Raw genomic sequence first — 72,089 nt, 5'->3', positions numbered from 1 at the left:
GCAGTACCCACAGTCGCTAACCAGCCTGCCTGTGAAACTCAGGAAAGCGCTGCACCTCGGACAGCCAACCTGACAGCTTACACCACAACAGAGGAGCCCTTCCCAAGGTTTGAGCCTAAAGGCCAACAGATCCAGAAAGATGCAAGTGCGCTAAAGAATGATGCAGACTGTCGAAGACTCAGAAACGTCTTGCACAAATTCAAAGTGACATTTGACAAAGACCTTTTATGCTGTGGTCTCACTAAACTTCACACAGTGCATAGCGCAACACACCCAAATGCTCCTCCCACCTTAATCAGGCAGTACGAAGGTCACATCGCCCCACATGAACCAGTACAGGAGGTTGTTCATTCAACAGAAGGAAAAGGTGTTATCTGCCCATGCAACAGCACCTATTCAGTCCCTACCTGGTCCATTGTCAAACCAGACAGCAAGTGGCGACCCACCAGCGACTTCAGGAGGCTGAACCAGCAGGTGCCACTGCCACAACGTGCCAGAAAGCACAAGTCTGCACGGAGCGGAGATTCAGCTGCCTGTCAAAACTGCTATAACAGCACACCAGCGTTGACACTTGAGATACTGGTACCCCAACAACAGCGACCAGCCTGTCACAGATACCTCAAAGAGAATGCGTGCCAAGGAATGCCCACGGCCTACGTCGATGGACGTTCCTACAACCATGAGGGCATCTTACAGGCAAGTGCAGGGGCACGATGGTTAAACAACCAACCCTGCCAACCACAGAACAGCAGGTGGGGTCCCCAGTCATGTCGGTATGGTGAAGCAGCAGCGACCCTCAAAACCTTTCAAGTCTCCTCTGTCCATAACATCAGAGAACTCATGTGCACAGACTCACACTTTGCCAGACCTTGTTTCACATGCCATCTTCTGGGCTGGAAACAAACTGGTTTCAAGACTGAATGCAACAAGCAGGTGAAACATCAACACATGTTCCAGACACATGATCACCTCACCCAAGCACACGACATGATCGTTTACTGGGAAAAGGTTAAAAGATGCTTAAAGCAACCAGGGCGTGACAAAGGCGTGAACGACCAAATTAATGCCCTTGCCAAGACTGGCACCCTGCATGACAAGCTATGGTCACACCCACCCCATTCACCCACCCTTAGTGTGGCAACAACAACCCGCAGCCAGCGGACTGTTCCTGCAACATTTCCCGCCTCACTGCCACTGCCACTGACAACCAAACTTGCCAACACTTCCATGCAAAATGTTTTGTACCACCACTCAGACCCCTCCAACCTCCCGTTCACGGCACCTGGTCCCATGACCGACCACATGCTGCGTGTGGGAGTGAACTTTCTAAAATATGTCCCTGATGTCTTCACAGCGCCAAAGCTTGTACTGCCACAGGGCCAAAAGGGGGGTGAACTGATATACACCCACGACACACCATGTGCCAAACACCATGGCACCAGAACTATTTATGAGACTTTGGAACAAGTGGCGTACTGGCCCAGCATGCAGAAAGATGTGGCAGAGTATGTCAGAGAATGTCAGGTTTGCTGTCAAGTCCAAACTGTAAACCCAAACTACAGAGCTCCACTGCAACGCAGAGGAGTCACGTTTCCACGGTCAGTCGACCAGAAAGACTGGACTGTAAAACCTCATCTGATGCTCATGGCCATCACAGACACCATACAGGAGTCAACTCAGGTGTTCCCCACGGAACTACTGATGGCACGGCAGGTGCCACTGCACCTGTACCAACCAGGAGACTCGAGTCTCATCACAGCCTACTCCACCCATCAGCATCGCAACAAGCTCCGCCTACAGCTGAGAGAACAACTCGCAACACAGAGCCAAACCCTGCAAACCATCTGCAAATCCCGGAAAGGTATTGTGGCTGTTCTCTGTACTCACAGTTTCTTGCTGACCCAAACGGCGAACTCAAGGAAGCAACTGTTTACAGTCCTCCAGAATGACTTTGCCCAGAATCAGCTGGTTATAGCTTTGCTGACAGACCTGCTGCGAGAAGTTAGCTTCTCTATGGACAGAGTGGCTATGAATAGGATTCCTCGGTTTCCTACACAAACTGTGCTGGACTTCGCTACTGGCAGACCCACCAAGACTGTTCCAGCCCACCTCGCCGACTCCCTGGGTGCTGCCATCCTACTGCACGTCGACCCTGAGCAGAATGAGTTGCCTGTCCTTCTCAATCTACCCAGCGGTGAACGAGATAACATCTCCAGACCCAAAGACAAGGTCAATATCAGGTGGTGGCAATGTAACACCCATGCCAAGAAACACACCTCAGATGTGGTAGCCCACCACAACAGCAACCCACGGCTGTGCCTGGCTCCCCACTTTTGCAGGCGTAGTTTCACCAAAGACTTTCAGTACTTCTGCCCAAACCAGCTCTTCCTCAGAAACCACACTGAAGGAATGGGCCGGCCGCAGCCCATGACCAGCGACACACGCTGCCCTTCCAAGGCCAAGCTTCGCACCCAAGTCATCGGGACACTGCTTGTCCACACCCCCACTCATGCTGCCACCCTAACCTACCATCAGCACAACACCGCCACTCGTGTCAGCCTGCCCAATCCAAGTAAGTGGATCCAGGTACCCCTGGGTTCCATCCTTCATCGCAGCCATCTGGCAGTGTACTGTCTCTCAAGCAAAGAGGACCAGTCAGAACTGGAAATCCCATCCTCCTCCAGGAATCACCATCACACCTTAGATCCAGGACTGGAACTGAGGATTGACAAAAGGGGGTCCCAGCTAAGTGACAGTACTCCCATCGATGCAGCCCGCCAAGCACTTTCACGACTGCCTGTCCTGACCAGCTCACCTAGAGACCACGCTTGGACTGCTGCCAACACAGTCCGTTGCTTCTCCATGGCAATCAAGTACTCACTCGCCCTGGGCCTGGCCTTCATCCTATCCCAAGGGATCAAAGGGATGCAAGAATCCATGGACAGGTGCTTATCTGCTCTCCCTCAAGGACCAGTAGGAACCACCTGCTGCGTGACCATCCGGATCCATGTGCCATCGAACTTGGTTACCGTCCAACGAAGTCCGCACAGGAACTTCGTTGGCCGAAAGGGGGAATCTGTAGCGTATGCACACGTATCAGGATAATCAATAAACTTTGGAGTTTTCAGAACGCTTTTAACCTGATGAACTTTGTTTCTTAATCACTAAATCGGCTCCGAACTGTCTACTAAAGATGAGCCCACTTGACACCTTTGTGGCCCTCCGAGGTAACACAGCAGGCCCAATTTCCTTCAAAGGGGCCCCTCATGTGGACTACGGGCCAGATCCACATTCCAGCACCCACACACACTGGCACACACAAAAAACACACACACAGACACACATACAGAAACACACAAACATACACTTTTAACTGCATATATATATATATATATATATATATATATATATATATATATATATATATATATATATATATATACCACTATGCTGAAATATATGTTTCATATATTTTAGGGCCTATGCATGTTTCCTAGTGTTTAAATGAGTGTATTTGTGCTAGTGTGCATTTTAATGAATGAATTTTGTCTGTAAACCATAACTTCTCTCCTATGCCTTTCTGACCTATCGAGTTTGATCTCGTTTCAAAGCTCCGGACTCGAGCTATTCATTGAGACATGTCACCAAACGGACAAATGCATTTTTCTATGTGTTTAATGGTACTGTGAAGAACACACTCCTTTTGGAGATCTGATCTGGTAGTCATAAATCATTGGATTAAGTTGTGAGGCCAAACAATGGGAAAGCTTTCCCGCCAACTTTGCACCCATGTTATTGGCTACCCCACCTCAAGGAGGTGTGTCGGCTTATCTGTCATAAAAGCAAAGACGCACATTTTCTTGTGCGTTCTCTCCCGATTGTCTCACGAGCATCTCCTGCACGTTTTTCCCGGACCTCTCCGGTGACCACGCGCTCAGCTTCGGGATCGCCATCTTCCAGCGAAACTCACTCTCGTCCTCAGTTCAAACCTTCCCGCTGAACGGAGGAAGCCGACGAACTGCACCAGCGCTAACCTGAAATTCGACACACGCAGCCAATGCAAGTATACTGCCGTTTCTCAATCTTAGATGATGAAACTGATTTCCGTGCTGGCTTAGGACTGGTTGTGAGTTTGCTACTTGCCTTCTCTCTTTCCTTCTCTACTTCTATTCTTGTACATAGGTGTGTATTTTCTTGTATATATATTTAGATGTATAACCTCTGTATTCGTAGTTTGCATATATTAAAACGTTATTCATGCTCGATTGTTCTGTTTGTTCTTTCAGCTGAAAACCAAGTCACTTTAACGCTTTTCGATCGCTTTATGTTATAAAACTATAAAGTTATTTTCACGGCCAGAGAATAACTCTGTTTATAATATTCTGTGAGGGACTTAGTTTGCTGGACAAACGAACAGTTTCTCTAAATAATTATTAAACCAGAACTATATGTAATTGATTACAATTCGTTGTAATTGATTCACAATATAAGTTTAATTCCCCGTTGGGTCGATATTGTTACAGATCCCTTGTTTCCCTGGACTCCATTTCCCAGAATCCTCCTGTTCTCCTCACCTGCACACACTTCCCTCGTCAGTTCCTCATCATCACGGATCACCTGCACCTGGACTCTATTGTTAGCACTCCTATATATTGCACTCACTCCCTTCACTCCTTGTCCGTTCTCTGTTTATGTTAGCGTATGTTGGATGTACTCTGCCTTTGTGTTCATTAAAGTATTGTATGTATTGTGGAAATCCGTATCAGCCTCATCTCTACACCAGCATCCGTAACAGAAGAACGGACCAATACCAACTGGATTTCCACAGGAAAAAAAAAATGGAGACTTTCCCCAGCTCCCTGGATCCAGCTCCTCCATCGCCTCTCACCCTAACAGCCAGCGAACGCCTTGTCGGGCTCCTGCAGGTAGGACGTTCGCTGGAGAGGTATGTGGAGGAGTTCGTTGAGCTTGCTTACTTGTCTAACTGGCCCGACGCTCAGTTGATCTCCCTGTTTTTGGATGGATTGGATGACGACACTATCCGTTTTGATGAACCTGTTTTTTGTTTCTCCTTAAGCGATACTATCAATTTAATTTTGTGGTTGAATGGCTCCAAATTCTTAGTGGAAGAGGTTCAGGATCAGTGTTGTCGTCCAGTCAATCCAGAAACACGGTTGGCCGGGCCAGTCAGTCAACCTCCGGCTTCCTCCGCACACCTTTCCAGCGAACTCCCTGCCTGCCCCAGGCTGGACCCATATTCCTCTACTGGGCCCAGTAAGCGGAGGAGGAGGAAGAAAGCGGCCCCAGTATCTCCAGAGCCGGCTCCAGTATCTCCAGAGCCGGCTCCAGTATCTCCAGAGCCGGCTCCAGTATCTCCAGAGCCGGCTCCAGTGTCTCCAGAGCCGGCTCCAGTGTCTCCAGAGCCGGCTCCAGTGTCTCCAGAGCCCGCTCCAGTATCTCCAGAGCCCGCTCCAGTATCTCCAGAGCCCGCTCCAGTGCCTGTGGGGATTTTAATTGTATTTGAGGGGATGAAATGGCCCTCAACCCCAGTCTCCTCCGAGCCAAGTTCTCCAGTCTCCTCCGAGCCAAGTTCTCCAGTCTCCTCCGAGCCAAGTTCTCCAGTCTCCTCCGAGCCAAGTTCTCCAGTCTCCTCCGAGCCAAGTTCTCCAGTCTCCGCCGAGCCAAGTTCTCCAGTCTCCGCCGCCGAGCCAAGTTCTCCAGTCTCCGCCGCCGAGCCAAGTTCTCCAGTCTCCGCCGCCGAGCCAAGTTCTCCAGTCTCCGCCGCCGAGCCAAGTTCTCCAGTCTCCGCCGCCGAGCCAAGTTCTCCAGTCTCCGCCGCCGAGCCAAGTTCTCCAGTCTCCGCCGCCGAGCCAAGTTCTCCAGTCTCCGCCGCCGAGCCAAGTTCTCCAGTCTCCGCCGCCGAGCCAAGTTCTCCAGTCTCCGCCGCCGAGCCAAGTTCTCCAGTCTCCGCCGCCGAGCCAAGTTCTCCAGTCTCCGCCGCCGAGCCAAGTTCTCCAGTCTCCGCCGCCGAGCCAAGTTCTCCAGTCTCCGCCGCCGAGCCAAGTTCCCCAGTCTCCGCCGCCGAGCCAAGTTCCCCAGTCTCCGCCGCCGAGCCAAGTTCCCCAGTCTCCGCCGCCGAGCCAAGTTCCCCAGTCTCCGCCGCCGAGCCAAGTTCCCCAGTCTCCGCCGCCGAGCCAAGTTCCCCAGTCTCCGCCGCCGAGCCAAGTTCCCCAGTCTCCGCCGCCGAGCCAAGTTCCCCAGTCTCCGCCGCCGAGCCAAGTTCCCCAGTCTCCGCCGCCGAGCCAAGTTCCCCAGTCTCCGCCGCCGAGCCAAGTTCCCCAGTCTCCGCCGCCGAGCCAAGTTCTCCAGTCTCCTCCGAGCCAAGTTCTCCAGTCTCCTCCGAGCCAAGTTCTCCAGTCTCCTCCGAGCCAAGTTCTCCAGTCTCCTCCGAGCCAAGTTCTCCAGTCTCCTCCGAGCCAAGTTCTCCAGTCTCCTCCGAGCCAAGTTCTCCAGTCTCCTCCGAGCCAAGTTCTCCAGTCTCCTCCGAGCCAAGTTCTCCAGTCTCCTCCGAGCCAAGTTCTCCAGTCTCCTCCGAGCCAAGTTCTCCAGTCTCCTCCGAGCCAAGTTCTCCAGTCTCCTCCGAGCCAAGTTCTCCAGTCTCCTCCGAGCCAAGTTCTCCAGTCTCCTCCGAGCCAAGTTCTCCAGTCTCCTCCGAGCCAAGTTCTCCAGTCTCCTCCGAGCCAAGTTCTCCAGTCTCCTCCGAGCCAAGTTCTCCAGTCTCCTCCGAGCCAAGTTCTCCAGTCTCCTCCGAGCCAAGTTCTCCAGTCTCCTCCGAGCCAAGTTCTCCAGTCTCCTCCGAGCCAAGTTCTCCAGTCTCCTCCGAGCCAAGTTCTCCAGTCTCCTCCGAGCCAAGTTCTCCAGTCTCCTCCGAGCCAAGTTCTCCAGTCTCCTCCGAGCCAAGTTCTCCAGTCTCCTCCGAGCCAAGTTCTCCAGTCTCCTCCGAGCCAAGTTCTCCAGTCTCCTCCGAGCCAGCAGCGCCAGTCTCCGCCTCCGAGCAAGCAGCGCCAGTCTCCGCCTCCGAGCAAGCAGCGCCAGTCTCCGCCTCCGAGCAAGCAGCGCCAGTCTCCGCCTCCGAGCAAGCAGCGCCAGTCTCCGCCTCCGAGCAAGCAGCGCCAGTCTCCGCCTCCGAGCAAGCAGCGCCAGTCTCCGCCTCCGAGCAAGCAGCGCCAGTCTCCGCCTCCGAGCAAGCAGCGCCAGTCTCCGCCTCCGAGCAAGCAGCGCCAGTCTCCGCCTCCGAGCAAGCAGCGCCAGTCTCCGCCTCCGAGCAAGCAGCGCCAGTCTCCGCCTCCGAGCAAGCAGCGCCAGTCTCCGCCTCCGAGCAAGCAGCGCCAGTCTCCGCCTCCGAGCAAGCAGCGCCAGTCTCCGCCTCCGAGCAAGCAGCGCCAGTCTCCGCCTCCGAGCAAGCAGCGCCAGTCTCCGCCGCCGCCGCCGAGACCTCAGCGCCAGTCTCCGCCGCCGCCGCCGAGACCTCAGCGCCAGTCTCCGCCTCCGAGCAAGCAGCGCCAGTCTCCGCCTCCGAGCAAGCAGCGCCAGTCTCCGCCTCCGAGCAAGCAGCGCCAGTCTCCGCCTCCGAGCAAGCAGCGCCAGTCTCCGCCTCCGAGCAAGCAGCGCCAGTCTCCGCCGCCGCCGCCGAGACCTCAGCTCCAGTCTCAGCCGCCGCCGAGCCCTCAGCTCCAGCCGCCGCCGCCGAGCCAGCCCCTATTATGAACTGTGTTTTTGTACCTGCCAGCCCAAAGACTGTTTTCCCTCCCTCTCCCACCTCCATCCATTTATGTATGCACTGCACCTCCTCCTCAAGCCCCCTCGCCCAGATCTCCACCTCGGACCTCTGGGCGATTACCTACACCCTGGCTCCAACCTCCCTCGTCTCCACCGTTGCCCATCAGTCCTCCAGCCTCACAAGTCTCCATCCTGCCCCCGTTCACACCTTGGTCCCTCGTCAGCCTGCCTTCCCCTCTGGACTGCACTCCTCCGTCTCCGCTCCGTCCCTCCGTCCCTCGCTTCCAGTTGGCTTCCTCACTCCCCCTAGTGTTCACTTTGTTGTCTGTCGTCTGTGTTCAACTGCGGCCTTCTGGAGCACCGGCTGCGCTTCGGTCGGCGGAGCCGCTGGTTCCGCCATCTCCCGCCGGTCCTTCAGCGCCGCCTGGGCACTACGGCATGAAGCCTTCGGTCCCTGACCCGCCGTGGCGGCCCGCTGCACCTGACCCGCCATGTCTGCCCGCTGCACCTGACCCGCCATGTCTTCCCGCTGCATGTCTGCCCGCTGCACCTGACCCGCCATGGCTGCCCGCTGCACCTGACCCGCCATGGCTGCCCACGGCTCCTGACCCGCCATGGCTGCCCACGGCTCCTGACCCCCCCCTGGCTGCCCACGGCTCCTGACCCCCCCATGGCTGCCCACGGCTCCTGACCCCCCATGGCTGCCCACGGCTCCTGACCCCCCATGGCTGCCCACGGCTCCTGACCCCCCATGGCTGCCCACGGCTCCTGACCCCCCATGGCCGCCCTCGGCTCCTGATCCACCATGGCTGCCCACGGCTCCTGACCCCCCATGGCCGCCTTCGGCTCCTGATCCACCATGGCTGCCCACGGCTCCTGACCCCCCATGGCCGCCTTCGGCTCCTGATCCACCATGGCTGCCCACGGCTCCTGACCCGCCATGGTTTTTGGACCTGCCCTGGAGACCTCCACTCCAGTCTACTCCTCCCCCTGCTCCGGTTTGAGGTCTCCAGGGCGCCCGCCCCCCTCCCGGTTGTTACATCTACGGCACGAGGACGCGCCTACCGGGAGGGGGAGGTACTGTTACAGATCCCTTGTTTCCCTGGACTCCATTTCCCAGAATCCTCCTGTTCTCCTCACCTGCACACACTTCCCTCGTCAGTTCCTCATCATCACGGATCACCTGCACCTGGACTCTATTGTTAGCACTCCTATATATTGCACTCACTCCCTTCACTCCTTGTCCGTTCTCTGTTTATGTTAGCGTATGTTGGATGTACTCTGCCTTTGTGTTCATTAAAGTATTGTATGTATTGTGGAAATCCGTATCAGCCTCATCTCTACACCAGCATCCGTAACAGATATATGAATCATAATTTATTCATAACCTTATGAATTATTATATTCATATTTCATCCATAAATTGATTAATAACCGCTACATTTCATTACACTCAACAATTTAAGCATCTCTTTGGCCTTTGGGTCCATCTGCATTCCTTCCATCCTCGTGGTTCTTCTTCTCTTCCTCATCTTTTTTCTTCTTGATTTCATCTTGTTCTTTTTGCAAACCTTGGGTAATCAAATCGACCATATCAACTCTAGGTTTCCCCTGATGAATTAGTTCTTTTGGTAGGAAATTTTCAGTACAGTTCATATTTGTTATAGCAGTCTCTACAACAATTCCCATATATTCCCGTTAATTCCCATGGAAAGTTTCCAGCTTAAAGTAGGGCTGTTTGTGAGACAATGTATTGAAACAACAGACTGGGTCAAAAGAGATGAGAACGTGAGTTTCATTGAGAAACTAAATGCATTCATGAGTAACATTAGGGTGGAAAGAATCATAGCACCAATTGAAAAACAAAGCAAGGGAAATCATTGCACAGTACCTAACCATGTTGCAGAAATACATCCAGCTTTGGCTGAAGTGCCCGAAAAGCTATGGGCAAAACACAAGTATGATGTAGGTTTGATTAAAGGCTGTGAACCTGTGGTCATTGTTCCAAAATCAGATTACAGACCATGTCAACAGCAATATCCTTTAAAAAAGGAAGCCATACTTGGAATAACTCCAGTTTTTGAGTCATTACTAAAAGAAGGAGTTATTGTGATGTGCAACGATTCTCCTGTGTGCACTCCTATCTCTCCTGTAAAGAAGATTAGGGACAAAGGTCAACCCACTGAGTGGCGTTTTGTGCAAGACTTGCAAGCAGTCAACTCAGCTGTCAGACAAAGAGCTCCTTTGGTAGCAAATCCTTATACAATTTTGTCACAAATACCACAAAGTGCTGAATATTTCTCTGTTGTGGATCTGGCTTATGCTTATTTTAGCGTGCCAGTGGACAAAGACGGTACATTTTGGTTTGCATTAGATTTTAATGGGAAAGGTTACAAATTTACCAGATTGTGCCAAGGCTTTGTAGCCTGGATGCCAGCCGAACTTAGCCCCGCCCACAACATTTCTAGGTCGGGGAGTTTGGTCTGGACTCGATCCGTAGAGAAGTAATTATGCCCGAACAGAAACTGTTCGGACCAATCACATTGTCAGGGCGATGATTGACAGATTATCACCAGAAACGTAATCGGCCACGTCATCAAAGAGCGCTTGGGTTAGTTTACAACAATGATGGCTGTTGTTGAAGAACTGAGATGTGTAGATTCCGCCATCGCGTCCGTTATAGAAGATATCGACAGCGCATTAATTGGCAAGTACTCCGTGTATACTTAAATTATTTTTACAACACCGGCAAAGATTGTTTACGCTCATCTTCTACTAGTTCCAGCATGTGTGCAGTTGAGTTCTGTTGACAACTATGCGTCGCTCAACATACGTCACTTACTCTGTAGCTCTGATTGGTTGTAGGTCTATCCAATTGAGGTCTTTCCTGGATCGGTTGAAATACGCCCCCATAATCAAAGCCCAATGGAGCAGTATCAGACTCATATTCTGACTAGAATTGAGTATGACCACGTCAGGCTAAAGGCTTTGCTGAAAGCCCAACCATTTATAATGAGGCACTCAGGGAAAGTTTGGAGCCATTATGTCTGACTGAAGGGACTGCTTTGATACAATATGTGGATGATTTGTTGATCTGTGCAAAAGACAAAAGATGAGGTTACATGTGTGATTGACACAGTCACCCTCCTAAAGCATCTGGCGCAGGAGGGTCACAAGGTCAGCAAATCAAAGTTGCAGTTTGCAAAGAAGCAAGTAACCTTTTTGGGACATGTAATTTCACGAAATGGTAAATCACTGTCAGAAAAAAGGGTACAAGCAATAAGAGAGGTACCAAAACCAATCACTAAAAAGCAAATGTTGTCATTCTTGGGAATGTGTTCGTATTGTCGAACATTTATCCCCAACTATGCAACCCTTGAGAGCCCTAACGATGGGAAAGGGTCTAAAATCATGTGACAAAGTCGAATGGACCAGTGAAGCAGAGGAAGCCTTTGAATTTATGAAATGTCAATTGGGTCAAACTCCCACTTTGGGAATTCCGGAACCAACAAAACCCTTTATTCAGATGGTTGATGAGAAAAATGGGTATATGATTATTATATATGAGACAAACTTCGACCTGTGGCGTATTTCTCGAGCAAATTAGATCCTGTTGCTGCCTGAGGGCCGTGGCGGCAGCAGAGAAGGCCGTGATGGCGTCTAGGGAGTTTGTGGGGTATGCTAACCTAACCTTGATGGTGCCACACGAGGTCTCCATGATCCTACAAGAACAGAAAACATCACATTTATCCACAGCTAGATGGTTGAGGTATCATACTATCTTGCTTGATATGCCGAATGTTGTACGACATTGAATCCTGCCACCCTCGTCCCAATAGAGGAGGATGGGGAGGAGCATCATTGTTGTCTAATGGCTCTTGAACAAGTGTGTACACCACGTCCAGATCTTTCTGATGAACCAATTGACAATTGTGACAATGTTCTGTTTGTGGATGGGTCCGCGTTTAAAGATCCACAGACAGGGAAAAATCGAGTTGGTTACGCAATCACGACTGAATTTGAACTTGTGGCATCCGGCGCACTGCCGTCAAATTACTCTGCCCAAGCAGCAGAGCTTGTGGCCCTGATTGAAGCGTGCAAACTCATGACAGATAAATGCGTTACGATTTATACAGATTCACGTTATGCTTTTGGGGAGGCTCATGACTCTAGGGCCCTATGGAAACACAGAAAATTTCTATCATGTTCTTAGAGTGGTCAGGGAAAGAACAGGATGTAAGTGAAACCAAATCGGATGAGTCAAGTGTTTAAAGGAGTTAACTGAATTAAGACTAAAGGTAAACAAGAAACAGTGAAAGTAATGAAAAGAAAAATTGATTATGAAGATTTAAGTTCATGGAAGTGCCCATTCTTTATCTATTCTGTTTTAGCTTGCTAAAAAGACAGGGTCTATCCCCACAAAAACAAGCCTTGAGCATTATTTCTGACTTTTTTCACAAATTTAAGAGAGTGATCTTTTATGTGTAAATCTGAGAAGAAGAGCATAAAAGTGATGTGACGACTTAAATTTGCTGTGCACGTTAACCTTGAAGAGTTAAGGAGAAGTATAAATGTGCCCAGAAAAAAGGATTGTGTTATTCTTACACTCTGTGGTTTCCAAGTGAAGCTGTCATGACTGTTTGAATCTTTCTTGCAAGAAATAAAACATTAAAAGGCTCTTGGGTCTGACTTTGTTTCTTACACAGTGAGTTGCTGTCGATTTTTGCCACAACAGAAGGAAAGCCTGTGTAAAATCAGCAATCATCTGAGAGATGAAATCAATCTATGTGTATGTGCCATTTATACACAATACACTCGCAAAAACTATGTATATTTATAATGATAGTTATAATAAAAATTTCTTATATTTAGAGTTATTAACAATAACAATTTATTTCAATTATTTACCATCCTCCATATCACTTTTGAAACGGTTTTCTCGCTTTTGTGTCCTTTTCTTGATCATTTGGGAGTCTCCATCAGTTTCAACATTAGAGAGCTCCTCAGCACGCTTCAAGTATTTCAGGGCTTTCTGATCATTTGATAAAAGACAAAATTATGATTAAATGATCGATTATATGGAAACCTGTATTGTTGTGTACTTGCTTTATATTGCAGAGTTGTTGCCACGCATTTATAACACTAACAATCTGAATTAAAGAAACAAACAAACAAAAAAACAGATGAAAAGGCAGGTCTAAATTTTCACTTGTTGCATGGCTTAAAAGGTTAACATTCATCCAAAAATTTATTTCATCATTTACTTGCCCTCGTGTCGTTTCAAACCTGTAAGACTTTCATTCATCTCTGGAACACAAATGAAGGTATTTTTGATGAAATCTGGGAGATTTTTGTCCCTCCATAGACAGCTACACAACTGAAAATTTGACACTTCAAAAAGCTGATAAAGAGATCATAAAACTAATACACATGAACTGAGTGGTTTAGGCCCAGTTTTCTGAAGAGATATGATTGCTTTATATGATGAACAGGTCCCTTTTAAAATGTATTTCAATACAGATTACAAAATACATGCTTTAAAAAGTAATTTGTAAAATATTTTGTTAAGTTTTGTTACTTAATCTAAATACTTTAGAATAGAGTTTTTATCTCACAATTCTGGATTTTTGGTTATAATTGTGTGATATAAAGTTGCAATTGCGCGTTATAAAGTCAGAATTGCTAGAAAAGAAGTCAGAATTGAGATATAAACTTGCAATTGCAAGAAAAAAATCTCAGAATTGTGTGATAATTTGCAATTCTGACTTTTTTTCTGACGATTGAATGTTTATATCACAATTCTGACTTAAAATTTTGTTAAAATTATTCAAATGTTGCATAATCTGCAACGGGTATGAATATAAGCAGAACTGTAGCTTGAGATGCTTTTGCAGACTGTCAAAATTGGAGAATCTCCAACTGCTGTTTACATTATTTGCCATCACAGTTTACATTAATGTTTAAATTATATCAAAATTTCAAATTATTTACTTTTGTAATCTAAAATGCTTTTATATAACCGTATATAAAATATAACCGGATATAACCGTAGTGTGATCACCACCCATTTAAAATGTAACTGTAATGAAAGACAGTTACTAAAAATGTTATTGCTTCATCAATAAACTTTTATTATTTAAATTTTTTGTTGGTCTTTTATTTTGGAGTGCAGGTTTGACGTCATAAGGATGCGCCGCGCAGCTGCTCTGTTGTGATTCGGCTGAAGAAAGGTTTGTGTTTTTAATCATAAAAAGTGTTTATTTCTTTGCAGAACTCTCTGGTAATTGTATAGTTTTATCTGAATCGGAAAACGCCTGCTGTTGTGAACATAACATTGTAATGCTTTTTCTAACACGTTACTTCTGTGAGTAAAGCGCATCAGTAACGGAAAAGATGCGTCTCATTTCGCTTCAAAATATATCAGTGAATCAGTTTAACACGAGTGCAATATGTGATATTTCTACTTTGAGTTATTTACTCATTTATTTAATTATTAACTTACTATCGCGGGAAAAGACAGTCGCTGTCCATAATTTTCCTGGTTTATTAAACATTTTTTTCCGTTACATTAAAATTATTTATTATAAGATTTATAAACACTATAAAAATGTATATTGACATCCATATCGTGTGTTCGAGGGAGAAGAAGAGAACGGAGAGAGGAAAATACTCGCTCAATAAGGATGTATTAAAAACAACACACCTGTTATTTCCTAGCACACCTGTGTGTCTAGTTCAGGACACCACATTTTGTGTTAGTTTGAACTCATCCAGTGTGTTATTTTTCTTCACACAGACAGTGTTTGAATATTTAACACACTAATAATGTGCCATAAATCAAATAGGTTTGTGTCAGATGTGGTTTAACCAGTTAACTACATGAATGCAATACAAATATTAAAAATAAGTATTTATTAACTTGACTGGTTCATTAACATGAAGTCAATATTCACATATCACAAGTCATTCACCAATGAAAAAGAGGGATAAGTTTAATAAGTAAAATTTTTGAGAAACTGAAAATCCCATACCAATGAGCACGAGGTCACTGTTAATGCACCTGTCCTTGACAATCTAAAAAATTCACAAATAACAAAAAAAAATTTTTTTAGTTTCTAATTCAAAATGAATCCTCTTACCTGACATGTGAGTATTCATGTCGTTTACTGATGAAAAAGAGTCACTCAACAACTTGATGAGTTGAGTGTTGGAGTTTGGGTTCCTTGCCGCTGTCGCCTTTGGCTTGCTTAGTTGGGGACACTTGACATTTGATATTCAACAGTGCTTTGATCTGCCTGCATTGACACTATTCTTTAAGAGCTGCTGTGCAGCCAAAATTATGTACCATTGTGGCGACCAGGGCGGGCGATCTGCCATGAGGGAACGGCACGAGGCCGGTGACGCAAGTGATAACGAGCATCACCTGGGAGGCGCACCGGCCTTGAGTCTCTCACAGAGGAGCTCCGGGAGCATAAAAGGAGGAGCGATGACCGTGATGGATGAGAGAGGACCAGGCCTTGACTTTATTTTGTTTTATTATGTTTGTTTGGCCGGCAGACGTCCGAGAGGGTCTGCCGGCATTACTTTCATTTTGTTCTTTGTTTATTTCTAATTAAAGTTTTGTTGAATGTTCGCCGGTTCCCGCCTCCTCCTTCTCGTTTACGAACTGCGTTACAACCAGTTATCAATGTAAAGCTGCTTTAACACAATCTTGTAACACAAGTTGTTATTCTTTACTTTTACTTTTTTTTTTTTTTTTTAAAAACATTCAAAAAAAAATTTAAAAGAAGTCTCTTCTGTTCACCATCCTGTTCTTTTGAACGTTGTATTCATCAAATAGTCCTGAAAAATAAAATTGTACCCAACTGTTTTCAACATTGATAATAATCAGAAATGTTTCTTGAGCATCAAATCAGCCTATTAGAATGATTTCTGAAGGATCATGTGACACTGAAGACTGGAGTAATGATGCTGAAAATCCAGCTTTGATCACAGGAATAAATTATATTTTACAATATTATAAATTGTTTTTGCTATATTTTGGATCAAATAAATGCAGCCTTGAGGTTAAAAATAAAAACGATTTATTGCAATACTCCTTTATTTTACTTAAAAGCAAAGAAAAGTCCACTAGTTTCTAGTGTATTGTATAATATAAAATGATTTTTTATTTTAAAATTAACACTGTCATCTCACAGCTGCTGGTAGCCCATGTACAAACTGGGGAACACATAAAATCCTAAATTTTGAAAATAAACACACACATGAAGTTAGTAAACATAAATTGACCATTTCAAATAACATAAGTTACTTGTTCTTCAGTAAACATAAGTCATGTTGGAAGTGTTTCCATTTGAGTAGGCAACACATGTAAAACAATTCTTGCAGACGGTCATTTTTTTGTTTACCATTTTTCTTCCTCGGCATTATATACCAAAGTCCCTTTAAGCAAAGTCATTTCACTCGGCGGCCATCTTTGAAATGCCTATCGGGCATCCAAGTGCAGCTCCTATCTCTTTGAATGGGGAAACATCAAATTCTCCAAAGCTGTTTACCAAGGTTTCGATTAAATTTAATATTTGAAATCACCAAGGAAATCTGACAACAACTGCCTCATAATTTATTTATTTTTTCCAAACGCTGGAATCATGACAAAAAAAATATACTTTTTAGGCTGGATCAAGATACTGCGTATGCGCAGACCTAAATGCGCGTCTCTTGTGGCTTGTTTCAGAGACGCGCGTCTGACTGTTTCTATAGAAACCGGTGCTTCTAACGGCCGCTGCAGTGACGCGATGACTTTATCAGTCGGCGATTGGCTCTTATTTAGAAGGCGGGACGTATTCCGCCATATTGCGCATTTCACTTTCTCCCATTCAAAACAATAAGAGTGACGCATCTTGTGTTATTCTATAGTCTTGATTATACTCAACGGCAAAACCGAAATGTCTCCACACCACGGATTTGAAAGACGCTGGCGCTTCCTCGTACTGTAGCCTCACTTCACTGCCACTCGCCATGTTAAAGTGTGGAATGATGGTTCAGCGCCCCCTAACTTTAGAGCATAGGGATTGAACATTTACTCGCGGGGAGGAGTACTCGTAGACTTACAGGCACACACAAACAGTCAATTTGGAGAGAAATAAAACGCACATAAATTTTTTAAACGTAAAACTGAAAAAAAAATGCAATTCACAAGCGCGTATTGAACCGTGGATGTCGTACCGAGCGGTTTGAGAATTGTGGCATCCCTAGACCATACCATCTCCGATTTTCTTTTCTTGACAGTTACGAACAATTCATCATATGGTCTGATGGCTTGATTGATCGTATGCCGAACTTTGTTGTTTGTGACTTTTTGCGTATAGGTTCGATACATATTATTGTGGTTTATTGCCACATACAGCCATCATCAGAAGCTGATCACTCCTCTTTCCTCTACGTAATTAAAGCTGCGACCGTGAAGTGCATGAAGTGTCCAACATACCACACTTCATATTTCATATGCATACTTACAGGCCTATAGAATGGTGTGTAAACAAATTTATGAGGAAAAACTGTAAAAAATCACCTCCATAGCAGTTTCCAAGTGATCAAGGGCTTAGTTTGTTCCATTTAAACACATTTTAAAGATTTCTGCCCACTTGTGCAACGTTTGATTGAGATTTAGTTTGGATGTATATTTCTTTTTGTTAATTATTCTCATCTTAAACAGGACAAGCACACAAACTCCTGGTGAAGCAACTGAGATCCATGCAACACACTATTATAAAGATGGCGTTTATTAAAGAGGAGAGTGAAGACATGAAGATTGAAGAAGTATTCAGTTTGAAACAAGAAGATACTGAGGAAGAAACAAAGATGGCGTTTATTAAAGAGGAGAGTGAAGATATGAGGATCGAAGAAACATTCAGAGTGAAAAAAGAAGAAAACGAGGAACAAACAGGTTGGTTTCATTCTCAAGATTGATTTTGGTCATTTGATCCTTATTAAAATGAAATGAGTGATATTTTTGATGGGTATCCTAATGTTAAAGTGATTTTATATGACATGGGTTTCATGGTATGTGTATTGGAGCAGGGTTGGAACTAAAGGTGCGTTCACGCCATGTTGTTATTACTGCATTTATATCTAAGAGCTCGTTATTACAGCTTTTAGGGTACAGCTTTTTTCGTGAGAGCTCTTACTTGGACTGCTGCAGATTCATTTAGCCGTTGTTAGTGGTGCCATAGAAACACAGAGTTCCCAGTCCGAGGATGTGAACAGTTCTGAATATATCTCCATGTGTTGTCATCTTGAGACTACAGAAGTTACAACATGACGTGAAATCAGCTTTCACACTGGCAAAGTTTGTTGTGTGTAGCTGAACCACAACTTGCAACAATACAGAGGAGTATTGTCCATTCTGTCACGTTTTCCTGTTGTTCTCCTCTGGCCACTGTCTGTCAGGTGCTTTGATTTATGATGGGCAGATCAGATCTAATGTCACTTGAATCTGCTGTTAAAAAAACAAATCATCCACCTGCATCAAGTTATGCTTTGTCAGAAATGTCGGCCCTTAGTTGTAGGAAAAAGCTAAGACATGGACATTGGCTCTTAAGCGCCCCCTTTTGACTAAAGTGCTGAAGTCAGTTTTACTGACTGAGGGTCACTGTCCTGCAGAACTTAATTCTGTCTCTAAACAAACACACCTGCCTGTATTTTTAAGCAACCAAGGAGACTTCGGTTAGATGTGTTGAGGTATGTTTGATTACGGATTGATCTATACCAGGGGTGTTCAAACTCAGTCCTGGAGGGCCACTGTCCTGCAGAGTTTAGTTCCAACTTGCCTCAACACACCTGCCTGGAAGTTTCTAGTATACATAGTAAGACCTTGATTAGCTGGTTCAGGTGTGTTTAATTGGGGTTGGAGCTGAACTTTGCTGGACAGTGGACCTCCAGGACCAGAGTTGCCCATCCTTGACCTGAAGTCACCGAACTTGGTACGTATATCGTTCTCCTCAAGCAGGATAACTTTCAAAATCACATGGACGTGGCTATTGTGGTTCAGGGTCAAATCGCCACTAGTTGGCCTCCCTTATTTACCCACTTAAATGCGTCTGCCAACCGTGTGATGATGGCGTGTATTAATTGAACCTGTTATCATTGTTTACAGCTGATGCTTTACATGTCAAGATGTTTTAACCTGAGAATATCATGTTTTTGCCCCTTTTGGCCTTAGATCTGATGGTGCTAAAAGAGGAGATTCAAGATCTGAATGAAACAGAAGAGAAACGTCAGTATGAGAATGAGAGTTGCTCACAGACTGAAAAGTCTTCACCAAAAAGATCTCAAAATACAACAAAAATAAGTTATTTCACCTGCCAACAGTGTGGGAGGAGCTTCACTCAAAAAGGACATCTTAAAACTCACATGAGAATTCACACTGGAGAGAAGCCTTACACATGTCAACAGTGTGGAAAGAGCTTCACACACCAAGGAACCCTTTATACCCACATGACAGTTCACACTGGAGAGAGCTCTTACACCTGCAAAATCTGTGGAAAATCCTTGAATCGTAAAGGAAATCTTAAGACTCACATGAGAACTCACACTGGAGAGAAACCTTTCACATGTGATCAGTGTGGAAAATGTTTCACACGTAAAGAAAGCCTTAATAACCATGTGAGGATTCACATAAAAGAGAGCGGATGTATATGCCATCAGTGTGGAATGAGTTTCACAGACATGAAACAACTAAAGACACATGTAATAACTCACGCCGGAGAGAAGCCTTACATGTGCCATCACTGTGGAATGAGTTGTGCAACCAACACAAACCTTAAAGTCCACGTGAGAATTCATACGGGAGAGAAGCCCTACAGCTGCCAACAGTGTGGAAAGAGCTTCACTAGAAAAGAGTGTCTTAAAGCCCACATGAGAGTTCACACCGGAGAGAAGCCTTACTCCTGCAAAGTGTGTGGAAAGAGTTTCACAAATAAAGGAACCCGTTATAGCCACATGAAAGTTCACAACGGAGGGAAGCGTTTCACATATCTTTAGTGCGAGAAGAGTTTTGCACATCAAATAGTTATGAAAAGTCATTGGGAAACATTCTGGCAAGATATTGCAGTGTTCTAAATGTAGAAAGAGGTCTTTCTGTCAACATTTACTCATGTTGTTCCAAACCTGTAAGACTTTTGCTCATCTTTGGAGCATAAATTAAGATATTTTTGATTCTGTCTCTCCATTGACTGCTACATAACTACCACTTTGATGCTTCATAAAAGAGATTGTGATCCATATGAGTTGAGTGGTTTAGTCAAAATTTTCTGAAGAGACTTCATTGCTTTATATGATGAACAGCTTGAATTTAGGCTTTAATTTAGTGGTCTATTTCAGCCTTTCCCCTTTGTTTTGTATAAAACACTGTTCGTGGTCATTCAGTTTGAAATGTTGACTACAAACACAATGGTTTTTCAGATTGTCTGCTGCGTCGTTCTCTTTGTATTTACGATTCATAGCAGCCTTTAGCCATTGCTACAATGCTCTGGATCCTTTAAACTGAAAGGAACTCACTTTCAGTAAACATTTACTCTTTGAATTCTTGCACCCGGGAACAATATGAGTCAACACCATTATGACTGAAAGTTTGCTAAGAAGTGTGTCCTACTAAAGCATGGTGTTTTTTGACTCTGGTATTTTCCAGTTCACAGGATACTTGATGTCAGATTCTTTGGACTAGCACACAAAACATTTTACTTATATGGGCATACTTAAATTAGGCTGTGCTTAACTTATTGGTTGTTATTTAAGAAGTATTATTTTAGTTTTGATCCAACCCATAGATGGTGTGTGTGCGTAGTACAAAAAGAACAAATGTGCATTTCACTTAAAGTAAAGATCCCCTTTATTTTATAACCAATGCTAGGGAGTTTGTCCTCTGCATTTAACCTATCCAAGTTAATGCACACGCATTAGGAGTAGCAAGTAGTGAACACATACTGCAAACCTTGGACTCGCACAACCGGAACAATGGGCAGCCATTTTACTATGGCACCCAGGGAGCATCAAGGTCACCTCAGTCATTCCATTTCGGTATTGATAAGCGAACCTGCAGACCTTCAGGTTACCAGTCTGGCTCTGTAAACATTAGGCTATGACTAATGTGCTCTTCCACACATGGGAAAGACGGATCTTTCAATGTGTCTGTGATGATCACATGCTTGTTCATTTCAGAACAATCTTGATAGCCTGTACATATGTTTACATCTCAAAAAAAATTTTTTGCAGGGTTTCATGAAATAAACACTGCCCAATAATGAACTGATTAATTGAGCAATGATTGAAAATTAGTGATGAACACCTGCTGTTAACAAGCAGAATCACTGAAAGAAAGAGGAAAAAAAGAACTACCCAAGCCATACCAAATGCAATCCCAAATCCAATCCTAATACAGATTGAGGTCCTCTTTCGACAAGTCCATGGCAGAACGTAAGAGACAAGAATTTGTTGACCTCTGGGAGTGGAACCTCATTTACAGCCAACTCCTTGTTGGGACTTTAGAGACGAGGACTTTATAAGCTCATTTGATCAAAATATTTTTGATAACATGTTGGCTGAACAGCCTGAGCCATCCAACCTCTAACCGAGACAGTGAAGGGATCAGGTTACAGTTCGTACCTGTTTGAGATCTTTAACCGCCACCTGGAAGCTCACAGTATAATGTTAAGTTTGAGGATACAGCAGTTTACAGCAAAGCTGGGCATACACGGTGCGTGAGCATACGATCTTTTGACCATCACAATTCGTACCATCACCAGTGAGTTTATCTAATCTGGATGCAGTGTTATACAACACGATTTTACAAACTGCCAAATTCCGAAACAGTCGCACAAAAACATGGGAGTCAGAGGAAGAGATAACTTGCCAAGGAATAAAAAAGTAAAAGAATGGCCGGGCAAATAGGTTTGTTGAAGAGCAGAGAACAGCATGGACATTACATTCTTCAAAAACAACTTGAGGTGAGTCTATTTCTGTGTGCATGCTTTACATACTCACTGATGTGGTCATGGAAGATATGGGAAAGTATAAAACCATAGTGTGTCACGCAAGTTGTAACATCATTTTTATATTTAAACCAATTTAATTGCTGAGTAGTCTAGGTATTATTGTATATGTGCTGTATTTGCAGACCAAATGTTTGTAGATATTGATATGAGGAATACATAATAAAACTGCCTCCTGGCCCTTTGCTATATGTTCACATCAGTACAATGTAAATGCAATATAAATGGACTTAAAATACAATACGTGTAATTAAAGAACTTATTCTACAGATGAATATGACAGACTTCAGGGTGATGTCATGGGTGACATGAGTTTTATGAGTTACTGTCTGTGGTTGAGCCTTTTATTACCAAAACAAACAAAGGCATGAGGAGGAGCATTAGTGCCAAAGACAGACTGTCAGTGACACTGAGGTTTCTGAACACAGGTAAGTGTTAACATGTACAGATGTTGTATAAATGAATTAGCTTTGCCCCTATAAAAATAAATGTTCTTTACTCCCGTTTATTTATTGTAGGCGAGTCCTTTGGCTTTCAGTTTTGGATGGGAACCACAACCATTGGTAGAACTGTAGAAGAAACATGCAAAGCTCTACACCACACTATGAAGAAGTGTCATTTGAAGGTTTGCAATCAGATGCAAAAAAGAATATTCATAATAGAAAACTTGACTTAAGTATTGCCAATAATTTATGAAAAAATGAAATAACACTTCCTTTAAGGGTAACAATTTACATTAAGATTTCATTTGTTAACAGTATTTAACAATATTAGTTAACAGGAACTAACAAAGAAAAATACTTCTAAAATATTTACTAATGTTAGTTTCAACATTTACTAAGACATTATTAAAATCCAGATTTGTATTTGTTAATATTAATGCACTGATCTAACATTAACAAAGATTAATAAATGCTGTAAAAATGTATTGTTCACTGTTGGTTCATGTTAGCTAATGCATTATCCAATCTCAATAAAACCTCAGATTAAGCATCGTCGTTTACATTGATGTTACATTTAGCAGGATGTGATTCTAGGGGATCTTACTGATTATGCCATTTTCAACTACTGTTTTGTTATTCTGATAATGTCATGTTTACAGACAACAGCTTCTGAAGAAGAGTAGAGGAAAATTTCAGAAGAATTTGACATGAAGTGGCAATTTCCTGATTGCCTTGGTGCAATAGATGGAAAGCATGTCTTTATTCAGCTCCCAGCCAACAGCGGCAGCATATTCTGCCACTATAAGTCCAGGTTTTCCATCCTGTTGATGGCTGTAGTGGATGCCAACTACAAATTTATTTACACAAATGTGGGCATTCAAGGCAGAGTTTCAGATACATGTTTATTTTAGGTTGGAGACGAGAGAAAATCCTGCAGTCTGTGAACATGGGGAGAGGGAAAAACCCAGAGTTTGCTTCATTTCACTTCCCTTATTTCAGGGTTAACATAGATTTCACTTTCTGAAACGGGCCTCTGCTTACCATTGCACTATCACTGCTGTTTTGTCAATAAACTTCAGCTCAGTGAATAATACTGTGTCTCAGAGTTCCTGTTTGTGAGTGACAGTATTGTTTTAGTTTGACAGATGTTTGTTCTTGTATTTTGTATTGTTCATAATTTCATGTCTTGATTTGTAGTCTTGTACTTGGTCTTTGTAGTTCTTCTTCTGTTTCCCCGCCCTAATTGCACCCTGGTGCTCTTTGTTTTCCCTCTAGTAGTCATGTATTTTAGCCCTGTGTTTTCCATCATCTTGCGTTGGCTGTTGCTTGTATTCCTGGACTTCGTGCTGTTTCCTCTCATGGATTATTGAACAAATTTTAATCAGCATATAGATCCAGCTTCCTCGCTTCATTTTTAACATCATACTAGAGGTAAGTATTACACAACTGATTATTTGATAAATTTGTTAATGACTCTGATTGGGAAGGTGTTTATTACCTCATGAGTTTTTTTGTTACAAATAAGTAAAAATTAATAATTTCTTTAAGCAAAACACAGAAATTCTACCCAGTTAAACATTTTCTTAGTAAATTTAAGAAGGACACTGATGTTAGCTGCTCTTTTCATTTTATTATTCAAATTATACATGTAAGTCTTCCTACCAAAAAAAACCTCTTCTCAGTAGTCTTACAAGAATTTAAGAATTATATTTATACTATTCGAACTAACCATAATAGAAAAGCTTTAAAAACTCTTCTATCTTCATCTTTGAATAAGGTGGTTTGAGTGAATTGAAGCTTGTAAAAACAATAAATGTTATGGCTGTGCTGATCATTGTCACATTTTTTTTGTACAATGTTTACAAGCCTGTTTCCAAACCAGCATGTAGATTATATAAAGTACAACAAAGCCAAATTAAATAAGATTTAATTTAATTGTATTATAATGAATGGGAATATATATTACAGTGTAGTTTCAGGCTTTATTCCCTGGAAACAGTGGACAGCTTTGCTGCCCCTCATAACCATCTGAGCTCCACCCACTTATCTTTAATTCTGGGAAACAGTTTCATAACATAGGATATGTTGCCTCAGAGGAGTGAACTATAAAAACACAGCAAAGTGCAAAAAAAAAAAAAAAAAAAAAAAAACAGAGTGAATTTTATTCTGGTAAAACAAAATAGATCTCATCTGACTACCTTTACACAAATCACTATTTTTGCATAAAGTCTATTTTGTTGTTGTTTTTACTTGTACTTGGTGTCAGGGTTCTGTTGCTTCTGTCTATTTTCTGTTGTCCTGTCTTTGAGTGAGTGTGCGGTTTCAAGACTTCTCCCAACATGAAACCAGACACGCATACGAGGGAGCGCACGACTCTAGTGCTCTCGTACGCTCACACAAAGACAGGACAGTAGGGGAGTGTCAGAGGTCTGTCACAAATCCAAGAAATAAACTAGTGACAGCATCCAACAGTAGAAATTGCATTTTCAGGGAGGGGAGAAATGGGAACACGATGTGACCGCACAGAGCACTTTCACTTTCGTGATCATAGGGGTAGGGGCTCAAGCACCACCCCACACCCCTCCCCCTGTGATTTGCAAATGTATCATGTTAAGATTTTACTTATCGAGGTACATGACCAATAACTAATTAAGTAATATGTAATTACTGGGTTTTGACAGTTGCACATGCAGTGAGTGTAATGACAGAGAATGTGTTTGAAGGATGGGTCAGTTGGGCTGCACACAAATATCAGCACACCAGAATCTGAACTACAGATTGATGTTGCACTGTGTTTAAACTGATGTGACCAACAGCTGTTTACACTGGACATGACAGATCATTTCAAGTCCATTTGTCCTTCATAACAGAAGTGACGTTGTGTTGTGTGTCGTGCCACATCCAGTATAGCATCACTAACTCTGATTATAATGGTTTCTATTCTCTTTTGTCCGGTCTTGACACAGTGTTATGAAATAGCAGTGCCCGGCCACATGTTCTCAGTGTTCCACCTTTGAATCCTAGATCATTCCTGTGCCATGAACAACAAGGTTCTGGATGTGGCAGTTTACCGATGGAATCACAGTTGTTGATGGTTGGAAACTGAAATCTATGGCTTAGTGTAGATGTCAAAACTATAATGACATATTACTTAACAGATAGTTAATAGTCATGTGCCTCAACAAGTAAAGTCATAACATAATGATACATTTGCAAATAATTAGTTAATGACTAATTAAAGCAGACAACTGGAAGTTGAAGTACATGGCCTCACACCATTGTGCTAATTAACACATTAACTTACAATATTAATACAATATGTTATTAAGGAATTAATACATTATTTTTTTGTGATCAAATCTTTTTTTTTATATATACATTTTAAAGAGAACAATACATGAAGGTATATACACGCCAAAAAAATAAAAATAAATAAATGAATAAATAAATAACAGTATATAATATATACATACATGCATGTACACACACATACACATGTGTACATATACACATACATACAGATACATATACACATCTACGTATACATTTGCATATATACCTACATATAAGCATAAATAATAACGCGTATGAGTAACAAAGAGAGAAAAAAAAAATAATAAAAAAAAATATATATATATATATATATATATATATATATATATATATATATATATATATATATACATAAAAATAAACAAACTAAAAAAAAAAAAAACCCTATGTAATACCCACCCACCCTCTGGATCCAGATCTCCAAATCTCAGTTACAAATTACATCTGAAACCCACGAAGGGTAGTCAGCAGTGAAAGCCAAGCTTCCACCGCTGATTCTTTTGCACCGTGGACTCTAGCTATCAACAACTCCAAGTAAACGATATCCAAATACGTTAAAACCCAAGCTCGAAGAGAGAGTAAATGTGGAGGTTTCCAGCGTGTGGCAATTAGTTTTTTTGCAGCCGTTAGTCCAGCCAACAAAGCTCTTCTCTTATCCAGTGTCAAACCCAACCTTGACAAATCATTCAAAATGAGTGTAGCAGGCGTACAGGGCAATCTAATCTTAAACAACCTAGAGAGGTTAAAGGCAATCATCTTCCAGAAATCAGCCACTGGGGTACATTCCCAAAACATGTGAAAGTAACTACCAATCGCTTTGGAGGAACAGAAAGTACACATAGGATTGTCGATAACCTTCATTAAATGAAGCTTCCTGGGAGTTAAATATACCCTGTGTACATAATTATAATGTATTTGCTGGTGATCTGGGTTTCTGGATGACAAACCTATATTGATCCATACTTTTTCCCAATCAAATGATGGCTCCAAATCTGGAACATCTTTCCTCCACACGGTGTCCAACGCCAGAGGTCTATAAGCATACCGCAGCAAGAACCCATAAAGTGTCGACACAAAGCCCTTTGTACTCCCAGCAGAGTGAAACAATTTACGAAGTGGATGTGGTGTGAGAGGGGCCTGTAAAGGGGCACCATTGCTTTTTAAGGTCGATCTCAGTTGCAAATAAAAGAAAAAGGAGGTGCGTGGTATACCATGCTTAATCTATATGTTCTGAAAAGTGAGTAACCCCTCCTTCCCATAAATATCACCAAGTGTATGAACATTCTTTTTTTCCCTAATCAGGAAATTGAATAGGACGATTGCCAATCAATAATCGCTCATTATTAAATATTGGAGAATATGGATCCCAAATAGAAGAGCAACCAGTAAATTTTTCCACCCTCCTCCATACCCATAACAAATACGAAATCATGGGTCCAAATATCATACGGCAGTGATTGGGTGAGATCTTAGATTTCAGAATGTTAGTAAAAGAGTATGGAGCTATTATCTGTTCCTCCAAAGTTCGCCAAGACACTTGAGCATCAGACTGAAACCAGGATAGGAGAGGTCAAAGAATAAAGGCCCACTCATAGAGCTTAAAATTTGGGAGAGACAGACCACCAGCCTGCCTTTCTTGTTGCAAAGTGGTGAGCTTGATGCGAGGTCATTTACCATGCCACAGAAATTTAGTTATTGCTGATTGTAATGTGCTCCAGTATTTAGGGGGCGGAGGAAGATGGAGCATTTTAGCTGATAAAATTGACTCTGGGGAGAATATTCATTTTAACTATGGCTACCCTACCATGAAGCGAATTTGGCAGGTTAGACCACCTGTCCAGATCTGCCACAACCTTGTTAAGTGTTTTACAAAAATTGTTTTTGATAATTGTCTGTATAGAGGAAGAGATTTCTATCCCCATATAAGTAAAGTTTTTAGTGACTGGAATAGATGCATGAATGGGAGCATTACACATTGCCTGATTTAGAGGTAGCAAGGCTGATTTCTGCCAGTTTATTTTGAAACCAGAGAGCTTGCCATAAAGATCAAAGGTTGACAAAACATGTGGAATACATTGCGCTGGGTTGTTTATATACAGTAAAACATCATCAGCATACAGCGAGATATGATGTTTTGTTCCCTTAACAGAAATTGGAGAGATTGTAGGTGAGTCACGGATGGCTTGCGCCAGTGGTTCAAGAGAAAGTGCGAATAACAGAGGGCTAAGAGGGCAGCCATGTCTTGACCCTCTCGAGACAGCAAAGGGAGAAGAACGGATTTTGCTCGTCAGTACTACAGCTGTTGGATTTGAATACAGCACCTTAATCATTTTAATAAATGGCAGACCGATCCCCATGAACTCCAGTACTGACCATAGAAAAGGTCATTCCAGGCGGTCAAAGGCCTTCATTGCATCTAGTGAAAGGACAGCGGCCGGAGAACTAAAGCCTTGAGCACCATCTATAATGTGCAATAATCTTCTAACATTATCTGCAGCAAGTCTAGACTTTATAAACCCTGTCTGGTCGCTATGAACTAATTCTGTCATATGACCCTGGAGTCGTCGGGCCAATACTTTTGCGTAAATCTTTAAATCTGCATTTAAAAGCGAGAGAGGCCTGTAGCTGGAGCACTCAACGGGATCCTTCCCTTTTTTAAGAAGGAGAGAAATTAGTGCGGAATTAACATCCCTAGAAAATGACCCCACTCTGATCAGGGGCCAAAAGGTGAGGTAAAATTCAGGTGGAATTCCATCTGGCCCTGGTGATCTACCTTTACGCATATCCCTAGCAGCTGCCTCACACTCCTGCAATGTGACAGTACTGATGAATCTATAAAATTAAATCGCCCTAAGGCGGGATAGTTTGACGCCATTCAGGAAAATATTGCAAACATTTTGTCAAAATTACCTTCCGAATTATATAATTCCTGATAAAAGGAGGCGAAAGAATCATTTACTTTTTTTGGGTCACATTGTATAATGCTGTTTTTGTCTTTAATGCAAAAAATATCAGCAAAGTTCTCATCCATCCAGAGTTTCATTGCAAGTAAACGACTGGGTTTTGAAGAGTTAAAATAGTAAGTTTGTCTTGTTTTGTGCATGAGGAATTCTGAACGGTGCCTCAGAAGAGAGTTTATCTCCTTTTTAATCAGTTCCTTCTGTAAGGCTGTATAATCGTTAAAATGATGTTGCAGGGAAGCATCAAGGGTTGCATATTTTAATTCTAAAGCTTCCAATCTGGTTGCACGCTCCTTGTTTCGAGTTGAAGCATTTAGAGTGATGTTACTCCCTTTCACCGCCTTTCACCGCCTCCCAAAGTATCCTTGGATCAAGAACAGAGCCAACATTAAATTCCAGAAATTCACTGAAATTTGTTTCAAATTGAGTTTTAAATGTTTCATCTCGTAGTAAGGAAGCATTAAAACGCCACCTGGGGGCTTTAGTGGAGGATGGGCGGACAGTGACCGAACAACATATGGGTTTGTGATCAGACCAGGTAACCGGAATGTAATGCGCATTTTGAATATTTTGAAATAAATCTTTTGAGGTAAAAATAAAATCTAATCTCGAGAAGGATTTATGTCTTCCTGAGTAAAATGAAAAATCTTTTAAAGAAGGGTTTAACAAACGCCATACATCAACCATGCCTGTTTCGGATGCCCAGTGCCGCAACGCCTCAGATGCAAGATGTTGGTCCCTAGTCTCGCTGCCACCTGTTCTGTCCATGCTGCTGTCCCACACCGCATTGAAATCCACTCCGAGAACTAAATAAAACCCTGTGAGATCAAGCAAGGATTTAGTTAATAGTTGAAAAAAAATGTGCTCAAATGTGTTAGGGGCATAAGCAGAAATAAGTGCAATGTTTTTCCCATCCATGCAAATCTTTGCAATGGCTATGCGACCTGCATCATCCGCCCAAGAGTCAATCAAATCAAATTTCAGTTTGCGTTTACACAAAACCATTACCCCTTTACATTTTGTAGTAGCAGAAGAAGTAGCAATAGGGTGGTAAAACTTATTGGCTAATCGACCCACATCTTTGTCTCCTGAATCATAGCAAAATCTATATTTGTCTTACGGAGAAATTCTAGTACAGTGGTCCTTTTGTGTGGAATGTTAAGACCTCTGGCGTTGACTGAAATGAGATTAAGAGCTGTCATATGCTAGGAAAATTTATACAAATAAAATTAAGTTGTCCCCACAACACTAAGAGAGAAGTCTGGATCCATAGAAGAAAAACACCCCAAGAACAGGAAAAGGCAAAAAACATCCAAAACACCCAAAAAAGGAAAAGGAAGGTGAAGAAAAAAAAATCCTGTCAAACCTTCCTGATAAATCCACAACTGGATAACTTACTCAAGAAACTAAGAGATGCTGGCCACTCAAGTGTGGTAGCAGCACCACCGATTATCAAAAAGGCTAATAGCAACAGTGTGAATATTTACTTCAACAATTTAGACAAAATGTCTGTCTTTTAACAAAATGAAACAAAGAATGTACATATAAAAATAGCAATAAAGACAATAAAATGAAAATAGGTGGTAGGTCTATGAGGTATCGATGCCAAAAACAATGCAAAGAGAATAAAAAATAATAATTATTAATTAATAATAATGAAAATAAAGTGGCATCTCCAACCTCTAGTGTTATAAACCAGAAAAGTTCCTTTACAAATATGTCAGAGGTAGAGATGGAGATCGGAACATAGATTAGATTATTTTACCCGAGTCATTCTGCAAAGTGCAAAAATGCAAAATGCATATAACTTACACCACCGTGGGGAAAAAAAAAAAAAAAACGGGGACACTCAAAGGTCTCTTACCAAATGGGATCTTCGCAGCATGAAGCAATCGTTTACATTCCAGAAAAGAGTGTCGTCGCTCCTGCGTGGCCTTGGAGAAGTCTTGATAGAAGCTAATCTTATGATTCTACCAACGGACATCCCAAATTTCTCTAGCAAGTTGTCTCACCCACTCCTTCTGTTGAAACCTCAGAAACCGCACGATAAAAGGCCTTGGAGGGGCTCCGGGTTTAGCTGGTAGTAGCGACCGATGAGCGCGCTCCAAATCCAAGCCCCCTTGAAAGTCACTATGAAGAATTTCAGGGAGAGTGACTCTCAGAAACGATATGACATCTTTATCCTCAACGCGTTCCGGGAACTCATAAATGCGTAGATTCACTCGCCTTTCCCGATCCTCGTACTCAGTTAGTTTGGCGTTCAGTTTTTTTAACCTCTGAAGCTGAAGCCGGGGGGAAGACACAGCGCTGCCGCTCCACCTCTTCTAGCATATCGAGACGAGCCTCCGCGCTAGTTATCCGAGTTAGCCCAAAGCCCTGGTGCTTTGCTGCTGTATAGAAGCACTATCGTTTTTCCGGGGATTAGGCATATCGGTAGTGGTTGACGCTTATTATAGGCAAACATGTGGGAAAAAAAACAGTGTAATTAATTGGGAATGCCTTCATATTCACACAAAATGTAAACTATGGTGCCGCCGCCCTCAACCTAAGCAGCCATCTTGCTAGGCGTCATCACGTGACCCCGGAATTAATACATTATGACACAATTAATAATTAATTTTCTCAATTTACTTAATTGAAATTTTGTCTCTATCATGTTGTATGCAAGAGTTATTCAAACTAAACATAGTTTTGAAATTTTTTGTCAAATAATAGTTTAACAGATTGATTGCTGTGCTTTCACAATGAGTATAAACATTGTAAATGCAATAATAGAGTAAATATGTATAGCAAACGCAAAGTTCTCTCCCCTACAGCGCTTCCTCTCCACTGCGTAGCTGGCCGAGGCAGTCATCGCTTTTGCTTTCAAAGATCATTTTTATCGATGCCATTGATGCTTTTTTCTTTTTTAGATGTAATTATCGAAATCAAAACAGTCCATAAATTACATATCCCCACGAAAATGTCAGTCAAAGCAGCTTGTGTGCGCCAACCGGATCTAATCTGAGAGATCAGTTTCTGAAAATTTCTCAGTTTCTGAATGGACAGTTGTCTTGATTGACATATGTCCCCGCAAACACTGAGTTCCAGGCATGATTTATATATCACTGACGCCCTCAGAAAGCACTAGCATGCTTTGAGATGGTTTGGAAATCGTGTTTTTCCGTTCTAGAGCGTATTTCCTGTTCTGTACATAAACAGTTGATTATTTATGAAGTAAAGCACACAGAAATGTGAAAATGGTCTCATTTGAAAGAAAATGTCCTGATGATATAGAGTTTGTAGCTGTTTGTGGCTGACTGAAGCAGCCCTTTTCAAAAGTGCGGGGGTCTTGATTCCCCTGTCTCCCGTGTCAACGACGCACCTGCTCTCACCCTTTCAGCCTTGAAGACCAGAGGGAGAGAAAACAAGGAGAAACAGAGAAAGAAATGTCAGGCTGATAAGATTGATTTTTCATTTAGTAATGCGTGGATTCATAATGGTGGTAGGGCGCTTTTTTTAATCTGTTTGAAATATAGCAACTGTAAATGCCTTAAATGCTGTAGATGGATCGGACTTGTTTGTTCAGCACATCGCACAGATGCTTGATTAGATTGAGATTTAGGAAATTTGGACAGCAAGTCAACACCTCAAACTCATTGTGCTCCTCAAACCATTTCTGAACCATTTTTGCTTTGTGGCAGGAGCATTATCCTGCTGAAAGAGGCCAGAGACACCAGGGAATACTGTTTCCATGAAAGGGTGTACACAGTAGCGTACTGTGGGGTTTCAGTCAGGGCCTTTAGTAACGATCTGCTTAACACCAGCGAGTTGATCTTCAACCACAGTGCACACCACTATGCATTATAACAGATTGTGGCATCGAGAGAGGCTGTGTCATAGAGGAAAGGTTTGTGCCATCTAAATGGTTGCAGCATGGGGACTACAAACCAAGATGGCCACCTGGTCCGGGACTACAATTACCAGTTTCCTTGGCAGTGGAGCTGTTGCAAGTGAAGGAGAAAAGATGTTAATGTGCTGAGAACAAAGAGACTGGCTGTGTCTGAAATCGCCCCCTATACCCTTAAATATGTCACTATTTGAGGGGACAGCCATTTGTGGACCATGGTGGACAATGTTGAGCGCACTCATCACAATCTACTGCCTAAACTCCAGCAATTCCACTCAGATACAACCTTAACAAAAATGGCTGAATAAAATAACACTTTTCCTGCCCTTGGTCAGCCCAGCTTAGGTGTAGGTCTTCCTTTTGAAATAATCTCTTTTGTCTCTCCAAACGAGAGAAAATATATATATATTTTGATATTGACAGGGCCAGCAGAGAAGGTCCTGATGGCCCTGTCAGTACTTTGTCTGCAACAATGCTTAGGTAGGTGGTACGTGTCAAAGTAAAATCCACATGGATGGCAGGACCCAAGGTTTCCCAGCAGAACATTGGAATGGCCACTGACATTTTTCCCCCTACTCATCTTTTCTGACTGTTTTTCAATACTTCACTAATCATTTGGCTAGGGTAGGTGTGATACCTGGACCCTATAGAGGTTGTACAGGCAGTCTAACTCCTCCAGGATGGCACATCAATACATGCCATTGCCAGAGGTTTGCTGTGTCTCCCAGCACAGTCTCAAGAGCATGGAGGAGATTCCAGGTGACAGGCAGTTACTCTAGGAGAGCTGGACAGGGCTGTAGTGGGCCCTGTGCTCACTGCCCGGGACTGTGGAGCTTGATTGGCATTTGCCATTGAACACCAGAATTGGCAGGTCCACCACTGGCACCCTGTGCTTTTCACAGATGAGAGCAGCTTCACCAAAAGCATGAAAGGGTCTGGAGAAGCAGTGGAGAATGTTATGCTGCCTGTAACATCATTCATCATGACCGGTTTGGTGGTGGGTCAGTCATAGTCTGGGAAGGCATATCCATGGAGGGACGCACAGACCTCTACAGGCTAGACAATGGCACCCTGACTGCCATTAGGTATCAGGATGAAATCCTTGGACCCACTGTCAGACCCAACTCTGGTGCCAGTAATGCCTGGCAATTTCTTGAGGATGAAGGAAATAATACAATTGAATGGCCCTCATGCTCGCCTGACCTAAATCCAATACAACACCTCTGGGACATTATGTTTCGGTCTATCCAATGCCACCAGGTTGCACTTCACACTGTCCAGGATCTCAGTGATGCCCTGGTCTAGATCTGGGAGGGAATACCTAGGAAACCATCTGTTGCCTCATTGAGAACATGCCTCAACATTGTCAGGCTTGCATACAAGCAAATGGGGGCAATACAAACTACTATTACCATTTTGAGTTGCTGCAATGAAATTTCAGGAAAATGGACTAGCCTGCTGCATCATTTTTTCACTTTGATTTTTGGGGTGTCTAGAATTCTGTCCTCTGTAGGTTGATAATTTTCATTTCCATCAAACAATGTGGCATCCTTTCATTCCTAACATCAGATGTGTTATGAAAGTGTTTTTTTTTTTTTTTTTTTTGATCAGTGTATAATATTTTAATAAATACACTGCTATTTTATGTTCTTATTCTTCCAATGGTTTTTCATGTCTTCATTAACTGTGATTTTGTACAGGTCAGTCTCATATTCAGAAACAAGAATGTCCAGTTCCGTCATACCCACAAACTCTGGGATGCTGGTCATCCAGTTTCAGCCATCAGAACAAACGGCACCAGCTGAAAGAGGGACAAATGCTCCAGTGACTGTTCATGTCCCACAGGCAGCTTCACTTCCTCAAGAACTTCAGGCCTTTCTGAAAGGACAACCAAAAGCACTTGGGGTGAGATATCTTTCAATAATTGATTATTGTTAGGAAGAGGTAGTATGACTCTGTTAACTGGTTGTAAGTTGCATTCACTACAGGAAGTCAGTCACGACTCAGGGAGACAGAATCTGGTTGATGTAGATTTACTGGAGTAATTAAGATTAGCAATCAGCACGGTATGGCATACAGGGATTCCAAACTACACAATATGTGTTATCTGTATACAGGTGTGAAGGTGTGGTTCTAAATAAACAGAAAAGGAATAATTACTAACTGCAATATTATAACAAATAATACAGCATTATGCTTACATGCTAGGGCATTAAAATAATATTAAATAATATAAGAATTGTAATGATTGAGACAAATCAGACACGATTATTTGCTAGTTAACCAATGGTTTTAACCTCATTCTGGGGCCTGGCTTCCATCCCCCGAGAAGTTCTGTTACAAACTTTATTGCACCAATAAATGCCGCATGGAGAGCAGAAAAGAGACACACAAAACTCTGCATTTTCCCTGCATGTTCCACACAGAACACAGATGTTACTGCACTAACTTATAGACAGACTGTTCTATAAAAGAAATGGTAATCTCAGGAAATGGTATCCATTATTACTGTTGTTGTATTGTACTCATTGTATTTACATGTTTTATGATTTTTAAGTGGTATGACATGCAAGGTAACTTCAATCATGCCATGTTTAGTGTCTACGGGTTCCCAGCGGGAAGATTTGAATGTTTGTGTATGCGGTATGTCCATACCTGCGCAACACATAAGTATTACAAGGATCTTTTAATAGTCCTTCTTCAAATCTCAGCCAGTTTAATCTTAATCGGTCATAAAAGCCCCAACAAGGGGAGGTGTATGTCACCCGGAAATACAACATCCTCATTGGCCCCCATCATTCCTAAGAGGTCTGCTTTGACCAGAGGTTAAAAGTCAGTGGATAGTGCCACTCCCTCTCTTTCTCCTTGCTCCTGAACGACCGAACGGACTGTCCTTGCGGCCGGCCTAGGCGAGGCCTGCAAGGCCTGTAGGCCTCGGCCTACAAACGAGCCATGTGCTCCTCATCCAACATGGAAAAGACTGATAAAAACTCCGGACTGAATCCTCAAGACCTCTCCTCAGATGGCATTGCCGATGCTCCTCAGCCTAAGAGCACCTTGCAAGTATCGTACATTTTAACACTAAATAGCAATTTAGTATTAATTTGTAAGATGTACCGTTGCTTGATTCCTTTCCAGATTGTCTTTGACATTTCATGTAGCTCTAGTAACAGCATCTCTTCCGGTTCAACACTATCATTACTCATTCTGACTTGCGTGTGTGTGTGTGTGTGACCCTTTATGTATGTTATGTTATGTGTTTGTTTGTTAGTTTAGTTATGTGTTTGTGAGTTAGTTAATAAAGATTGTGCACAATACACGTTTGGTTCTGACTCCGTCTGCTAAGGAATTGCCTCTTAAGGGATAGATCCGGACTACATGCTCTGAGTAGTACAGTACAATAAGAAATATTATTTTTCCATAACTTGGAAATTGACATTTCTTAGAATTAATAAACAATCAACACTGAGCGTTCACTGGACGAACAGGTTAACTGATTGTAATGTTAATTTTAATGTAGCTACGTCCAGTTAATCTGATTAACGGATTTGCATATTCATAATTAATCATAATTAATAATCATAATGAGTTATGAATAATTATTAATATTTCCCCTTTGAGTTAATTTTCGCTACAGAATAATATAAATTAAAAGTAGGTAAACAATTCTGCATGAATAGTTACTGTTAATCACATAGTGATCGACAAAATGTGACCCGTCACAGAAACCAGGGACACAAGTCGGCAGCACAACTATCGAGCAAAATGAGAAAGAAGCGTTTTTTTTTTCAAAATTGGTGATTTTCGTTTTTTTGCAGAATCTGTTAGTTGAGATCACGAAGAAGCCTTTCCGTGTTTGAGATAGCAGTATTGGTTTATTTAAAAGCGTACATTTTGAGGTTGAAATTGGCTTGTTTTTCAGAGATTCTAGCACGCAGTAGGGGCATGTCATTGTCTGTGAGTATTTCCATACTGGATAGCCGGCTTTTGTTTCTTTTGTTATTGTAACCGCCCTTCGAGGGAAGCATGGCTACTTATTGTGCACGTTGCAGCAAAACAGACTTAAAATACTCTGTCATGTTTTGTCATAGAGACATAAGTAATATATCAGTTGAAACTATAGAATGTCTTCTTTTATTTGTGTACACTCAGAGTAAAAACAAAAAGTTGTGCTTTTTGTAAAATAAAGAAAACTAACATTATGCGTGACCTCTCGTCTCCCTCTGAACAAAGTCCAATCTGATAGTTCTCAGAAAATGAACTGTAACTTAGTAAATACTAATCACAAAAAAAATACACTTATGTCTAAAGACACATTGAAATGTCAGGTTTTAAATCATGTAAAAACAAAAACATTCTGTGTTTATGTAATCTGTATGAAAAGAGAGCCATGTCAGAAGTCCGTGATTCAGCTCATTACCTGCTAATGCGGCCACGCCCACGGAGGGAGCGCTATTCAGAGGCAAATTCAGTCAATACATGTATACATCGTCTCAATCATGTATTTATTGTCTTGAAAAGTGTTGATCTGTATGTTAAAGCCATGGTTAGCGACTTCTAGAAGACATGCCGTTAGTTCCTGGTTCCTGTTCTTTGGATGAATTTGTGGACTAAATGTGCACAGAGCGCCCTCCGGCTGCAAGTATGAATTGAAAACACAGAATCCAGCACTCATAGTGATGACAATAAATATTGAATAAATATTACTCCTCTGTATAGAAAATTGACATAAACATATGAGAATCCATCAGTATTTCTCCAAATGTGCATGCTTTTAAGCTAAAAGCCTATATGAAATGCCACAGAGGTAACATAATTGTTCAGACACTTTGCATCACAGAAATAGATTAGGCTATATTTTAAAGTATATAATAGAATACCATTATTTGAAATTGTAATAATATTTCACAGTATTGCTGTTTTTTTCTGTATGTTTGATATACACCATCACAGAGGGTTTTTTCACAGCCTACCTGGCTGAAAGGCCTTATTGTTATGCAAGTCATTTCAGGTCATTATTATGTGATTCTTTTGTCTTCTCAGGTGAGAAAATTTAATTTTATGATTATAGTGACCAAAATGATCACGGTTATCACATAATCCTGTTCAAAAACTCTTAATGCTACACAATGAAATCAATTCACTAAGTTTTATGTAGAAAACCAGCAAATAACAAATAAAATTAGCATCAATATGTACTTTTTCTTTACATAAACATTTAAATAATAACATTAAAAATGGTGGCCAGATTTTAAAGGAGTGTCTTGCAACATGTTATCTCTAAATCATTTTCAGCCTCTAAATCATTTTTATAAAAGTCAAAAAAGATAAATTACTGACATTTACAATGCACATTATGTGGTCCATGCAGCTTTACACGGGGGAGCTTTACAGGGGGTATGGCTTATCTAAATAAGATGTAAATGAGCCCTATTGTCACTCCCAGCAGGTGAGAACAGGTGAGAACTGCAGAAACTTTAGAGGTATTTTTCTGCCCTTAGAGCTTTTTTGAGTGCCTACCTTCAAATGGGCACAACTTCTCCAAATATTATCAGATTTCCATGTGTCACACATCGTTGGAAAGCTTGGAGACTACACTTTTAGAATCCGTGAATAACTTAAAATGCCCCAGAACCAACTTGTGTCCCTACTTTCCGTGACTGGTCACAAATGTCAAATGACATCTTTCACTAACAGTCATTATTAGCTTACCTTACGGATGAGTCATTACTTATTACAATACTAAACAGTGAATAAAACGATCACAAAGTAACAATAATAATAAACATAACACTTACATGTCATCATTGACGCACACCAACTAGAAACAGATGATAACAGCCCGGAGTTCTGGCTGATGCAATACTTGCACTGAACTTGAGTTAAGGGTAGGCTGCCACCTATTGGACATAATGGGTAATACTTTCCATTTAACTATATACATGCTTGACTGATTGAGGGTCTTTTGTACAATTATCGTATGTGTCTGTCAGTCTGTAGGAGAAAATGTACGGGAACAAATCCAAAAAAGCAGTAGTACAAACATTAAAGGTCCAGTTTTTCGTGTTTTTTTTTCAAGCTTTGATTGTGTTTATAGTGTGCAATATAACATGTGTTCATGTTTCGCGTGTAAAAAAACACAGTATTTTTCACATAATTTACTTATCTGTATACCGCTGTTTCCACTGTCATAAAAACGGGCTGATGACTTCCTTGTTCTATGAAGTCCCTCCTTCAGAAATACGTAACGAGTTCTGATTGTGCCAGCGGTTCCTGTGTTGTGATTCGACAGCAGCTTAGCGCTCCTTGCCCGTAAAGGTCCACGCCTCTTACCATAACGTGGAGATGCGTGCGCTCAGTGTTATTGTAAACATGTCTTTAATTTTACCCTATCAATTTGAGCCGGAATCAGACCCGGTGATTGGACTGCGGGATGAAAATAACAGCGTTTCGACGACATGGCGACAAACACACTCTACAAACGCAACTCTTGTGTATTCCTGTGGGCGGAGGTTAGTCAAAAAACTGTTTTAGTGACGTCATTAAAGAAGGAAGTAGAGGGATGTAGTCCAAACTGGCCGTTCGATGTAGGCGACTTCTGTTAAATAAAATATCTCGCTTGGCATTGAACTTTGAGCTTTAAAATTTTACAGATTTTATTTATACTCTAACAACAACATTACACACTAACTAAAGTTTGAAACATGGGATCACGAAGAACGGGACCTTTAACTGTTGAGTTGGGCGGGTTTTGTTGTGCAGATCTGGCGACCTTGCTCAGCTGACAACTGTGATTAATTATGATCCCTGCAATAAGTATCTGTTTTCTGGTCTTACTCAGACTGTCCAGATAATGATCGGCCTACTGATTCTCCTGTTTGGCATTGTGTGTACAGTCAATGCAGATTCCATCTTTGTCTTCAGTGGTATTCCTTACTGGGGATCTCTCATAGTGAGCAAACTTTATACAATTAAGTACAGTTCTGTCTTTTATAAGCTAAATATTCTAACTGAAGCTTCCTTTCTCTCTTCTGTCAGTACATTACCGCAGGATCACTGAGCATTGCTGCAGAAAATGCACTCCATGTCAAAGGCCCCTCCAGTCTGTGTTTGGTATGTACCAATAATTATTTATAGAACACTTTAAGTACTTCGATACCACTGCAACAACTGTAAGCCTAACTAAAACATTATCAAAGACAAGCAAATAGACAGTAAAAATAAGACTACACACATAATGGCTAATTGCCTATTTTTTCTAAACGCAAAGTCCAAACATTACAAAACTTGGCACACATAGACAACAAGACATTCTGAGTAAACATGCAAAATGTCATTAATTTCTGATGCTCAGGGGTGCTAACAGCAATTTTTAAAGGTGCCCTAGAATTAAAAATTGAATTTACCTCAGCATAGTTAAATAACAACAGTACATGGAAATGACATACAGTGAGTCTCAAACTCCATTGTTTCCTCCTTCTTATATAAATCTCATTTGTTTAAAAGACCTCAGAAGAACAGGCGAATCTCAACATAACACTGACTGTTACGTAACAGTCGGGATCATTAATATGTACGCCCCCAATATTTGCATATGCCAGCCCATGTTCCCAACATTATTTAATTTTTTTAAACACTTGCAGTCTGTATAATTCATAAACACAACTTCATTCTTTATAAATCTCTCCAACAGTGTGTAATGATAGCTTTAGCCACGGAGCACAGCCTCAAACTCATTCAGAATCAAATGTAAACATCCAAATAAACACTGTACTTACGTGATTAGATATGCTGCACGACGAACACTTTGTAAAGATCCATTTTGAGGGTTATATTAGCTGTGTGAACTTTGTTTATGCTGTTAAAGGCAAGCGCGAGCTCCGGGGGCCGCAGCCTGAATCGGTGCATTTTTTTTTTTTTTTTTACAGTATATTTATTGAACATTTTCCAACTTAAACAAAACACACATGAATATAAACCATAGTCAGTGAAGAAGAAGATGTATAGAGAAAAAAAAAAAAAAAGAGGAAAAAAAAAAAAAAGGGCAAAATAACAATAAGCAGATTTATCCTAGGTCACTAAAAAGGAAAAGAAAAATTAGATACTTGAAAGTTAAATGGATAACCACACTAAATACCCAGTGGTAGTACAAAACAAAGTTTGAAAAATCATGCACTCACTTGAATAGGTACATGAATAGGAAAACCCTTCAACAAGATAGTTGACACATCAATCCCTAGCTTACTGATATAAGGCTTCCAGACATTATAAAACTGATCTGGATGATCATTAACAAAACATGTTAAATATTCCAATGGGATTAGTTCCATTAAAATCTTGTGCCATCCAGATATAGTCGGAGTCTTATCACTTATCCATCTCAATAATATGTTTTTCCTGGCTGCGAATGTGAGAAGATTGTAAAGTCTCTTTTCATTTGATAAAGTCAAAGCTTTATCCGGCAGACCGAGGATCAAAAATAGAGGATCCAAAACTAACTCCTTATCAAAGATTTTACTCATTTCAAATACAATCTTGGTCCAGTATATTTGTAACTGATTACATGACCAAAGACAATGAGTGAGGGTGCCAACTTGTGTTTTGCACTTAAGGCATAGAGGTGAATGGGTATTGTTAAATGCATGTCTACGGTTTGGCGAGATGTGCATTCTGTGTACAATTTTAAATTGTATCGCCTTGACACGATTACATACTGAGATGGATTTGGCATACTTCCAAATATTACCCCATTCTTCCTCAGTTATAGAGATAGAAAGTTCCCTCTCCCAGGCATGTCTAGTATTTAAAGTTACTTGTCCCTCAAATGTAACACTAAGAACCTTATATAACAAACTCACTGACTTCTTCCCAGGTGTTTGAAAAAGTAGTTTTTCTATAGGAGATAGACTTCGGTTAGTACATAGTGAGGTATCCTTCAAGATATAATTTCTAATCTGTAGAAAACGAAAAAAGTCTTGTTTTAATAATTGGTATTTCTGTCTCAGATCCTCGAAGGACATTAGGCATTCTTCATTAAACACATCCATTAGCCGATTAATACCTTGATTAACCCAGAATTTAAACCTTCCATCCAATCTGCCCGAAGGGAAGTCTGGGTTGTTCACAATTGGCGTAAGAGCAGAGGTTAGTTTAGTTCTTCCCTCAAAACGACAAACAGCCTTCCATGCCTTAAGTGCATTTACAGTTACAGGGTTATCACAGTTATCCAATAAGGATTTCATTTTTTTGAAAAACAACAAATCCACAAGAGGAAGTTTCGACAAAGACTGTTCAAGGTCCAACCAGGTAGGGGAGTTATTGAGAACAATCCAATCAGAAATGTATCTTAAATGAGCAGACCACTGATATAGCTTAATATTTGGTAAATCCAGTCCTCCAATCGAACCTGGTAAATGTAATACAGAAAACTTCAATCTTGGTTTACGCTTACTCCAAATAAAAGAGCTAAGCCAACCATTCACATCTTTTAAAACCTTTTTAGAGAACAGAATAGGGATCATTTGAATTGGGTACAGAAGCTTAGGAAGAACAGTCATTTTTATAAGAGCCATTCTACCCAACCATGAAATAGGTAAAGTGTCCCATCGGTTTAAATCTTCTCTAATTTTACTAAACAACGGAATAAAATTATCTTTGAATAAATTTTTAAATACAGGGCTCACAAAAATACCCAAGTATATAAATCCTCCCGGGGACCATTTAAATGGAAATGAGGGGCTAATATTTGGCATTGTTTTCATAGAACCAACAGGCATAGCCTCTGACTTGCTTAAATTGATTTTGTATCCTGAGAAGGTAGAATCGGTGCATATTTAATGATGCCCCAAAATAGGCAGTTGAAAAAATGTATTAAAAAAAATCTATGAGGTATTTTGAACTGAAACTTCACAGACAAATTCAGGGGACACCTTAGACTTATATTACATATTTTAAAAAGACGTTCTACGGCACCTTTAAATTTTAGCCATTTATATGAATGGGAATCAGAGGCTGTAATGCTAATGTTGTCCACAAGATAAAATCTGTATATATGGTTAATTTGATTGACTATGCATAAAATTCATTATATTTTCATAAAGCTTTGTGAAGTCTAATCAGTTTGCAAAGAAATCAGTGATCTCCAAATGACCTTTTTTACATGATTCAGAAAACATGTCAAGGTGCCAGTCAATAATGAATGTATTTCTATCCAATTAAAATGAAGAGACAATATTATTTGTCTGTTGTAAAATAGTACATAGAAGAATTCTTCCATACAGAGACACCTGTATTATGTTTGAAATTTTAAGACTTTTATTATATTTGAAGAGAGATATTGCCATTGTATAAATATATTGTGTCTTTATGAGTCACTTGTATTTGGACCCCAATAATTACCACTTACAACTTTATTTATTTTATTTATTTTATGTTTCATGATCTGCTTTAACACACTGGGTAAAGTGCTTGCAAACTTATTAACTTGTTTTTTGTTACTGTTTTCTGCCCATAGGTGAAAGGTTCACTTGGAATGAGCATCATAAGTGCTATAACTGCAGGCATTTCCATTATTTTACTTTCACTGGATTTGTCTATAATACGAACATACACTTACTGCAGCACTTATGACTGTTATTCAAATAACAAGTATGGGGTATGCTAACAACTTTTCTATTCACTTTTATTTAGTAATTACTACACGATCACTGTGTTGTCAGTAAAGTTAAAGTCCAGCTATAATCTGCAATAACCTGTCCATTCTGTGTTTACTGACATTTACTGGCATTTCAAATATGTAATAGATCTCCTACTATTACTGATCATTTACAACGTAAGAAGGCATTGACATTCAGTCTAGTTTATGTTATATTATCAAATGAACCTCAAGGATTGTACATTCTGCACTTTCAGCCAGCGTACCAGTGTGAGTAACTATTATTTATTTGATTAATATTTGTGCTAATGATGAGTGGTTTGTTTCAGACCCTCTTCCGAGGGATCAGTGGTGTTTTCTTGGTATTCACTGTCCTTGAGTTCATCATCTCCATCTGTCTGTCAGCATTTGCCTGTAAAGCCAACGCCTGCTGTGCTGCTCAGGTGAGTCATGTGTTCAGGTCAAGCAGATGAGTGGCTGCTACGGTGTTCTGGGTGGTTGCTAGGACATTGCAGATCAACAGAAAAATGGGTAGTTTTTAACAAATCTGCACAAAGACACGTTTCCACAAAACCTTTCAGCAGGATTTTTGTCTTTTCTTTTTTCCATTTCCATTTGAAATGCAGTGCTGTCTATAAACCTGTAATACTGGAACTGTCTGCCAATGTTATTGAATTTATATGACAGTAAGAAGGTATAAAACACTACATGTGCATTTCTCCAAAGGTGCTGAATGTTCACCAAGTTGTAATTCCACAGTCCTATGCCGTCTTTAGACCCAATCAATCCCATGATCTTATCAAATCAGAGGTAAGAGAAGCTTGTAGCCCCAGTCTAACTGGACTTTGTGTAAAATCGTAAAAAAAAAACAAAACAAAAAAAACACACAAAACAGTCCATTATTTGGATTAGGTTTGATTTCTGATATATATATATATATATATATATATATATATATATATATATATATATATATATATATATATATCAAAAATCAAACCTAATCCAAAACCTAAGTTTTGTCTGCTTACCAAGGCTGCATTTATTTAATTAAAAATACAGTAATATTGTGAAATATTATTTCAATTTATAATAACCGTTTTCTATTTGAATATATTTTACAAAGTAATTTATTCCTGTGTGTATATATATATATATATATATATATATGATTGTTCAAGAATTGAACATTAATTAATTGAGCATAAATAACCATTGAAGCTAATGGAACATCTGTTTTTCTTGCAGATTCCTCTGGCCAGCGACTCTTCCATGCCTCACCATCCTGCAGTAAATCCCCCACAATACAGTGAATGTTCTGCTCCTAAATATGAATCTTAAAAAGTGGACAGAGCTGTGGTCCTGCCGTTGGGTTTTACTCTTTCACAGGACACACAGGTTCTTCCAGTGATTTACTGTCTTTTATCTCTGCTTTCCTTTCACTGAAAAGATGACATGAATGTAATCACTGGATCATATAGTAACAGATGTATTAGTCACTTTTGTGTAAACAATTACTATTCAAGACAAGATACTGTTTCACAATTTTCTTTATATCAATAATGCTGCCTGATCATCAGTGAAACTCACCTCTTTACTTTAAAGATAATAAACTCTTTAAATACCTTAACAAATATTACTGATACAAAACTGAGTGTTTAAAACTTGCAAAGCAAAAGAAAATATTAAAATTATTCATAAAATCACTCAAAGTCTCAGTCCTTTGTGTCTCCTTTAGCAGGCTTCCTGTTCTGGGATTGAAAAACAAAACACCAGTCTATCCTGATAAAGTCTGATTTCTTTTGTTTCTGGATCTCAGGATTGGATCTGTTATTTTCCAGTGATAAATGGTCAATGTTTATTGAGTGTGGTCAAACATAGACACAAGCAGATCCTGCGCAGGACAACGGTATGAACTCTAGAAGCCACTCAAAACTGAATTCAAAGAATTACGGCAGGGGTGTCCAAACTCAGGCCTGGAGGAACACTGTCCTGCAGAGTATTTTTGTATTTGTGTTAGGGATGTGCATCACATCTCAGTGCATAGCCAATGATACTATATGTTATAGATACATATGAAGCAGCTTTTGATGCATTACGATTCACCCCTATTACGATGCAGTGTAACACAATGTGATTCAATGAAAAATTATGCTATATACAATTCAATATGTAGGGCTCTATAAAACGTTTTATTTTTTCTCAAATTTCATTTTGTTTATGTATACAAAATTCTGTTTTATTTTTTTCTGGAGTCAGAAAATGGTTTTAATGGTTTCCTAAAACATGTCTAATTAATTGAATTAATAAAATACAGCATTATTAATTTGTTTAGAATAATAGGGCCCTATGATTTATTATGATTATTTATTTTTTCAAAAATGTTATTTTATTGTATTTGAATTTTTCTGGTAATCAGAAAAATGGCATAAAACTTTTTTTATTTTCAATTAAAAGTAAATTTAAATAAACCATTTCCTTTTTTTGGAAAACAGAGTGCTGCACAACAGGTTTACTATTAAATTTAATTGTAATACATGACACTACTTATTGTACTTATTGTACTATTTATATGGTGCTTAAAAAAGTTTATTTTATTGCTGCTCATTATACGTCCAGTGGAGGGCGATGTGAAACTTTTACTGTTTTCAGTGATGAGCAGCCTGTACATTTTTGTTAAAAAAATGTGTTTTGGGGTTTCATGACCCTTTAAATAAACACTGCCCAATAATGAAGTGGTTAATCGAGTGATGATTGAACATTAGTGATGAACACCTGCTGTTAACAAGCAGAATCACTGAAGGAAAGAGGAATAACAAGAACAGAAAAGAGAAGAGACAAGCATGTTATGCACATTACCCACTAAATCCCAAATCCAATTCCAATATGGATTTAGCTCCTCATTTGACAAGGCCATGGCAGAACATAAAAGTCAAGAATTTGTTGACCTCTGGGAGCGGAACCTCTGTTTTATCTAACTCCTTGTTGTGACTTTATGGGTTAAGGACTTACTATATAGGAAGGAGCTATCTGACTCAATATTGATAAAAAAATATTAATAATTATATTTAAGACCATAAATAACTAAATTTGTGGTGCCCTCATGTGAGGCTAGTCCAAAATCACTACACGTGCTACTGCCTACACCACTGTAAATAGACCTTTGCATTAAGATTATTTTTATTATCTCACTAGCAGGTAAATTTACTAATGTAAAATGCACTTAATTTAGATTTAAAGCCCACAGTTTCCCTCATTTTAGGGTTAACATATTTGTTTGCACTTAACCTTTTTTTTTTTTTTATGCGTTTTAACTATACACATATACATACACATTTCCATGTAACATAGACAATGAGAACAAAAAACAACAACAAAACTTCTCAGTATTTTACATTGATATTTGATAACACCTCTTTTCTTAGCCTTCTATTAACACCTTTCCAACTCCACCATGTTTTAAGAATGATCTGAAAGGTCCCCAAAAACTGTATATTTATTCCTCAAAATATAAGTTATCTTTTCCATTGACATATTTGTTACCATTTCTTTCAGCCAACGTCCTATACTTGGAGCACAAATACTTTTCCAATTTAAAGAAATAAGCCATTTTGCTTGAAGAATACCTATATTTATAAATATATAATCTCTCTCTTTTAACTTGATCTCTTTAGGATATAAATGAAATAAAAAAGTAAAGGTGACAGTGGGATGTTAACATTTAGGATCTTTCTTTCACACCTTTCCAAAAATTCCTAACTTCTTCACACTCCCATATGCAATGATATAATGTACCTTTAAACTTACTACATCTTAAGCAAGTGTCAGGGACATTTTCATTATATTTATGCAATATCACTGGAGTTATATAAATCTGCATCAACCACTTATATTGTAGCAGTTTCAGACGTGTACATTGTCTGTGATTGAGCTTTTTTACATGCTTCTTATTTTGTGATTTGAGTATGACATTTTTTATTTGTAAATACTTAAAGAAATGTTTTGTAGGAATATTGTATGTATTGACTATTTCCTCAAATGTCATAAGAGTATTGTTAAGATATAGATCTGCTATCTTTCGGATACCCTTGTTGGCCCAAATCTTGAAACCTGCGTCCAACCTGCCTGGTTTAAACTTTCTATTGCCCCAAATGGGATTTTTGAGATTCTGATTCTGATTCAAAGATTCTGTATCCACCCAAGTTGGGCAGTCCTGAGATAAAAAATAAAACATAACTGTTCTAAGTTGGACAGCCCAATAAAACCAATGAAGGTTAGGGCACTGTACACCTCTTCTCTCATATGGCAAATACAAAAGTGTCAGTCGGAGTCTGGAACATCTGTTATTCCAAATGAATTTAGTGAATATCTTTTTATCTTTGTCTTTGAAAAACAGAGATTTAGGGGGAGGCAGGGAAATGTTCTGAAATAAATATAAAAATTTTGGTAAAACATTCATTTTTAAGATATTTATTCGGCCAATTAAAGATATGGGTAAGGACATCCATCTTTCCATAGAGCTATTAACACTTTCAACAAGCGGATCATAATTTACTTGTACAACATTTTCTAACTTTGGTACAATTTTTACACCCAGGTATGTAAAACAATCAACTATATTGAAGGTTACAGCACAGCTACTAGGTTGCTGTCTGTCAATCTCATTTAGATACAGAATAGAACTTTTAGAATTATTAATTTTGTATCCAGAAATTTCTCCAAATGTACTAATAAGATCTAATAAAGCAGGTATTGATGTATCAAGATGTTTTAGAAAAAGAATTACATCATCAGCAAATAATGCAATTTTATGTTCTATCTGTCTAATCTTAATGCCTGTTAATTTCACGTCTTTTTACTGCTATTGCAAATTGCTCGATGGAGATAGCAAAGAGCAGAGGAGAAAGGGGTGAACCTTGTCTGCACCCTCTTGATATACTAAATGGTTTTGAAACTATGTTATTTACTTATTTACTACTAATATACTAGGCTATTATAAAGTAACCTAACCCACTTACAATACCTTTCACCAAACCCAAATCTAGACAACAAATCAAACAAATAAGACCACGTCTCCAATACGCATTAATCCACACATGACTTAAGCTGTTAACTTTTTTAATGTGGCTGACACTCCCTCTAAGTTCAAACAAACCAATATCCCCGAGTAATTCATGTACTCAAACAGTACACTGACTGAACTGCTGTGAAGAGAGAACTGAAGATGAACATCGAGCCGAGCCAGATAACGAACAACAGACTGACTCTACGATTACACTACAGATGAAGTGAAATCAGTGTACACTTTAATAAATTATACTTTGTATTACAAATAAGCGTACTTACAAAAAGTACACTAAATTACCACTATACATTTTTGTATTTTAACATATTTTATGAGAGTACTCTGATATGCCACTAAAAATACACTTATTTTAGAGTGTACTGTATAAAGTGTATAGAAGTCACACTTCTAATGAAGTGAGAACATAGTACACTTTTAAAAAAAGTATACTAACAATTAATTTCCAAAAAATATATACTTCCCATAAGTACACTGAATTGCCACTCTAAGTATGTCAAATTTAATACACTTAAAAAAAATAAACTTCAATACAATTTAAAATACATTAACAACAAAGTACACTTTCAAAAAGTACATTTAAAAAATAATTTGATTACTGATAAATTAGTATACTTACTGTTTGGACTATTAAGTTGAACTTAATTACATCTTTTTTGAAGTATACTTTTAAAAAGTACAAATCAAATACTCTTTAAATAAAGTACAACAAGTAGAAGTATACTTGTTTTATAATTCATGTACTTCATTCATATTTCAAATACACTAAAGTATACTACTTTTTTACCTGGGTATTTATATATTTTTTCTTTCCCTATTCACTTGTTGTGTCTCCTAAAATGCCTGATAGACATGATTTAGGTCCTGGTGTCGTCTACAGTGGACATATATGAAATCAATGCCTGGTTTTGTAACAGAAAGCCATATTTTGATTTGAAACCACATAACATTTTTTCTGAGATGCTAATTTATGACAACTGACAGAAAAATCAGTAATTTTTAAAAACCACTGAAAAGTTGTTGTCCTGGTGAAACCTCCAAACAATTGGTATCTCTGAAAACCCCTGAATGTGCTCTTTAGAGGACATCCTTTAAACTGTGACATGCACTACAGTGGACAAAAGTCTATTCATGGGTCCCAGGAGGATATTATTTTATAATTATGAATATATTTTTATGAATATATTAATTTACACAATCAACATGTTAGAGAGGTTTATCACAAATAAAGTTGTCAAATGGTGATCCCGGCTGGTTGGTTATTGCCGCTTGCACTGGCTGCTCAGTCAGCCAGCCACAACTCCCACTCTCACTGAAATTATTTTTCACTGCTCATATTTTACACCTGTAAAAAAAAATAGGCCTAGCCGCAAACTCAAACGAATTTGTGCTGAATTCCTTATATATATATATATATATATATATATATATATATATATATATATATATATATATATATATATATATATATATAGCTTCTTGTATTGTATTTGTAAATAATTTTTGTTTCTTGTTTTTATTTGTAAATTTGAAAATACTTATATAGTACTAGTATTATACTTAAACAGTTTAGGTTGGCTTTTCTTTTATTGAATTGTTAAAAACCATTGATGTAGTTTGATGTTACTGATTAAGATTCATGATATTGGGATTAATTCATGTTATAATAATATTATAATAAGCTATGTTTCTGCATCTACATTATTAAATAATATAAATGTTATTACATAACATAAATTAAGATCAACATAACATAACACAGCTGGCTGGACTGAATCGGCAGTAATGAAGCCACCAGTCATGATCACGGTCATTTGAAAGCTGTAATTGTGAGAAAAAAAAAAGAAAAAAAAAACTAAAAAGTTGATCATATAAAAGAATAGAGTCATAAGAATATTTATTAAATAATAAAATAATGTATTTCCTTGCAGAAGTTTAATCGTAGCTTAACCATGGCTGGCTGGATTGAACGTCAGAAATCAGGGTTAGATCATGATCACGGTCATTTGAAAGTTTAACTGGGATAAACCCACTTAAAACATCAATCATACAAAAGAATAGAGTCTCATATTCATAATGATAATGTATTTCCTTGCAACGATAGTGATAGGGAAATGATTTGTGGCACTTTGACACAAAACACTGATAAATAATTAGACTCCAAGAAATACAGTGGTAGGCTTTGACTTTTCTATCAAGCTTATCAAAACTTCTGCTCAATCAGTATCTGCCTGGCCAGTCTTCTCATCTGTCTTTTATACTCCAACAGTTCACTGCTGATGTTACATTCTTGTCTGTTGTCATCAGTTAAAGAGCTGCCCAAAGTCTTCCACAATCCTTTTAAGGTGTTTCTGACGTATTCTGTGTTTTTTTCCTGTTAGGTCTCCTCTTGGCTCTTCTTCTCTGTCTCCTTTTCATATGCAAAATATGCCTTATCTACAACATTAAATTTATTATAAGCAGTTTTATTTAATACAAACATGTGCTCTACTCTAAGTTACTTAAAGGTGCAATATGTAATATTTTTGCAGTAAAATATCCAAAAACCACTAGTCCAGTGTTATATATTTTGTTCACTTGAGTACTTACAACATCCCAAATGTTTCCAACTATTTGTAAATTGTGAGGAAATTAAAATTTTAACCAAGGCTCCGGGACGTGTGAGGAGTCGCCTGTCAATTGCGTCATACCCGCGTTACCCTCGGTTTCCTGTTTTATTTTGTAGAAACCATGGAAACACCAAAGACATTTTTTATATATTATTTTGTTTTAATTATTTGTATTAACAGTAATACATAATTTTCTCCATCATACAGTACGTTTTAAAATTAATTGCATGCCATTTATCAACACAAGCCATCCAGCATTTAATATGATATTGTAAAATCGATCTATCTTACTGCAGTGTGTAACAGTGTCTCACAGCAGCCGCCGAGAGAACGCACAGAGTAACGTTTTAACATCACTTTCAACACACTCAAATGTATCTAATATGATAAACAGAGCTGTGTTTCCTCATACTCATGACCGGAAAAGCGGAAGCGGCGCCGGCGACTGTGTCATAATAAAAGTCCCGCTGCTCGTGAGGCGTGTGTTGATCAATCGCTCCAGCTCCTCGTTCAGCTCCACAACACTCGCTCCTGCTCTGCTTCATACTACAGTAACGTTAATAATCACATCCATGAACATGATTTCTTCCCGAGTCCTATCCCGATTATTTTGCACTGTCTGTTGAGATCGAGACCACATGTCCCAAGATTCCACTCTAAAGCTTGGCGTCATCAAGCTACGCCTTTGTTTTGAATAGACCTCTAGCGGCCAAAATGATTACTTATTGTACCTTTTTTTTTAATATAAATTTCATAAAACACACACTACAGTTGAATAATACATGCATACATAGTAGCAATTAGTATCATTTTTATACATAGTTTTCTTTTCTATATCCCATCATTTTAATACATTCTTATGCATCATCACTACTTGGGTTACATAAAGCTACTACAAAGCAAAAACAAACTTTAAACAAAATAGAGTAACTGTATAATCATCATAAAGTCAAGTTACCTTTATTTATATAACGCATATATAATTTATAATGCAGATTGTCAAAGCAGCTTTACTGAAATAACTGGTAAAATTTTGGCTGCACAGCAGGTGCCCTAGTTTGTAAAACTTAATTTACCTTGGCATAGTTGAATAATTAGAGTTCAGTACATGGAAATGACATACAGTGAGTCTCAAACACCATTGTTTCCTCCTTCATATGTAAATCTCGTTCGTGCAAAAGACCACTGAAAAGCATAATTTTTCTCAACACAACACCAACTGTGATGCAACAGTCGGGACCATTAATATGTACGCCCCCAACATTTGCATATGCCAGCCCATGTTCAAGGCATTACACAAGCCAGTATTAACGTCTGGAGCAGCACAGTTGAATCAGCAGAAGTTATGCAGGTATTGTGAAGCAAGCAAGGACAATAGCGAAAATGGGTGATGGAGAGATAATAACTGTTCATGATACATGATATCATGACAGCGCCTTTAAAAGTGTCTTTCTCAAAGCACTTTACAAGAAAACATAACAGAGAAAACAACACACTTTAAGTACAAAAGATATACATAAAAAAATAGAAAAAATAAAATGATTAATCAAATAAAAGCAATCCTAAAATAAAATGATTTGAGAATAGATTTAAAAGTCACTAATGTATCTGCTTCCCTGATGTCAGCTGGGAGAGAGTTCCAAAGCATAGGAGCATGAGAATAAAAATGCTCTATCACCCCTAGAGCGAAGCTGTGTCTTTTATTATGGGTTGTTTGAAAAACGCATGCTCTGGAATTTGATATACTCCTCCTAGGCGATTAATCCAATCACCACAAAACTCGGTCAGCATGAAGTCAAGACACTGATGATGCTAAATTGCCATTAGATTTTTGATATCTCAAACGGTTTGGCCGTGGCGAGGCAACGAATTTATGGCAAGAAAAGGGAATCAGGAAGTGTGTTATAACTTATGCAAACATTGATTTTTTTTTTATGAAACTTCAGCTGTGTGTTCGATGTAGGAGTCTGATCACATGGATGTGACTATTGTGAGTCAAAGTTATAGCGCCACCATTTTAGACTATATGAATTTTATTCTACTCCTACAGGGTTTATACAATTTACAAAGTTATAGCGCCACCAACTGGCAGCAGGAAGTGTGGCACTTTCAGCATGCTTTGAGATCACCTTCTTATTTTTACCCCATTTTCTTCAAACTTTATCAGAATAATATTAAAACATGGCAGATGTAGTGCTTTGAAAAGAATCGTGATATCTCAAACACTGTTGCCTTGGCAGAGCATCAAACTTTAATATTTGTTTTGGATGCTTTTGAGACACTTAGCATGCTTCAAATTGCATGAAACTCCATACACACATTAGGTTTGTTATCGAGTAGACATGGGAAAAGCCTTAGAAACCATTGGGGAGGAGGGGCTCTATAGCGCCACCTTAAAGTGCAGTAAATGTAGAGTGAATTTGACATAGTCATTCGAAGTTTAACCATTTTAAATGCCTATTACCTGCTGTGCACAGTTGGCGGGGCCATCGGGCTTGAGCACGCCATCGCTGCTTGCAGCTATATTTATTATTCTTTTCCAAACATATCGCATTTTTGTGCGCCTTGTGCTACATTCGACGTACATGTACGAAATTAGGTACATGCATGTTGGGGAGACTTAAAAGAACTGTATTTGAGTTCTATTGCTGGATCTAATGTAGTGTGGCAATCGCTCCCGGGTGTCGGTCAGAACACAGGAACAAGACCATTAACTGAATTGAGGGTGTTTAATAAACTTTTGCAGTAGGCATGGGCATACAGTCTTTCAAAATGTATATACTTATATACATGTGTGTGGTTCTGAAACAAACAAATAACTATTATGAATAACAGCATTATTAAATAAATATCCATACACATTCATTCCGATAACTGAACAGTAACAGATGAAACTCACACTATTAACACAGTCAGTAGCATACAATCTGCCGCTAGGGGGTGTCACGTGTACATAAATGTGACTGGCAATAATACACGTGCAACAGATGATACTGAATATAACTGCTCAAAAGATTCTTATCAAACAATATATAATCCCCAATATAAATAATATAGCATTAGAGGCATAACATGTAAATATACACAGAGATTAATGAAAATAAACAAGGGAATTGCCACAGTAACTCTAGCATCATGTCAGTCAGACATTAGCGATTAATATCAAAATATAACACCCCAAAATGATTTTCTTAATTATTAAGTAACAGATGAAGATAGAACCACTTACTATTCAGCATTGACACACACAATATAAGTATCAAACTCTCCGAACACGGTGAATTCTTTCAGCTGCGCAGTCCCATGTTAAGCACTTGCTTCTCCATCTTTATTGAATCTGCACGCAACAGAGCTCTGCCTGTGGTCGTCGCGTGCGCTCAGGGAGAGTTGGAGCGCATCAATATGCGTCAAAGATGCGCATACATGATTATTGCATAATCTGCACTACCTTTCGTACAATACATGTACTGTCCCAGTACCTACAAAAATGTCTCTTGGAGCAAAGTAGCCTACTAAACGCAACAGGAAGTCAGTCATTTTGAATTTCCTGTGATCATTGTGTAATCATAAGGCTTGTGCGACACTAAATTGCGAAGATCTTGAGTTTTTGTCAAAGGGCGTGTCCGTAGTGGCCTGACAAAATTTTGATGTTTCGCCATGAAACAGGAAGTTGTTGTAATTAAGGCAAACAATATTCAGTTATAGTATTAGCAAAGAGTTTAGAACCCAAGAGGCGACACTGATATTTTTTGGCTAACAGCCACTAGATGGTGCTATGGTATCGCGGCCGCCATTATGGGGTGAAAATACTAACTGGACCATAGAATCTTTCACATCTTACACACCCAAAATCTGCAAATTTCACTGCCAAATCAGAAGCGCAACAGAACATTTTTTTAAATTAAGTCATCAGTAAATTGTATGGCTCCTACAGTAAATGTTGTATTGTCTTATATATGTTTTATTTTACCAGTTGTGGAATCCAACTATTCATCCATCTGAGGTAACGTAGTTAGCCTACTTTACTGAGTATTTCCATTTTATGCAACTTTACACATTTATTAATAGTAAATTAATAATTAATACATTTAAGATCATCATGTTTAAAGCGAACAATATATTTTAGACCTAGTGGAGTAATAGTAATAATAGTAGCCTATCTATGTCTGAATTGAAATAGGCTATATTGTACAATTTAATGGATCATGTTACAAACATAATGATCTTATAATACATGATGCATTGCTATGTCCGTTATCCCATAATTCACACTTTTGCTTTAATGGACATTAGACAACACTGCAAAATCAAGCTGTTATATTCATATATTTATTGTCCAACATTTCCAATTTTTCTGATGCATGTCCTTAATTTAATTTCATATATTGGTAATAATTCAGTGTTTATAAGCCTTTTAAAGAATTTGAACCCAAACTGACTGGGTTTCTAGAGAGCAAAGGTTTTGTAAAAAAAAAAAAAATGTGCAAGACTTAAACACAAAGTCTGTAAAATAAACTGTTTTGATGATCACTAGTGATACTATTTTATTCTGTGTTGTCAATCAGGTTGGATTTCAGCTTTGATGTACATATTTTTTAACAGCTGATATTTTTAGCTGATATTGCCATAGAAACTAGTAGACTGACGAGTCACTTTCACCCCAAAATGTTGGAAACACAGGACTGCTGCTGGGCGCCGGTGTTTCAATGGAACGTTCTATTGAGTGTTGCTTCTTGTTAGTGTATATTCTTTGGTATTAGCGAAACTGGCTACTGGCAACAGGAAGTGACATTTTAACAATGTGATGCACTAGTAGCAACAAACTAAAATATGCAATTGAGTACTAAATATGCTAGAAACTTTCTAAATCATGCTAGCAACACCTAGCTGACTGCTGAAGCATGATATTATCATCATGAGACAGGACATTGTTGTAACTCAAGCATACAGTGTCTGATCTGCCCTAAACTTCACATGTGTGATAAGAGTCCTGGCCTGAAAACATCTATATACCAAAATTCATTTAGTCATAGCGATAATTAGTCAAAGCCATAATTCTCCTGTACTAACTCGCTTACATGCATGTCGGCCACTATTCACTGTTTTCCTAAGGCCAACGGGTAGCGGTGAGCCCGGGTGCGAGGGCCCTTTCATCGCTGCTTGCAGCTTTAATTATTGTTACAATTTTTATCTTACACATCACCTCAAGGCCTTGTAATAATGTCCATGCAAGTTCTGTCCTTGGGTGGGACGGGGGGAGAGGGAATCAGAATCAGTAAATTGTTCATGAGAAAAAAATAAATATATTGAAGAAAGAAAGGTTCAATTTCATCTTGATAAACTAGCTGTGGATAGGCATTATGACCTTTTTGGAGAGTATCATGGGTAAGACAGAAACTTCTGATAAGCAACAGTAAGAAAAGTGGCAGTCTTTGTCAGGACAGATAACTCAAGATTCAATTAAAGTGATAAACTCCTTTATTTAGGAAAACTCTCAGAGAGAATGAACAACGTGATAGGTCGGAAAGTCATGGTACAGCTGGTCCTTAGCAGCACAGGGACTACAATGGGCTGATCTCCAAACGCAATCCAGCGATGAACACACAGACAGATAAACATCCACTCTGAACGGAGGCAGGAACACCAGACGAAATAAACATCCACTCCGAACCGAGCGACAGGAACCCAGGAGACGAAAGGCAGAGAACTGAAAGGAACACAGCGTGAGCCAACAGAACAATCTGACAATGAACGAACAAACACAGAGATATTAAATAGCAGTGCTGAAGAGCCGCAGCAGCAGCTGATCGCTAATCAGAACCGGGGCAGGCGGATTAATGGGTGACCGAAAAACAGTCTTAATTTTGGATACATGAAATACCGGATGAATTCTCCTGTACGCCGGAGGAAGTTTGAGGCAAACTGCCACTGGACTAAGGATTTTAGTGACAGTAAATAGGCCAATGAATTTAGGAGCAATCATATTACAACGGTGCAGAGAGGAATGTTCTGGGTAGAAAGCCACACTTTTTGACCAACAATGTATTCGGGAGGCATTGACCGTTGGCGATCAGCCTAGGCCTTAGTGAGCTCCCGCACCTGGGGAAAGCAGTTCTAGCCTTCCTCCAAGTGTGACAACACCTCTGGACAAAAGCATGAGCGGAGGGGACCGCGACTTCGGATTCCATACTCAGAAAGATTGGTGGCCGATACAGGTAACGAGTTATGCGCGTACTCAACCCAAAAGAGATGTTGGCTCCAGGAGGAAGGATTCTGAGAAACCAAACATCGCAACACTCGTTCCAAATCTTGGTTGGCCCTCTCAGTTTGACCGTTGCTCTGAGGATGATAACCAGAAGAAAGACTAACATTCGCCCCCAGAAAACGACAAAACTCCCTCCAAAATTTGGACAAATTGGGGACCCCTGTCAGAAACCACGTCCTTCGGGAGGCCATGAATGTGAAAGACATTATCAATGACAGTAACCGCTGTCTGCCTGGCAGAAGGAAATTTGGGCAGGGGAATAAAATGAGCCACCTTCGAGAACCGGTCCACCACGGTTAAAACCACCATGATGCCATGGGAGTGTGGGAGGGCAGTAACGAAGTCTAGTTAACCCCTGGATGACAAGCGACCCTGGAACAATGACCCCAATGGATAACATCGGACCGCAAGTTCTCAGGCACAAATAAATGGCTCGGTGGACAACCGGACAGAGGAGTTACCCCTTGTAAGGCACTGCGGACCTTCGACACGATTTCCCAGATGACTGCAGAGATGACCATTCTCTCTGGTACGATGGAATCGGGAGAAGACGGACGCTCGGAACGATCAAAAATACGAGACAAAGGATCGGGCTTGGTGTTTTTGGAGCCTGGCGGTACGAGATGGAAAAATCAAAGCGACTGAAAAAAAGAGCCCACCGAGCCTGCCTAGAGTTCAAGCGTTTAGCAGATCTAATGTACTCTAGGTTCTTGTGATTGGTCCAGACCATAAAAGGTACCCCCGACCCCTCTAACCAATGACACCACTGTTCCAAGGCCAACTCAACTGCCAACAGCTCTCTGTTACCAATATCGTAGTTGAGTTTGGTGGGAGTCAAACGATGGGGGAAAAAAAAGCACAAGGGTGCATCTTATCGTCCGCGGAAGAATGTTGGGAGAGAACCGCTCCAGCCTCAACCTCTGATGCGCCGACCTCCACCACAAACTGACGTGAGGAATTAGGGGTCACCAGAATGGGAGCCGAAACAAAGCGGCTTTTTAGGTTGGAGAATTCAGCTTCGGCTGCACTAGACCACCTGAATGTCAGCTTGGTGGAGGTCAAGGCAGTCAGAGGAGCGGCCAGTTGGCTGTAATTGCGAATAAAACACCAGTAAAATTTGGCAAAGCCCAGAAACCTCTGTAGGGCCTTACGGGAGTCTGGGGTTGGCCAATCCACCGCAGCCTGAATCTTGTCGGGATCCATGCAACCTCAAGAACGGAACTGACTGTGCATGAAACACGCATTTCTCCGCCTTGACAAAAAGCCCATTCTCTTGTAGCCTCTGAAGCACTCGTCTGTCATGCTGAATATGTTCCTGGAGAGACAGAGAAAAAAAATCAATATGTCATCCAGGTAAACATATATGAACTGATCAACCATGTCTCTCAGCACATCATTGATGAGTGCTTGGAAGACCACGGAAGCATTGGAAAGCCCGAAAGGCATGACCAAATATTCAAAGTGCCCCCTGGGGGTATTAAAAGCGGTCTTCCATTCATACCCCTCCCTGATGCGAACCAAATGATAAGTGTTGCGGAGGTCCAACTTCGTAAAGAGGAAGCTCCCTGCAACTTCTCGAAAGCTGAAGACATCAGCGGCAAAGGATACCTATTCTTTGCAATGATGTTATTCAGCCCCCGACAGTCAATGCAAGGTCGCAGGGAACCATCCTTCTTACCCACGAAGAAAACCCCTGCGCCCCCAGGAGATGAGGAAGGGCGGATGATATTGGCTGCCAAAGAATCAGAATTATATTTCTCCATGGCCTCCCTTTCCGGAACGGAAAGCGAGTATAACCTGCCCTTAGGCGGAGACGTACCTGGCAATAAGTCTATGGCACAGTCATAGGGACAATGTGGAAGAAGAGAGGCAGCTCGAGACTTACTGAACACTTCCTTCAGGTTCAGGTACTCCTTGGGCACGTTAGACAGGGCCATGGACTCCTCCTGAAACACAGAACAGACACCAAACGAGACGCATGACAAAAACTGCTCCACGCACAAACAGTGTTCTGTTGCCAGTCTATATGGGGATTGTGACGTGACAATCAGGGATGACCCAACACCACAGGAGCCAGAGGGGAACTGATTAAAAGTAGTCTAATCTCCTCCGTGTGGTTACCAGATGTGATGAGCTTGATGGGCACGGTGCTCTGGGTGACTGACGGCATAACCTGCCCACTGAGTGCTTGGACGGAGATAGGCTGAGGTAACGAGACCACCGGAATAAACAGCTGGGCCATCAGCGACGCGTCAATGACTGGACTGCTCCGTATGAAAAGACGTGGGTTGAAGAGTGAAAAACAATGAGCACTTAGTCACAAAAGCTCAACATAAATGTGGCTCACCAGCATACTGAGCAGGAGGTGGAAGACGGGGCTCGGCCTGATGATCCGGCTGTGCCGCAGAAGGGGAAACAGACGGCAGGGTGGGCACAGTGGGCGCTCCGTTGATGTCAGATCTTAGACGCTGGAGCTGGGCAGTAATCTCCGACACCTGTGCCACCAAGGCTTGCACCGCACGACCCGTAGCCAAGATCTGTTCATCCTGTTGATCCATACAAACATTGTTATTAGCAATGACGTTTCTCCACTCACCACTTGCTGAATCCATCCTGGTCGGATTGTTATGTCAGGACAGATAACTCGAGATTCAATTGCAAGTGAAAAACTCCTTTATTTAGGAAAACTCTCAGAGAGAATGAACAACATGATAGGTCGGAAAGTCGTGGTACAGCTGGTCCTTGGCAGCACAGGGACTACAATGGGCTGATCTCCCAACGCAATCCAGCGATGAACACACAGACAGATAAACATCCACTCTGAACAGAGGCAGGAACACCAGACAAAATAAACATCCACTCCGAACTGAGCGACAGGAGACGAAAGGCGGAGAACTGAAAGGAACACAGCATGAGCCAACAGAACAATCCGACAATACAATGAACGAACAAACACAGAGACATTAAATAGCAGTGCTGACGAGCCGCAGCTGCAGCTGATTGCTAATCAGCGCTGGTGAGTTGCCCAGCAACCACACGTGACAGTCAAGACACACACACACACACCCAAACCACAACAGAACAGGAATCCACAGACCTACGAACCGTGACAGTCATGAGATATTAATAAGAAAACCACAAACACAACACCCTTCAGTCTAATTATGATTTTTTGCTGCATCATGAAATAAACCAGGATTTAGACATTTGTTTTTTTTTTAGTTAAATAAGTGTGAATAAATACATTTATTATGTATTTATAAAATGTGAGTTAAAAACGACTCACTATTTGGCAGGTATTGCATTAAAAAGAATAATCAATAAAATCTCATTTATATAACACATAAACTAGCAAATACGCACTCACACATTCACACACATTGCAGAAGAAAGGAAGTGAGGAAAGAATGAGTTAAGAGAATGAAATTATTATTAAGTTTCTAGCAATATATGCACTTCATAAGACCCGATTTGAACAAACCATCAATCATTAATTTAAACCTTCTATCCCTTCTTAGGCTGGGTTATTAGTTTTTCCCAGCAGTTTTTCTCTTTAGAGGCGTTTTCCGTATTCATACCCAAGCGATTTTCACTGGCGATGCGCAGGGTGAACGTGCAAATTCACTCCCTGACAGTATATTTCGCTTGTGCTTAGTGCAAGTGAATGGTAGTGCAAATAAACATGTTAATGAGACATTCTAAATAATATTTCTTGAATGTAAATAAAACAATAAAAATACAGATATAAAATAATAGTCAGAAACGATAGTACAAAAAAGTCACAATGACAGTAGTGTGTCAGGTGAGCCTGGAAGACCCAAAAGCGTAAGGAGTTTGTAAATGGTTTATTAGAGTTCCAAAAATAAACAGAAACATACTGCCAGACGTAAAGAAGCAGGCACGTTGCAGCTGGAGATCAAAAGAATAAACAGCGGTCTCCCGAGTCACAGGTCCTCGACTGTAGTCCCACAGGAGTGAAGTGCGAGGAGATGGAAATAGTCCGTGCTGGCTGATAGAAATGACCACACCAGACGACAGGCTCACAGGTCGGCTGAACCGAAGCAGGAAACAAGTTTGGGTCTCTGGACTGGAGCTGGAACTCAGACTCAGAAAACTGACTGCTAAGACACACACAAATAAGGTTAAGCGAAACAACGAGGAGCACATAATACTCACAAACATTAATTCCCGGACACAGACAAGAACGAAGAACAGGAAGAAGTAGGGAGCGCAATCAGCGTGAAGACACAGAACAGGTGCGTGCACGGGAGCGTGCGCATCAGAGGTAAGGGGAAACAGCTGAGACTAATGAAAGATGAAAGAAAGGAGGAAAAAGACCCTAAAACAAGAGTAATCAAACCTGGCTCATGACAGTATCCCTCCCCCGAGGAGCGCCACCTGGCGCTCCCAAGGAAGAGGACTGGCGAGAGCAAAGGAAATCAATGATGAGCGAGCAGTCCAGGACGTCCCGAACTGGAATCCAACTCCTCTCCTCAAGGCCATAGCCCTCCCATCGACGAGATACTGGTAACCCCGACCCTGACGGCGCATGTCCAGCAGCTTCCTGACCCTGTAAATAGGAGAACTTTCAACAAGTTTGGGACAGTGGGCAGGGCGGGCGGGAGCGCGAACGACCGGCTTAATACACGAGACATGGTAGACCGGATGGACACGCCTCAAGTTAGGGTTACACTTTATTTTAATGTGTCTCTATTACAGTGTAATTATACATTTAAGTACTGAGTAATAATAATTAACTACATGTCCTTACTATAGGGTTAGGATAGGATTAGGGGTTGGTGTATAGTTAGTTACATGTAATTATGCCTAATTTATAGTTAACACTCTGAGGTATCGCCGGCGATACCACCGCGTTTTTTTTCTTACCAGTGTGAAAGAGACTCAAAATACTCGGTCGATGTTGCACATAAAATTAAGAGTTATAGACCATTTTAATCTATGGATTATCTTCTTTTATTTGTGTACACTCAGAGTAAAAACAAAATGTTGTGCTTTTTGTAAAATAAAGAAAACAAACATGATGCGTGATCTGTCATCTCCCTCTGTAGGAAGTCCAATCTGATAGTTCTCAGAAAATGAAGTGTAACTTAGTGAATACTAATCACAAAAAAATGACACTTATATCTAAATAAACATTGAGATGTCAGGTTTTAAATTGTGTAAGTCAAATCGAAAACAAAAATTCTCTGTTTATGTAATCTGTAATCTTTATGTAATTATGTAATCTTTAGCTCATTATCCACTAATGGGGCCACGCCCACGGAACGAGCGCTATTCAGATGCAAATTCAGTCAATACATGCATACATTGTCTCAATCGTGTATTTATTGTCTTCAAAAGTGTTTTGAATATTGTCTAGGTTACGTATGTAACCCTCGTTCCCTGAAGGAGGGAACGGAGACGTTACGTCAGAGACTGACGAATGGGGTCTCGCCCGAGAGCCCAATCACCTTCGAGTGTTAACAAAACGAGCCAATGATACGAAGAGTATCTTGGTCTGCGGAATTTGCATGCGCATGCTCCGCCCCACACTGTGGGTATATAAGGAGCAGCGCAAGCAACTTGCATTCAAGTCTTCACTGAGGAGCCGAGCCAAGTGACCCGGCCGTTCAGCAGAACAGTAATTGTGGCAAGGGGACGTAACGTCTCCGTTACCTAATTCAGGGAACGAGGGTTACATACGTAACCTAGACGTTCCCTTTCAGTCGGTCACTTTGACGTTACGTCAGAGACTGACGAATGGGGTCCCTACTAAAATGCCACAATTACTGTCTTCCAGTGAACAATGTGAGAAAAATACCTTGCCGTGAGCGCACGATAGAAGGACCCTTCGCACAAAGCACACTGGGAGCATACAAAGTATGCTAACAGGTTGCCTACATAAGGAGGTCTTACAACATAACCGAATAGTGGAAAAACTGAAGTAACCAACCCGCAGGGTGGAATTACACAACAGAATAGCAAGTGGCTTGCTAGGGGAAGACTTAAAGTGGAATACACACGTGGGATTACCCGTAGGGAATCATGACACATGGAAGCACCTAGTCTAACATAAGGGCTGTCCGAAGGGGCAAGCACGCGAATGTAGACATCGGCAGTGCTGGAGGAACTCAGGGTTAAAGGAACTTACTGAGAGAAATCGCACGTATCCAATCCGTAGAGTGGAATGGCGCAGCAAGCGAAAGACACCGAGCAGATCCAGCTACTGGCCCGAGGGGGCGAGTATACGAGAGGATAACGGCTCTACACGGAGATTATAGAATCTCGCAAATGCGTTAGGTGTCGCCCAGCACGCAGCTCTACAAATATCTGTCAGCGAGGCGCCACACGCCAACGCCCAAGAGGAGGCCACACTCCTTGTTGAGTGAGCCCTCACTCTCAGGGGGCATGGCAGGTCCTGAGCCTGGTAGGCTAAGACTATAGCATCCAATAGACAGTGGGCTAGCCTCTGCTTGGAGACAGCCTTCCCCTTCTGCTGACCTTCATAACAGACAAAGAGCTGGTCTGAAGTCCTGAAGCACTGAGTTCTGTCTACGTAAGTGCGCAGAGCATGTACTGGACAGAGCAGCGCCAGGGCTGGGTCTGCCTCCTCCAGGGGCAGCGCTTGCAAGTTCACCTCCTGATCCCTGAACGGAACTTTGGGCACATATCCGAGCCGGGGTCTCAGGATAACGTGAAAGTCGTCCGGCCCGAATTCTAGGCATGCTTCGTCAACAGAGAAAGCCTGTAGGTCCCCAACCCTCTAAATAGAAGCCAAAGCTACCTGGAGCGCAGTCTTCAAAGATAAAAACTTTAGCTCAACTGAAAGCAAAGGTTCAAAGGGAGCTCTCTGAAGTGCAGATAACACTATAGAGAGGTCCCAAGAGGGAACCTGTGAAGGACGGGGAGGAAAAAGTCTCCTCGCCCCCCTCAGGAACCTAATGACCAGGTCGTGCTTACCCAAAGACCTTCCTTCAATAAGATCATGGTCAAGATCATAAGATCACATAAACCTTAAGGGTGGAAGGAGACAGCCTTCGATCCAACCCTTCCTGAAGAAAGGAGAGCACAGACCCAATCGGACATGTCCAGGGGTTCTCATTCCTGGAAAAACACCAGGTGACGAAGAGGTTCCACTTCAGCGCATAAAGCTGTCTAGTAGACGAAGCTCGAGCTGAAGTGATGGTAGCTACCACCCGAGGTGGTAAGGTACCTAACCCGACCGCATCACGTCCAGGGAACACAAGTGCAGTCTCCACAGATCTGGACGCGGATGCCAGAGTGTGCCCTGTCTCTGAGAAAGAAGGTCCTTCCTCAGAGGAATAGGGCGGGGAGGGGCTGCCGCAAGGAGCATCAGTTCCGAGAACCAGGTCCGGCCGGGCCAATAGGGGGCGACCATCAGGACCTGCTCCTTGTCCTCCCTGATCTCACACAGAGTCTGCGCAAGGAGGCTCAATGGGGGAAACGCATACTTGTGCCCTCGGTCAGAGAGTAAAACAACTGGCAATGGGCATTGTCTGGGGAGGCAAACAGGTCTACCTGAGTGTCCCCGAAGTGTTCCCAAATCAGCTGGACTGACTGGGGATTCCCCGGGGCAGGACTGCTGTCGTGACAGCTCGTCGGCTGCACGATTGAGTCGGCCCGGGATATGAATGGCACGAAGCGACTTCAGATGCTTCTGACTCCACAAAAGGAGATGGCGGGTGAGTTGTGACATACGCCGAGAGCGTAGACCGCCCTGACGGTTGATGTATGCTACAGTCGCCATATTGTCTGTCTGGACTAGTACATGCTTGCCTCTCAGCAGGGCCTTGAAGCGGTGCAGAGCAAGGTGTACTGTCAGCAACTCGAGGCAATTGACATGCCACTGAAGTTGGGGTCCTGTCCAGGAGCCCGACACAGCATGCCCGTTGCACATGGCACCCCAACCCGTAGCAGAGGCATCAGTTGACACAACAACATGCCTGGACACTGGTTCTAAGGGAACTCCAGCCCGAAGAAAAGCCAGGTCCCGCCACGGGGAGAGAGTCAAACGGCAGGCCGGAGCGATAGCCACCCGAAGCGTGCCCTGATGCCATGCCCATCTCGGGACTCAGCCGTGAAGCCAATGCTGAAGCGGTCTCATATGGAGCAACCCCAGCGAAATAACTGCCGCTGCGGAAGCCATATGCCCCAGGAGCCTCTGAAAAAGTTTCAGTGGGACCGCTGTTTTGCCGTCGAATTGTTTCAGACAATTCAGCAGAGACTGCGCACGCTCACTCGTAAGCTGCGCATACATGGCGACCGAGTCTATTTCCATACTGAGAAAAGAGATCCTCTGCACTGGGCAGAGTTTGCTCTTCTCCCAGTTGACCCGAAGACCCAAACGGGCGAGGTGTCTGAGCACTAGATCCCTGTGCTCGCACAACTGCTCTCGAGAGTGAGCTAGAATTAGCTGTCGAGGTAGTTGAGAATGCGGACACCCTAGACCCTGAGAGGAGCCAGAACTCCCTCCGCAACCTTCGTAAAGACACGGGGAGATAGAGCCAGCCCGAAGGGGAGGACCTTGTACTGAAATGCCTGCCTCGGCGACGATCAGGCTGAGGTACCTGGGCCGGCGGAGGTGCAGGAGCAGCAGCTGGCCGTCGGGGCAGGATATGACTAATCGCCTCAGACTGCTTCTGAGCGGCCGAGAATTGCTGGGCAACAACCTCGACCGCATCGCCAAAAAGGCCGGTCTGGGAGACGGGGGAGTTGAGGAGCTGAGAGCGGTCCGACTCCCTCACATCTGCCAGGTTCAGCCATAGGTGGCACTCCTGGACCACCAAGGTGGACATCACCTGACCAATAGACTGTGCAGTGACTTTCGCAGCCCGAAGGGCAAAGTCAGCGGCCGTATGTGCCTCCTCAAGGGCTGCTTGGTCAGCACCCGCCTCGTGCAGGCCTTTAAGCACCTTTGCTTGGTAGACTTGCAAAGTGGCCATGGCGTGCAGGGTGGAAGCGGCCTGACTCGCAGCTCTGTAAGCCTTGGCCACAAGCGTGGACGAGAACTTACAGGCCTTGGACGGGAGCTTAGGATCACCGCGCCACGTAGAGGCGCTCGGAGGACACAACTGCATCGCAACCGAGCGCTCCACAGGGGGTACCCCAGCATACCCTTTAGCCGCCCTGCCATCGAGGGAGGTGAAGGCGGAGGAGGCAGCAGAACGATTTCGGGCAGTTAGAGATGCCCTCCTTGAACTGGTAACCTCCTCATGCACTTCCGGGAAGAAAGGAACCGGTGGGGGGCCCTGGCGTTCACCAGAGCGTGCAGCATCCAGGAACCAATCATCCAACCTCGAGCGTTCAGGACGGGGTGGAGGATTCCACTCCAACCCAATGCTCTCGGGTGCCCAGGCAAGCATGGCCGTCAGCTCAGGATCTGACTCGGACAACGCCGCTCTCCCAGAGGGAGGCAACGCAGCCGAATCTTCCTCTCCCGAGGACTCAAACCCGCCTTGGGATGCAGCGATCGACATACGATCATTCTCTGGAGCCCCGAACGAGACGCTGGGTCCCCCAGAGGAGGAGGCAGCGGGACCCGCCGGGAGATCCACCGGCTGAGATGCTTGGGAGGGGGGGTGGCCCGAGGAGGCTGGCTCGTCGGGGTATTCCACACTGTTACCCTTAGATCACCCTGGCCACCAGCCGAAGAACGGGGTGTGGCAGAGGGGACTCGATACTGTTTAAGGTAATCAAGTCTAGATCTAAGCATCTTGATGGTCATGTTCCCGCAATGAGAACATGAACCATCCACGAAAGCCGCCTCAGCGTGCTGGAAGCCCAAACACGTAAGACAGCGATCATGGCCGTCAAGAGGAGCCATATATCGACCGCATCCAGAAGCACACGGGCGGTAAGACATCTTAAAAAAGACGCAACCGTTTAAACCCGTATACTCTTTTAGGAGGAAAAAGCTCTTGAATGCGAGTTGATCGCGCTGCTCCTTATATACCCACAGTGTGGGGCGGAGCTTGCGTATGCAAATTCCACAGACCAAGATACTCTTCGTATCATTGGCTCGTTTTGTTAACACTCGAAGGTGATTGGGCTCTCGGGCGAGACCCCATTCGTCAGTCTCTGACGTAACGTCAAAGTGACCGACTGAAAGGGAACCATAGTTAGCGATCTCTGGCCTCTGTTAGTTCCTTGATTGTCACATGATATGCCTCTTCTTTTACTGAGGCATTTGTGGACTGCAAGTATGAATTGAAAACACAGTATCCAGCACTCATAATGATGACAATATAGAATAAATATTACTCCTCTGTATAGAAAATTGATATAAACATGAGAATCCATCAATATTTCTCCAAATGTGCATGCTTTTAAGTATATAACGGTCAATATAAGATTTTAAGAGTCAAAATGTGAAGCTTGAGTCTTAGATCTTTTTAATGATGTGTAGTTTGTCAACTGCACATTAACATAATATAACAAATATAGTAGCATTGATATATAGATATATAGCAAATATAGTTAATATAGTTAACGTTGCACGTTGCAGCTGGAGATCAAAAGAATAAACAGAGGTCTCCCATGTCACAGGTCCTCGACTGTAGTCCCACAGGAGTGAAGTGCGAGCAGATGGAAATAGTCCATGCTGGCTGATAGAAATGACCACACCAGATGACAGGCTCACAGTTCGGCTGAACCGACAGCAGGAGACAAATTCGGGTCTCTGGACTGGGGCTGGAACTCAGACTTAGAAAACTGACTGCTAAGACACACACGAATAAGGTTAAGCGAAACAACGAGGAGCACGTAATACTCACAAACATTAATTCCCGGACACAGACAAGAACGAAGAACAGGAAGAAGTAGGCAGCGCAATCAGCATGAAGACACAGAACAGGTGCGTGCATGGGAGTGTGCGCGTCAGAGGTAAGGGGAAACAGCTGAGACTAATGAAAGATGAAAGAAAGGAGGAAAAAGACACCTAAAACAAGAGTAATCAAACCTGGCTCATGACATAGTGCACGTGAATGGTATTGCAAATAAACATTTATGAAGTAGACATTCTGAACTATATTTTTTTAATGTAAAAAAATAAAAATACTGAAAAATAATACACATCAATTGGTGTGGCCAAGATCTGGCAGAGCACCCATAGTTTGTAGCCGCCTTCTTATCAATGCTAAACTTTGACAAAGTAATTTTTATTGTTATAATTGTGATTTCATAATATTTAGATATGAATCCAACTGAAAAAAATTGTGAAAAGATTCAAATAGCACATAGTGGAGCTCTGCAGCCATTTACTGGTAAAAGTTTTTTTTTACTTTTAAAACTGCATTTTCCAAAATATGGGCAAAAATCTTACACTAAACCATGTAAAATTATATATGTTATCCCCATGAATGAAAGTTAGAAATGTGGGTCTTTTACAAAGTGAATTTTACATAAATAAATACATACATCTTTTTTCAATAGGTTTTTTTTAATACAAAAGCAGATTTTTATTTATATAAATTTAAAAAAATATCACAAACCCTACAAAAACTGCACAGATGCTGAGTGAAAACATTAATACACAGAGTAAAATTAAATAAATAAAATAATTTTGTACAAAAGTTTTATTTGAGTAAACATTTGCAGGTCAAAAAGACCCCGAAGACCATGTAAGGGTTAAAGTTAATTTTAGAAAGACTGGTCTAGTTTGTCCAGCAAACTATCAGTCCAATTTTCCTTATCAACTATAGCAAAGGACATTATTCTTATCGCCATGAGGAATAACTTCCTATTCTAGCACTAAAGTATAAAGCAGTTAGCAAAATTGGAACGTAGAAGTGACTTGATTTTCTTAATGGGCAGCAACAGAAACAAAGGATGAATATAATGGATTTAATATGTAAAACTACAAATACATATACGACTAACTAACAGAGAATACATACATATAAAACGAAAGTAAAGTCAGGGAAAACAGAGATTTCTCCCAGGAGGGTCTTTGGCGGGATGTTTAAACAAGGTTTAACTCAAAAGAGTTTAACTCAAAAGTAAGATTGCCAGAAAATAAGAAAGAAGTCCATCTCACAGGTCCAAGGAAGACAATGAGGACAGACAAATGAAGACTGGTTAAAGAAGATGACTGGAAAAAGTAAGCTAACGGTGAAGACGCGTTGGTTCGTTATATAGCAAAACTTCTCCACCCTTCTCAAGTTTTGTCTGGTTTTATGGTCTAATTTGCATAGCTGATGAGGTGTCAGATCTGGGTATGTTTTTCTCAAAAGTACTTTAAAAGTAGAAAAAAACATTTTATAGTAACATAACATAGACAGTTGATTAAAGCATTCCTAGAGGTTTAAAACAAAACTAAACATGATAGGACAAAAAAGGAGAAAGTAAGCACATATGATTACAAGCATTTAAACTTATTCTTGAATAACTAAAAATCACAACTAGGCTAATTACACATGGGGACATGCAAACATAAAGGGATACACCATATACTTTCTAGAAATAAGTTGGATTATACAGGTGCTGGTCATATAATTAGAATATCGTGAAAAAGTTCATTTTTTTATTGTAAATTATTTTAAAAAATGAAACTTTCATTTATACTAGATTCCCTACATGTAAAGTAAAACATTTCAAAAGTTTTTTTTTTTTTTTTTAAATTTGTTGATTAGAGCGTACAGCTAATGAAAGTCCAAAATCCAGTATCTCAAAATATTAGAATATTTACATTTGAGTTTCATTAAATGACCATCCCTACAGTATAAATTCCAGGTATCTCTTGTTCTTTGAAACCACACTAATGGGGAAGACTGCTGACTTAGCAATGGTCCAGGAGACAATTATTGACACCCTCCACAAAGAGAGTAAGTCACAGATGGTCATTACTGAATGGGGTGGCTGTTTACAGAGTGATGTATCAAAGCATATTAAATGCAAAGTTGACTGAAAGGAAGAAATTGGGTAGGCAAAGGTGCACAAGCAACAGGGATGACCACAAGCTTGAGAATACTGTCAAGTAAAGCCGATTCAAACACTTTACAATGAGTAGAATGAAGCCGGAGTCAGCGCATCAAGAGTCACACCACACTCAGACATCTTCAGGAAAAGGACTACCAAGCCACTTCTGAAACAGAAACAACGTCAGAAGCATCTTACCTGGGCTAAGGAGAAAAAGAACTGGACATTGAACAGTGGTCGAAATTCCTCTTTTCAGATAAAAGTAAATTTTGCATTTCATGTTGAAATCATGGTCCCAGAGTCTGAAGGAAGACTGGAGAGGCACAGAATCCAAGTTGCTTGAAGTCTAGTGTGAAGTTTCTGAAGTCAGTAATGATTTGGGGGGCCGTGACGTCTGCTGGTGTTGGTCCATTGTGTTTTATCAAGTGCAAAGTCAATGCAGCCATCTTCCAGGAGATTCTGGAGCACTTTATGCTTCCATCTGCTCATAAGCTTTATGGAGATGCTGATTTCCTTTTCCAGCAGGACTTTAGCACCTGCCCACAGTGCAAAAACCACTTCCAACTGGTTTGCTGACCATGATATTACTGTGCTTTATTGGCCAGCCAACATGCCTGACCCCTGAATCTATGGGATATTTTCAAGAGAAAGATGAGAAACAGTCGATGCAACAATATATAGATGATCTGAAGGCTCAATAGTGCCTCAGCAGTGCCACAGGCTGATCACTTCCATGCCACACTTCACTGATGCTGTAATTTGTGCTAGGAGCAAGTCATTTGCTGTATTATGTGCTGCCGACCAAATATTGAGTGTACAAATGAACATACTTTAAAGAACTTAAACTTTTCTGTTTTGAAAATCCATTTTTTGATTGATCTTAGGAAATATTCTAATATTTTGAGATACTGGATTTTGGACATTCATGAGCTATATGCTCTAATTATCAAAATTTAAAAAAAAAAAAAAAACTTTTGAAATGTTTTACTTTACATGTAGGGAATCAAGAATATATGAAAGTTTCATTTTTAAAAATAATTTACAATAAAAAAATGAATTTTTTCACAATATTCTAATTATATGACCAGCACCTGTAAGAGTTTTTCTCTATACAGGTGCTGGTCATATAATTAGAATATCATCAAAAAGTTTTTCCTTAGTTGTCAGTTATAACATACATTAAATATATAAATAAACATTTGAAATACATCAGTCTGTGGGTAATGAATGAATATAATATACAAGTATATGAATATAATATACAATGAATATAATATACAAAAAATACTTTTTGAATGTAATTAGTGAAATAAATCAACTTTTTGATGATATTCTTATTATATGACCAGCACCCTTATAGGTATGTGTGTGTATATTGGGTTGTCTCCTGGCATCACCCAGTCTGTCTCTGGCCCAACAGGAGGTCAATATAACACCTTGGAGACTCCCATAGGTGACATAAGAAAGTTCAGTATCTTTGTGGTTAATATCTTTGGGGGGTAATAAAATGTGACAAAAGGCTATGTGGCCCAGACCAGTGGGAGCCACGCGGTGAGTTACTGGAAGGTGGTCAAATGTCACAGCTAACACAAACTTAGAGTTGACTCGAACATTTGTGATTTGCATCCAGAGGCTACACTAGACCGAATTGCATCCCAAATGGGAGATCGTCTGATTTAGGGTAGCCAGGATTAGGCCTTAGTTCAATTACGGTATTTAAGCAGCTTTAGCCATAGAAAAAAAAAACATTACTCGTGTGAATCTTGAGACAGAACAATGGCACTGAAATATTTTAATACATATCAGCACGAGTTACTTTCATTTAAGACAGATCAAACATGCTTTTTAGTCATGGACTAGTTTAAGCCTTGTCTGTGAAACCAGAGGAAAGTTTCTGTAATAGATTCAGATGATTTCAAAGTATGCTGGGAACTAAAAATCTACTGCCCACTTTCAGTTCATTCAACAGAAATGGATAAGTAAACAGTTTTCATGTTTAAATGGATTTTAAATTTAATAAAATTAGGACAAAATGTCTTTTCTATTTTTAATTAAGTACTTTTAACTAGCAACAAAAATCATTTTTACAG

The 72,089-nt window shown here is 41.0% G+C and overlaps 2 protein-coding genes across 4 annotated transcripts; both read left to right on the top strand.

Moving 5' to 3' along the window:
- Positions 1-13,957: 13,957 nt before the first annotated feature.
- On the top strand, positions 13,958-23,679 carry LOC137024754 (zinc finger protein OZF-like). Of its 3 annotated transcripts, XM_067392620.1 has the most exons (7): positions 13,958-14,009; positions 17,495-17,725; positions 19,001-21,782; positions 22,098-22,255; positions 22,346-22,452; positions 22,930-23,385; positions 23,546-23,679. In XM_067392620.1, the coding sequence occupies exons 2-3, from the start codon at positions 17,533-17,535 to the stop codon at positions 19,819-19,821; spliced, it is 1,014 nt and encodes a 337-aa protein (XP_067248721.1). In that variant the 5' UTR covers positions 13,958-14,009; positions 17,495-17,532; the 3' UTR covers positions 19,822-21,782; positions 22,098-22,255; positions 22,346-22,452; positions 22,930-23,385; positions 23,546-23,679. The 3 variants fall into 3 exon arrangements, with proteins under 3 accessions (XP_067248721.1, XP_067248720.1, XP_067248722.1); XM_067392619.1 differs by having other exon boundaries at positions 22,346-23,385; XM_067392621.1 differs by having other exon boundaries at positions 22,346-23,385; positions 23,549-23,652.
- On the top strand, positions 23,424-45,374 carry LOC137024764 (membrane-spanning 4-domains subfamily A member 4A-like). The gene is made up of 8 exons (XM_067392636.1): positions 23,424-23,701; positions 34,153-34,357; positions 39,294-39,404; positions 39,491-39,565; positions 42,966-43,106; positions 43,436-43,549; positions 43,833-43,916; positions 44,355-45,374. Exons 2-8 carry the CDS (start codon positions 34,178-34,180, stop codon positions 44,445-44,447), a joined length of 798 nt encoding a protein of 265 aa, XP_067248737.1. The 5' UTR covers positions 23,424-23,701; positions 34,153-34,177; the 3' UTR covers positions 44,448-45,374.
- Positions 45,375-72,089: the final 26,715 nt, after the last annotated feature.

The sequence above is a fragment of the Chanodichthys erythropterus genome, chromosome 8, assembly GCF_024489055.1.
Source record: "Chanodichthys erythropterus isolate Z2021 chromosome 8, ASM2448905v1, whole genome shotgun sequence".
Taxonomy (NCBI): domain Eukaryota; kingdom Metazoa; phylum Chordata; class Actinopteri; order Cypriniformes; family Xenocyprididae; genus Chanodichthys; species Chanodichthys erythropterus.
The sequence above is the reverse complement of the archived record's forward strand: the minus strand, read 5'-3'. Positions and strand labels throughout refer to the sequence as shown.

Bases quoted from the DNA above. Each gene is read 5' to 3' on its own strand.
- LOC137024764 (XM_067392636.1), top strand. From the start codon at position 34,178: ATGTCCAGTTCCGTCATACCCACAAACTCTGGGATGCTGGTCATCCAG. The intron at 39,405-39,490 runs GTGAGCAAACTT...CTCTTCTGTCAG, and splicing joins CTTACTGGGGATCTCTCATA to TACATTACCGCAGGATCACT. The intron at 43,917-44,354 runs GTAAGAGAAGCT...TTTTTCTTGCAG, and splicing joins ATGATCTTATCAAATCAGAG to ATTCCTCTGGCCAGCGACTC.
- LOC137024754 (XM_067392620.1), top strand. From the start codon at position 17,533: ATGCAACACACTATTATAAAGATGGCGTTTATTAAAGAGGAGAGTGAA. The intron at 17,726-19,000 runs GTTGGTTTCATT...TTTTGGCCTTAG, and splicing joins AGAAAACGAGGAACAAACAG to ATCTGATGGTGCTAAAAGAG.